We start from the raw sequence: 72,089 nt of genomic DNA on the forward strand, positions 1-72,089 counted from the left end.
CTACTACAGCACCTTTAAAAAGATGGGGCTACCTGATCGGGATATGTCGGGAGAAGATTCTTGGGTCTATGGTTTTTCTGGCGCAGGAGTTAGAGTTATGGGATCAATTCGATTATCATGTACCTTGGGGGAAAGTTCGTTGTCTGTAATAAAGATGCTCGAGTTCAAGGTTCTAAATCAGGAGTCATCCCACAACGTGTTGTTAGGATGACCTTTTCTTAGGGAAATGAGGGTCATCACTTCGATTCACCACCTTAACATCAAGTTTCCAACCCCAAATGGTGTGGGCAGCATAAAGGGCTCTCAATATGACTCTCGGGAATGTTACAGGAAAGCTATGAGGGGCTCTTGGAGAAAGGATGCCCACAGCGAAGACGCATCGGATGAAGAGCGAGAGAAAAGCATCGAACAGCCAATTGAGGAAATTTGAGTCCATTACTATGTCGAGCAAGAAAACGAGCGCCCCATTGAACAGCCAACTGAATTACCTCCGACGATGTTGTTCTAAGAAGACATAATCAGGATTAAAATGTTGGAGGAAGAAGAGCCCTCAAATGATATAGTCCAAGCAAACTTCAACGGGGAACGGGGAACGGCTCGAGGGAAGATTTGATGTCTTACAGAGTCTTGGACAAGATGTGCATAAGGTAGATGCCCCTCTCTTTGAGGGCGTGCCCTTATCTTCAGAAAATTCAAAAGAAGTTAATGCCCCTGTGACACAGGGCATGCCTTCTAAAGAAGTTGATGCTCCTCTCCAAGAGGATGCGCCTTCCCTGCAAAGTGACGAGGATCGTAATCAGCTCGACTTAGATCCACGGATACCCATGCCAACGGAAAAGATGGGGCCAGCGGAAGACACAATTGAAATACCTGTTGATGAAAATGATCCAAGTAAACTTCTGAAAATCGGATGTCAGTTGGCCCCAAGATTGATAGATGGGCTTTCGAAATTTCTCCCGGAAAACCTTGATGTATTTGCGTGGAACCATTCTGATATGGTGGGGATTGATCCGAAAGTTATGTGCCATCGTTTGAATATTGATCCCAAGCATAAGGGGATCAGGCAAAAGTGGAGAGCTGTGAGTGGAGAAAAGGTTATAGACTTGGCAGAAGAGGTAGAAAGACTCTTGAATGTCGGACTAATCATAGAATCTTTTTACCCATATTGGTTGGCAAATCCGGTGTTAGTGAAAAAGCCCAACGGTAAGTGGAGAATGTGTGTGGATTTCACTGATCTGAACAAATCATGTCCAAAGGATAGCTTCCCTTTTCCAAGAATTGACCAGTTGGTCGATGCCACGGCAGGGCATGCCCTGCTGAGTTTTATGGATGTATACTCTGGGTACAACCAAATCCCCATGTACGAGTCTGACCACGAGCATACCTCTTTTATTACTCATAGAGGGCTCTATTGCTACATTGGGATGCCGTTTGGACTGATCAATGCTGGGGCCACTTATCAAAGATTAGTGAACAAAATGTTTAAGAGGCAGATCGGGAAGACGATGGAGGTGTACGTGGTTGATATGCTTGTAAGATCTAAGAGGGCGGAAGATCACATAGCAGACTTGGCTGAGATGTTCCATATATTGAGAAAGTATAGAATGAAGTTGAATCCTCAGAAGTGTGTATTTGGCGTGGAATCAGGAAAATTCTTGAGATTCATGGTTAACCACCGAGGGATTGAGGCGAAGCCGGCAAAAATCAAAGCTCTATTGGACATGAAATCTCCCACCAGCATTAAGCAAGTGCAAAGCTTGATGGGAAGGATTGCAGCTTTGAATCGATTTATCTCAAAGTCGTCGGATAAATGCAAGGAATTCTTTAAGGCAATCAAAGGGGATTTCGTGTGGACCTTAGATTGTGAAGAGGCTTTTCTAAAAATCAAAGAGCAGTTGGGAAATCATCTTATGTTGGCCAAGCCAATTGAGGGGGAAACGTTGATTCTTTACTTGGCAGTTTCAGAATACTCCGTCAGCGCGATGTTAGTAAAGGAGGAAGCGAGCCACCAATCGTCCGTGTACTATGTGAGCAAAAGGTTGCTAGATGCAGAGACTAGATATACCAGCATGGAGAAATTGGTGTACGCCCTTGTCCTTGCGGCCCGAAATTTAAGACCGTATTTCCAAGCTCACCGAATAGAGGTCCGTACCGCTTATCCTCTCCGGCACATCTTACATAAACCGGAATCATCGGGAAGAATATTAAAGTGGCCGATAGAGTTGGGACAATTCAATTTGGAATATTTCCCTCGGACAACAATCAAGGGACAAGCGTTGGCTGATTTCATACTTGAGTTTGACGCTAAAGTGGACAATAAGGCTATAGTATTGGCAGAACCTTCCTCACAAGGAAATCCTCCTGTTAACGTGAGAGAAGAGTTCCCACACCCTTGGTGGATCTTACATGTTAATGGGGCTGTGAATAATAATAGAGTGGGTGTCGGGATTGTCTTAATCACCCCGGAAAGGCATCATTTGATGAGTGCCATCCATTTCAAATTTTATGTCACTAACAACGATGCTGAGTATGAAGCATTGGTCAATGGTTTGAAAATAGCTCTGGAAGTGGGGGTTGTGAACGTGATTTCTCGGAGTGACTCTGAGTTAGTTGTAAACCAAGTCAATGGAGGTTTCCAAGCCCGAGGACCTCAGACAGAGTTATATATGAGATGTGTGCAACGTCTACTGGAAAAGTTTGGAAGTGCCAGGATAGAAGGTATGCCAAGGAAAGAAAATAGTAATGCTAATGCCTTGGCAAAAATGGGGTCGTAAATGGACAACGTCCAATTTCAATTTGGGCAAATTCATTTGGGAATTCAAGAAATCCCAAGTATTCCAGAAGTAGGGGTGTTCCAGACACAGGAGATCCTACAAGAAAATTGGATGACCCTCATTCATAACTATATTCGAAGGGGAGCTTTTCCAGAAGACAAGTTACAAGATCGACGCCTTCACCACCAAGATGCGAAGTACGTTGAATATGATGGGGTATTGTATAAGAGAGGGTTTAACCAACCACTGTTACGCTGTGTGGATCTGGAAGAAGGGAATTATATTCTTAGGGAGGTGCACGAAGAAATTTGCAGCAATCACTCGGGGGGTGGTTCGTTGGCATTGAAAGTCCTCAGACAATGATATAATTGGACAACCATGAAAGAAGATGCCTTCAAGTTTATTCGGGCTTGTGATCGCTGCCAGCGATTCGCTAATTATTCCAATGCCCCGACAATGTCTATTACTTCATTGGCGAGTCCTTGGTCTTTTGTCATGTGGTGAGTTGATCTCATTGGAGAATTGCCCAAAGCCAAGGGGGTGTGAAATATGCGTTGGTAGCTGTTGATTATTTTACAAAATGGGTGAAAGCTATGCCATTGGCCACGATCACGGCAAAGAAAATCAAAGACTTTGTTTTTAACTCCATAGTGTGCAGGTTCGGTATTCCGTATAAACTCATCTCGGATAATGGAAAGCAGTTTGACAGTAAAGAAGTAAGGAAGCTTTGTGAAAACTTGGACATCAAGAAAGATTTTGCCGCGGTCTATAACCTGCAAAGCAATGGTCAGACAGAAGCCATAAACAAGATTATCAAACACACTTTAAAGGCTAAGCTAGAAGAAAAGAAGGGAGATTGGCCAGAGGAGATGCCCATGGTCCTTTGGTCTTACAACACAACTCCTAGATCAACCATATGAGAGTCCCCATTTTTGCTGACTTATGGGTATGAGGCTATGGTTCACGTGGAAGTAGGAGCCAGATCCTTGTGAAGGGACTTGTTTGTTAAGGAAGATGCAGAAGTTAACCAAAGGCTCCACTTGGATTTGATGGACGAAGCCAGAATAAATTCTCAGTTGAAACTTGCGGCATACCAGCAGAGAATTGCAAGGCATTTTAATAAGAAGGTGAAGTCCGTGCTATACAAGGTGGGAGATCTTGTGTTGCAAAAAGTCATGCCGAACACAAAAATAGCTCAGCATGGAGTACTTGGAGCTAACTGGGAGGGACCATACAAGGTCAAGGCTATACTTTGGAAGGGAGCCTATCGCTTGGAAGATTTGGATGGCAAGCTTATTCCCTGGGCTTGGAATGCGGAGCATCTACGGAAGTATTATCAGTAGGGTGTGGCTTTGGCCCCCTCATTTGTATGATTAATTCCTATGTAATAGACTAGTAGAAAATAAATTCCTCCTAGCCTAGGGGGTAGTATACATGACTACGAACCTTGGAACTAGCAGAAGGATAAAATTTTCAAATAATTTCCCCACAGAGCATAGTAGCCATGGGACTGGTGTAATTCTTACACTAGAGCACATTATCAATAATAATAAAAAGTTGATTCAAATTGCTTTGCTTGCTTAGCATATAAACTGTAAGAAAAACTTAGGGCGCACCCTAAGTCCACAACATGGAAAAAGTTATTTATACACTAACAGAAGATATCCATGATATGGTATGACAGCAAAATTCCATTATTGTACTAGGGAGTATACCCTCTAAATCAAAAGTTGTAAGAAAATCTGTTAAAGACCTGAGGCGCGCCCTATGAGGGATGCGCCCTAATGATAGAACGTGCCTTAAACCTCTGCATACTTATAAAATCTTAGCAAAAATAAAAATATAAGATCATCTGGAAAAAACTAATACAAAACACTATATAAAACAAGGCGCGCCCTAACGGTAGAAGCGCCTTAACAGATTTTATTCTTGAAAAAATTACTATACGAGAATGTTTACTTTCAAGGTGTGCCTTATCCCTTAGGGCGCGCCGTACTCTGGGTACTTGAAAACTTTTTCACAGAGAATCTGCTCTTATATACATAATGAAAGGAATGAAGCCTTACGATTGTCATAGTACAAATTAAAGAGTTGCAAAACGAAATATAGTCATAACAATTTGCACAGCATCAAAAGAGGGTTGGCTCCTCAAAGTATTAAAAAACTTAGTTCATATAAACATGATAACAAATTAGGGCGCACCTTGATTTTCACCGGTGGGAGGAATGGATTGGAGAGGAGTTGAGGGGTCAACCTCAGGCGCGTCCTTTTCAGGCTCGTCGGTAGACGCGCCCTCAGCTTCCTCTAAGCCGAGCTCAACCCTTTTCTCTCGAATCTCCTCGGCAAACTCCCTTTTGAATTCAGCCATTTTAGCTACGGTTTCTTCGTCGAACTTCTCAAAAGTGTACTCAGGATCGTTTGCCACGAACCCAATCCTGTAGAAATAGAAACCATTGGCAAAAGCATCATTCGTTATGGTCCTTCTCTCTTTCATCCAGCCACTCCTTTCTTGATCCTCAAGATACTATATCCTCGCTTTTGCTTCAACCAATTCTACGTGAAGAAGTTCTGCCTTTTTATTGGCTATTTCAAGCCGGGAAGTTGAATTTGCAACTTCACCTTTGAGGAAAGCAATTTCAGAATCCTTGGCTTTGATATCTTTTGAATGGATGAAGTCTTTGCCCTTCAAAGTATTTTTCAAAATATTGTTGTCACCTTGCAGTCTTTCATGGCGCGCCTTTTCCTCTAAAAACTTGTCCACCATCTGATTAGAGTGGATGAACAGTTAGCAAGATGCCTTAATGGAAGCCTTGGTGGCGTCTTCCAAGCTCATGGCTTGCCATTGCTCCACCTCCTCATCTGTAAAGTGGAGGGAACCCAAAGAACCAAGGGAATTCAAAGCAGTAGAAGATCCTGAAGGCGCGCCATCTGTCCTTGGCTTCTTGGGCGCACCCTATTTTTCGGCCATATCAATGATTGGCCTTTTCGGAACAGGAGCAACATGAGAGACAGGAGTAGGAACAAGAGTGGATGTTTGGGCTGAAGAAGCATCTTTCTTTGATTTAGGCTTGGGTTTGTCGTTGGGACGCGCCCCGAATGACTTAGGAATTCTGGGAGGAGCCATTTTTGTATAAGATATGGTAAATATAAGTGAACATTGAAATGAGGCGCGCCTGGATATTAGGGCGCGCCACAAATATCAAATTTGTCAATAAAAGACGAAAATATACAATGTACCGAGATGCAGCAAATAAAGATAAAAAACAAGTACAAAATGCATAATATGAATGTGCAATGATACGACAACAAAAAATATATAGGGCGCCCTTATGGAGGGCGCGCCATGACTTAGGGATATGAAATCGAAGATATAATATGATATGCGAGGAGTGAAGCTAACAAAAAATTTTACAAAGTTTTTTTATTAAGCTACGAAGACGCGCCAACAATAGAAGGCGCGCCAATGAGGCCTAAAATGGTCAAACCTGAAGGAACCTCGCCTTGAAGGGAGCTATCTTCTGCTTCTTCCTCTTCTTCTTCAGCTTCTTCATCACTGTCTAAGTCAATGGCACGAGAGACAGGAACACCTTTTCTAAATCTTATAAATCTACACCTTACCCCCACCTGGTCGGAAAGGATTTCGACCCGCATAAGGTTGGTCCTGGTAACCAATGTTTTTAGATTCCATCTCTCGGCGACCACTTTAGGAAGGGCTTCTGCTCGCCTTTTGTGCGCGCCTTCGAGTGCTCTTACTACTGGTTTGTCTGAGTAAAAACAATATTATGAGAGATAGAAAATAAATATAAGCTGAGAAAAAGAGAACGAAGGAGGCGCGCCCTTACTTGGAGACGTGTTGAATCTAATTCTTATCCTGGGAACATCGTACAGATAGAAGAAATTAATCGTAGTAGTTCGCCAACCTCTCTTACTTTCCTTCCAGCCTTTCTCATGGCTGAGCTTTTCAGAAGAGAAGCATTTTTTGTTATGCTATTTTTCCGTGACCAGATAGTAGTATCCATGGTCAGACTTCCTTAGGCTGAAAAAGTAGCTCACTTCGGCCATTGAGGGTGGAGGAAAACCCAAATCTGTGTAGAGAATAAATAAGGCAAGGACAAATTTGTAGTTGTTGAAAGAAAGTTGAAGCGGGGCTATATCATATAGCTCAATCACCTCTCTAAGGAAAGGGTGCAAGGGTGCGCCCACTCCCAATGAAACCAGCTTGCGACTGGTTACCATTCTGGAAATCCTGAAATTCCTTCCATAATTAAAAATGTGGGGTTGCATCATGCTGAGAGGGCTCGCCCAGATACCCTCCATGTCATAGTACTCCATAAGCCACCCTAATTGTTCATCTGAACAGGCTGAGGGGAGTCCAACACAGAGTAGTTTCCCGTGCTCTTTCCTGAAACGCTTCTTCACAACATCGTTGCATGGCTCGAAGTCATTCCAATCGAAGTCCAACTCGCTATCTGATACTTCCCAATATTGGAAGGGGATGGGGGAAGGGTCAGGAGAAGTAGAGAACTGAAAGGTGTCCTCATCAAAAAATTGCTCTCTTCACGAAAGGGCGCAGTGTCTTCTTCAGATGCGCCCTCTGATTGTTGGGAAGTAGGCGCGCCTTGAGATTGGTGTGGAGAGAGGCTTGGAGAAAAAGCCTTGTAAGAGACCTTAGATGGTCATGCCCCAACATTGACACCGATTTTAACGCCCCTATACCTATCCGCGTTCAAGCTTTCCAACCAATCATCATCCAACTATGTGCTGACATGAACTGAGGATCTTTCTTTCTGAATCAGCTTCTGCTTACCCCTCCTTTGATTAAGAGGGATGTGATCTTGAGAGTCATTTGATGATTCGGCCATTATATCACTAACTTTAAACTCCTGAACAAGGCGCGCCTCCTGTTCTAGAAAGTGAGGAGTCTTATGAGCGTCTAGGAAGTCTGGCTCAAAAGAGATAGGTGGAGGAGAGTAGATTTCTAGCCTAGTAAGAAAATTCTTGAATGGATGAAAAGGTGAGAACGCGCCCTCGTCTTCCAGCTGTCAAGAAAACCAAAGAAATATTGAGGGCACGCCCAATTTGGAAGAATGGGAGAAGAAAATATATATAAAAAAAAGAAGAGAAGAAGAAGAACAAGTAAAAGGGGCCTGAGGAGATAGTATCCCCTGTATTGGGGGTAACCCTTGTTAATCCTTTTAAGGCGCGTCCTATACTAAGAAGGAGCGTCCTATCAAGGATAAGATTTATGTATTCTAGTGCAAAAATTAAACGACTAAAATGTTGAAGGTTAGTGGTTAAGATAGTGCGCCTTAAACGAGAAAGTGTACAGACTATAATCTAGCGACACCACTGATGGCGCGCCTCAGACAAATGGAAGGGCGCGCCATAAACAAGTTTTTGTGGTATATATGCTCTTAAACCTAATTAAAAATAGAATGGTAAACGGTTGGAATTCTCAGAAACACGAATTTGAAAGTTAAACCATACGATTTTGGATCTAAACCAGAGAGATTCAAATATATACACATATATACACACAAATACTTACAAATAAAGGATGAATTATGAACAAGAAGTTGGAAAGACGATATGGCATGCAATATGAATTACTTGGTGAAATTTTGAAATATAAAAATCTTTACATACCTTTTTGAGCGGAGAAGAAGATCAACCGGAAAAATCTAGGAAATGGTGACAGAAAAAGGCAGATTCCGAGCAAAAGTTCCTTCCGCCGGTATGGTACTTTTTTGAAGAAAAAGTAAAGTAATAGATAGAAGGTAGAAGTAAAAAGTAAGAAAATGAAAAGTGACTTGTATTTATAGCTGAAAAAGACAACTGTCAATCACATCAATCACATCGGTCACGATTCCCGAAGAATAAGGGGAACCATTTTGGACCGTTTAAAATTGAAGGACGCGCCCTCATGAAGGCGCGCCTTATCTAACTATCGCAACAATATTGAAATTTTGATTAAAGAAAAGTTAAAAATTTAAAAAGCACGCCCTGTTAAGGGCGCGCCCTGTAAAAATGCTGATAAATAAGTTTATACAAATTTTGATGAAAGATAAGTAAAAATTTCAATCCCATTTCGAATGACATATGGAATTTGGGGGGTAGTTGTTATACCCAAAAATTGGTGTAAACGTTATTAAGGTGAAAATCAGATAGAATAGTCAAAATTGAGTTATAAATGCCTAAAAATTAAGGAATAGATAAGACTACCTTCCTTATGGAAGGAAATGAGGCGCGCCCTGTAGAAAGTGAAGGACGAGCCCTGACTTATGAATGACTGATGGAAAAGTGTCCCTGTAGATATTGATGGCACGCCCTCACTAGGATGAGGGAGGCGCGCCTTATTGATTGAAAGAAGGATATTAAGGAATTGACTCTTCTTCCCTTGGAGAAGCTTAGGGCGCACCCTAAGTTGAATAATGGCTAGAGAAGAGTCTTGACAAGGTTACTTGGACGAGTTATTTGGGAGATTCAAGGAAGATGGAGATCATTATTACTAACATATTTGATGCAGGTACTCTATTGAAGAACTCCTTCCTGTAGTGCATCTACAGGAAGGCGGTGTCCGTGGTCAGAGACCTCCAGGGGTATGCCTGGACGGAAGGCCTCCTCCTGTAGTCAATGAGTGTCCTTATTGGGGATGTGGGGTAAATTCTGGTGTGTGCTTTGGGAGCTCTGTCTCTGTAGTCAACGGGTGTCCTCGTTGGGAGATTTCGGAGTATCCTGCACTTTGCACCCAAAAGCTTGGGATCACTTGTCCTATAATCTGGTAGGGGCTCATTATCGGGGGACAAGGATGCGTCCAACATTTTGGGTGAACCACGGCTATACTTGCGTCCATGGGCTAGAGAAACAACTGGTAGCGGAGGGTTATCCTTGGCTAGGGAAATGCCTTATCCGTGAAGTCTCGAAGCCGCGGACGAGCCTTGGGCCTTCGTGGTTGGGCCTCATCGGCAGACATTCCTAAAGTTAGTAGAAGACAGTTTCCAGTGGGTTTCCCATTGGGACTCGGGGTAAGAGATCTAAGCCCATTAGGTTTCTTGTTCTCCAAAAACTACGTTGGCTTGATTCCCTATGAATATGGATACTTAGGCAAATTGCAAGGGGTTAGAAGCGAGAGCGCAAAGTAGCCAATACTAATCCTAAGCAATCTCAGCCACCAATAACCACCACCACCAAACATTGTTCATATTTTACGGTAAACACTATTTATCAAATCCACCGATTACTGTTTCTAACAAAGATTCACCATCACATATCTTATTTCCGGCTACAAACCTCGCTTCCAAATTCGTCCGTCAACCATTATGTTTTTATAAAATGTGTTGGTTATTGGCATCAGATTCCAGCTTTATCGGCTTTCATTTGCTTTCACATGGACCAAAGTTGAGATACATCAACACTGCGCACACTACAAACATATATACTCCCTATATAATTTTCATAGATCTCTTCGCTGATTTGTTACATAATGTTTCGAAGGTAGCATAAAGAGATATCTAAACCAGGATGCGGATTTTCAAGAGGAAGCTTTTGTAATTTAGTTTTTGGTTACCGAGATACGAGTTTTAAGCATGTTTATAGTCTAACAGTTTCAAGTCCCATATTTTGCCATAAAATGGGAATGAATAATAATATAAAAGAGATGTCAGATATCACTTGTTTTGTCACGATACATTAGGTTATTAAGTATACGGAGAGGGGATGAGGATGAAACATATTACAATGTCACCAACTAATAACAAAATAGTCTATACTCGATACTATTTATATGAAGTTTACAGGCTCTGGATGAATCATGTAATTACACATTCTCAGGTCCAAATGAAGTGACGAATACTGTACTCTTCGTGAGGGCTGATCTTCATTCCATATCCATATATAATTTTGGCATGTATTGAGATTCTCATCACACTCTACCTTATCAAGTAATCCATATACTCTTCATGGCATTTGGTGGACAGCAAAACAAGGGCAAGAATTCAGTATACTCATATAGCACGGTTACAATTTATAGTCTACTACTATTTGTATATCAAGTCGGTTGCCGCCTCCGAAGGCTGTTTACCTCTGTTCTTTTTTCTTCTTTTTTTTCCGTTTTTTCAATTAAAACTGGCATGTAAGTGTTTCCAACAAGAAAGCCAAGTACTTCTTGGCATGAACCTAAAGCTGCACAATTACCACTGAAGCGACATAAAGGCTAAGGTTCCAAGAGTGGTTTACATAGGACAACTATGCACCCAAGAAGCTCTTTCACTATATATGCCCATCTAGGTTGAAAGCACTACAAAAGTTAGTGGTGAGGGAAAGGACGAAACCCTTCCTCAACTAATCACCCTTTATATACAAAGACCATGGAAATGAACGGCACAAGCAATGATCAATTATACCTCAAGAATTGAGCTAGTAGTGCTTCAATTGCTAATATTCGCCACAATTCTTTCTACCCAAGGTGACAACATATTTTTCCGAAACTTAAAGTATTATGCACTAATATCACTTCAACTTAGGGAAGTGCTAGAGCTAGTGCACTGAGCACAAAAGATGAAAATTCGGCTATACTTGGCTTGTGATCATTTGGCAAACACTGAGAACATACCAAAATCAGTATTCTGAAAGAAAAGAGGACAGTGCTTGAATAACATCTGATACAAGCCTGGTACATGAAGATGCAGATCAATAATACAGGGTACACTGAATGCAATCTCTTCCAAGTAGAAACATTGAGTAAGCTAGAATAGATAGGCATCTTTTTCTAATCTATAAATTTTGGCAAAGGCGTAAAATATACCTAACTAATCTGACAGCTTAACTTGAGAAGAAGTACAGATCTAGCCCTTTTTTCAACAGTTCTCCCAAATAAGTAGACTAAATCATGTAACATAGAACCTCTTCCAACTACTTTGTTTAGTTAAAATTGTAAGCCTTCTACATTTATCAATCAGTCACCTTCCCAAAAAGATTTTAACCTCTGTCCTTTTTTTGTCTATCAAATGAAAGAGGCATGTAAGTGTTTTCAGCAAGAAAGCGTACAACTTCTTGACCCAACTAGTGCTGCACAGCTACCACAGTAGCAGTGTAAAGGCAGGGGTTCTAAGAGGGGTACATATAGGCCTACTACGCACCAAAGAAGCTCTGTTACTATGACCATCTATGTCGAGAGCACTACAAAGCTAGCAAGGAAGTGAAGGACAAAACCCTTCCTCAACAAACTAACCACCCCTTATTGACAAGAAGACCATGAAATGAATGATACAGTCAATGTGCTAATATTTACCACAGTTCTTTCTACTCAAGGTGACACCTTACTTTTAGAAACTAGAAGTATCATGCACCAATATCACTCTTAGAGCTACATCACAAAGGTCCAATATCTGGCTATACTTAGCTTGTCATCATTTGGCAAATGAACAACTGATAAGGTTCCAGAATTAGGATTCAGAAAGAACATATGGTAGTGCTGGAATGACATCTAATATAAGCCTGCAGCATGAAGATAAAGATGATGTAGTACAAGAAACACTAAACGCAATCCCTTCCGAGTATACAAATTGAGCGAGAAAGAGTAAATTTACATTTTTTTCCTAATTATCCATAATTTTGGCAGAATCGTGAATTTATTTAACTGATCTAATTGTGTAACTTGATAACAAGTACATGTCTGGACCTTTTTTTAATTGTTCTCCCATATATCCAAACCAAATTAGTTAACGTGTGCTCATCTAACGTACAGACTCAAGACAAAATATATTATGTTGAACGACTAGTGGAATATTATATTTTTTACAACAGAAGGAAACTATGTTTTTCCAATCTTTTCTGAACAGAAAACATTGGATAAGAAGAATTGAACTCGTGTATATATACTAGGAAAAAAATTGAACTAAAATATATTTACTGAGTTTTTGTGGCTACTAAGTTCCCCATAAGTCCTCCACCAACCTCAAAATATTTGGCAGTAGAAAATCCCGCTTCCAATGCAAGGTCCTGTAACTGCTTTCCTGATCAAGAGGAAACACACAATCCTCAAAAGATAAATATTTCTAGACATATCAGGAGACAAACTTTACTCTGGTTTTCAAGTAATTACAACATTTGAATCTATATTAGTTCTATAACGCAGTAAAACTAATTTATGTGAATGGCTGATAACCATTACTAAAACTGTATCTGTTAATCAACCTCACTTCATAATATAGACAGTGATAATGCTCCATTACCAATGGTTCAGATAGGCTAGTGAGAAGAATATGGTGTTATTGCTTTGAAAGCAGCACAGAGTTGAGTGTTTTGTTATATCTAATGCAAAAAAAAGGTATTTCTTGCTTTTTCCGGAAACCCCCATGCTTGCTTACTAGTCCATTTCAGAAAACTTGGCCATAGGCCTAAATTTTACACATGCCTGTAACAACATAATAACATAAGCGCATCCGTTCATCAACTATGATAGAATACTGGGTTGTAAGAACTAACCTGTCAAGTAACCCTTAATAGAGCTTTTCAAATATTCGTATTCTTTTGCGAGTCCATAACCAGTTGCAACAGGAACGACTACAGTATCAATCATCCATTCCTTGCATAGTTTTCGAAGTTACAATTAGTGCTTGCTAAAACTTTTTAAAAATCTTTGTAGAAATAATAAATCGTGGGGCTTAATTACTATTTACAAACAGATTGAGATATTACACATGTTTTGAAAAAAAGCTATAGTTTATACATGACACCACATCCTCAAGTCTTATACTTCGATGTACTGCATCAAATTGCAGCATCAATATACATAGGTGTGTTCATGGTTCTAGAACTGATGGTTTGGTCCATTTCAGTAACTGCATCTCTCATAAACTATATACATTTGTGCAATTACTATGAATGTGTGAATCTCTGGCATGGAATAATAAATCAAGACTACAGCCACCAAGTTAACGTAAGCATCTGTTTTGAATAGCTTTAAATGGTTAAAAAAGGGTAGACTTGTTAGTTTGTAACAAGTACCTGAATTAAGGTACTGAAAGCATCACTGCTCTTATTGAAGTCGAGGACAGAAACTTTTGACCTTGGCTTGAGAACTCTAAACATCTCCACCATTGCTTTCTGTCTATCCACCACATTTCTCAGTCCATAGCCAATCGTAATGGCATCAAAGTAAGAATCCGAAAATGGTAGCTCAAGAGCATCGCCTTCCATCCACCTATGATGCCAAATGACATTATTGCAGTGAGAAAAAAATAAATCTTTAGCTTTCTTTCCAGGTAATTTCCTCACTAGTCCAGAATCAGAATTCATCAAGACACAAATTTACCGAGGCTCACTTAATATTATTGTAGCAAGCCTTTGCACGTAACTTCTGCCTTGATGAAGCTACTAGTAACTGCTCCTCAGAGAAATCAAGACCAACAACCTGCCAATTGTGACCAAATTACAAACAGAATGCGAGACTGCAAGAATACAACTTTGCATGTATCACGAAAGTAAGAGCTGGCAAAAGCTAAAAAGTTCATTAGTGTAACTTGTTAGAGATATAAGCATTTTTTATCGATAACTAATGAGCACAAATATACAAGCATGTTAACAAGACAACATGTTATAAAGTTTCATAAAAAATTCACATGATTTCATAATACTAATACAATCAATCAATCATATTAACTCAAAAACATGGCCTCAAGATATGAAAAAGGCCAGAGAGTTATTAAAAGAATTGTAAAGATGTAGTAAAATTTAAAACAAAAGGTGACGGCAAACCTTGCCAGTAGTTCCAACGTTTTCGGATAAGAGAAAGGCTAAATCACCACTTCCACAACACAAATCCAACACATTGTCTCCAGCTTTAGCCCTATAATAGAAGTCAGGAGCTCTAATATAACAACATTATCTAGATACATAATGTATGAAATTTACAAATAACCACCTCTTTTTATTAACTCAATAATCGTCTTAATCTCGCATTCTGACTTTACTAACAAGAAACCTGCATTATACTAATTAAAAAACCAGTTTTTTCTCGATAACAAGAAGTCGAGAGTTCAAGTCTCACACAACCATTATTTAAATTTGTGCAACTGTAAAATAATAAAGCCAAAGAGATTACCCACTCCAAGAAACAGCCATTCTTTTCCAAATTCGATGTTGGCCCAAGCTCAACAAGTCATTTAACTGCAAACACAAATCTTCATTAATATATCTGCCAAACGAATGAGTTAAACAATTAGTAACTTGATGATAAATGCTTACGTTATCATAGACAGGAGCTATGCGGTTAAAAAGCGCCTGCCGGTCGGAAGAACATTTCGGCGACCGGAATTTAGGCCGGGAATTGGATAAAAGATGTCCGGCCAACAGTGAGGAAGCAGCGACGTGAAGAGCATAAGCCTGAGCCATACTCTTCCATCGTTATCTTATTTCTTATCCTCCTAAGAAACAACAACTATTTATTTTTTTGTCTTTTTTTGGAAGGGCTTTTAATTTGTTTTTTTGACAAATAAAGGCTTTTAATTTGTTCTTCTAATTATACTAGCCTATAACCCGTACGATGCACTGATTGCTTTTAACATTCGATAGTTTTTAATAATATTTTTTTATAATATAATTTTTTAATAGTTGAAAAATAAATTGAAATATATAATAAGTTATAACAATATATATTTTATAATAATTTAAGACTTTACTGAAAATAAATAATATAATATAATATGTTTTTCACGGGACCCGAGCTCTGAACCTGTAGAAATTGTTAAAACAAAGAATATAAAAGTTTAAATATAATAAGCTGTTAACGGGGTTCGAACTCTGAATTCATGAGAGCAGTTTCAATATTAATATAATAATATTTTATTATTGCATCAAACGGTTCTTATCAAACGGTTCTCATCTTTCTGACTCATCTTTCTGACGTTAGATCTGACGGTTGTTATTTATCGTACCAAACAACTGTACCGAGTACCGAGCAACCGACTACCAAATAGAGGGTGTTCTGCTTATAATAAGTATAGTATAGATTATAAATCACATGAATATTATGTTTCAAGAAAAATGAACCTAAATAACTAATTTTTTGTATTAGCACATCCAAATTGTCCCATTTCAGATTTATTATTCTTCAGGATTTGTAAAAAAAAATACTCATCTTTTTTCAATTATTCAGTGAAATCATTATTATAGACTTCAGAAACCCAAACTACTCGGTTAAGATACCGATTTGTGATTTATCGGGAACCCGTCAAATCAAATAACTAATTCTTACCGATTTTTGAGTGATTTAGTGACCATTTTTAAAAATAATCGGGCAATTTCTATAATTATGGGTGAACTCTTAAAATCAACTTGGAATGCAACCTTATAAACTTACATGTAACTCCCTTTTTAACCCGTTACATAATCGTACGGCAATCGTATATGTTGTGGAATAAAAAAATAGGATTGTCATCATAATTAATGTTAGGGTTGTTAAATTTCGAGTTTTAATAGATGTTCTCGCAGTGGGGAATAGTTTTCTCGCAAGATGCTTACGGATGCCTGTGTTGTAGAGAATCAAGCCTGAGGGGTAGAGTCCTTTATATAGATGTTGAATCTATGGTTAGACTAGGGTAGAGAAACTTGGTAGACAAGTTTCCTACTTAGATTGTAAGTAGGACTCTCTATACGGTGGATTCTATATCTTCTCTAGGCAGAGTCCGTTTCCATGTCGAATATGACGTTGGTGTCATTATGGACATCATTCCCAAGTCTGCTTGGCGGGCCTATCACATAGCTGATTTTGGGTCATGAGCTATACGACCCACTTTGGGTCGTGTTCGTCATTTTCAGCTCGGACTATTAAGATTTATATTGGACCGTGACGACCTGTTTTAGCTCGTGGCTGTTGTGGAATAAAAACTAGAGTGCATTAGTAATTAATACTAGGATTTGTGAGTTTCGAGTTTTAATTGGGGCGAATTTGTCTTAATCAGGACTAATCAGCATGCATAAGACACTAATTATCCCTAATTCACACTAATCATGCGAGTGAATAGGTTAAACGGCCCTAATCGGGGCTAATTTCATCACACAAGTCACTAATTCGCCCTGATTCGGGTTAATTATGTGAAATATATACTAATCGAGAGTAAATTTCACTAATCGATCCTAATCGGGGCTTAATCTCAAAATCCTGAAAATTAAAAAAAAATCAAAATTTTATTTTATTTTATCTCATTTTTATAAAAAAATTCGAAAATTTTCGCAAGGGGGTCGTCGGGGCTTTGCAGGACCTCCTGTTGCAGGAAGTCCTGCTCGGCCACATGGCCACTTTTGTGGCTTGCTCGTCCTCATGAGGTCAGCCACCTCTTGGTCGTCCAGGGGCAGGTCCTCATGTCCCTTACTGGCCAGGGGTGTTTGCTCCAATTTTTTTGTAGAACCTTCCACTTAGACTCAAGTCCTTTATGCACTTTTCTAGGCTATTCTTACTCTTGGTTATCTATGGAATCAATCTCATAGCTGCCCTAGAGTTCCTCGTGGTTCTGCTACGCTTGTTTTAGTGAACGTTCCATACTCATTCTATCGAGTATTATGTACTCGTTCTACTGAACGCTCTGTGCTTTATTGAACTTGTTTTATAGAAACTCATATACTTCATTGGACTTGTCCCAATTTGCTTTGTAGGATGTTCTGTACTCCAACGAATTCGTTCTCGTAGACGTTCTAGTCTTCACGAAACTTAGTTCTGCTGAGAGTTACCCTTTCCAAGGAATTTTAAGAGACTTCACAGGATGGTCTCCGGAACAACTTTTGAAGGCCTCAGGGCTCTCCTACAGGAGCTCCTGGTCGCTCTCAAGGCTTCAATTGTAGCCTGGTCGGCCTCAAGGCTTCATTTGTAGCCTGGTAGGCCAAGCTTGAACTTAGTAGGCCTTGGGGCCACTCTCAGGGTGGTCTGGTCGGTCGGGAGGAAAAGTTCCCTGAATTTGTTATGGCGAACATTTTACTCTTCATGAAACTTATTTCTGTGAACCCTCTGGTCTTCACGGAACTTGTTCTCGGACTTTCTAGTCTTTATGGAATTCGTTCTCGTGGACGTCCGGGTCTTCACGAAACTTGTTTCCTTTGGAGGTCAACCCATTCTTACGAATTCGCACAAAATTTCTCAACAGAGCCACCGGAACAACTTTGGAAGGACTCAGGGCTCTCTTACAGAGGCTCCTGGTTGGCCTCAGAGCTTCCTTTTGTATCTTGGTCGTCTAGGGATACTCTTAAGAAAGCTTGGGACCCTCCGGGGTATCCTATAGAGGCTCGTGGTAAGCCATTAGGCCTCATTTTGTTGGCTGGTCGGCCAGGGCTAGTCTTAATGGACCTTGGGGCCCTCCGGGCTCTCCTACAGAGGCTCCTGGTCAGCCTTAAGGCCTGCTTTTGTTGGTTGATCGATCAGCGCTAATCTTAATGGACCTTGGGACCCTCTGGGCTCTCCTATAGAGGCTCCTGGTCGGCCAGAAGAGCTTTTTCTGTTGACTGGTCAGCCAGGGCTAGTCTTAATGGACCTTGGGGCCCTCCGGGCTCTCCTATAGAGGCTCTTCGTTTATTATGTCATCCTTTCCTATTTTTCAATCATTTTTCTCCACCATTTCCGGTGTTCATTCGAGAGGTACCTACTAGCGCGAACCAGGCAGAGTTACGACCCGTTGTAGCCAGGTAGCTCTTTTCCTATGAAAGAAGATGAGAAGCGTTCATTTTCATTCACACTTTCATTTCTCAATTCTCAAATTCTCAAACTTTTCACAAGCTCCCAATCCTTCTCAAGCTTTTCAAAGACGTCTTAAGATTAAGGTCCTAGCAAGTCCTTTTTCTCCACGAAGGAAGCTATGCATAAGATGGCTACTATTCGCTCTCTGTAAAGTATAACTCTCCTTTCTCTATTAACCGTTGTTCTAACAGTCTGAAGAGCATGCTGGATGAGAGGGCGGACGAGTACCCAAGTACGGTCCATTTTGATGCGTTCCACCACAGGAGTATGCTCCATGAAAAGGATGTCGAAGAGATTCAGTCGACTTACTCTTGGCCCGATTATTTAGAAATTCGTAAGGCTAAGCCTAGAGAGAGGGCTTGCAATCTCAGCCCCTAGAGACCATTTTTGTACAAGGTAGCTCCGAAGTCCGGGCTAAGGTTTCTCATGCACCCCTTCATTCTGAGGCTTTTAAACGAGCTCAAGATTCATCCGTGTCAGCTTTATACCAATGGGTTGAAAGGAATATGTCCTAAGTCCAATCATGTATTAGGATTTAGGAATAACTTTTATGTAATCTGTTTTGATTTCATTGATATTAATAAAACACTTGTTTTATTTTTATTACGGGCTCTATCTATTTAAGTGTTTAAATAAGATATACCATAGTTTAGAGTAAAGCTTTTTATGGATTATGATGAGATCATAATAGTGAGACCTAAAAAGATGATAACTCTAAACTTAAATAGTTCCTGGTCATAGGATTACTAACTGGTAATTAATAATCCGCAAAGATCGATACATACTATGCTTGCTTCATTATGAAGGATGTCTGTTCTCATAGACATTTGTGTGGTGACACTATAGCTAGTATGTAGGTGCTTATTATAGAATAAGTTCACTGAACATGACTCGCACAGCTGAACAACTGATGGAGTTCACTCACGTGTCAGCAGTTGTTCACATAGTGATAGTTGTACAAGTATCCTTAGACTTGAGGTCATCATAGTCATCTTGTGTACACTGAACTATGCTTTGGTTTAGTTCTTAGTCTCCAGGGACAATTATTAGGGCTCTTCTGGGTATAGGAATTTGTACACGAAGATAGTGTATGATCAATAAAGGATCTACCCCTTCCAGTGAAGGAAGCGAATGTTCAAGGCTGATCCACTTATGCTAGTTCAGGAATCTCTGGCCAGAGTGAATGAAATTAGAAAGGAGTTTCTAATTTGCATAGAACTAAGCATAGTAAATGGTAAGCAAGTGATTAAATTAGATAGGCTTGACACGAGATCCATGCCTTATATTTAATCGGGACATTGTAGGGTATAAGGAGTTTATTGTACGGTAACTATTCACCGACAGGTTCTTGGTATTCTAAGCAGTGAATTCATATTATCCTGATAGTCGCGATATGTTGAGAAGCATCACTCACGATGTACAATAAATGTGATTAATTAATTAATCATATTTAATAAATTAGAGAATTTATATAAATAATGATAAAATAGTTTTATTATTATTTATTTCTACTACCGGCTTAATATTGAACCTACAGGGTCACACCATAAAAAGAGAATGATTTAATGGTGGATGAATTAATTAATAATGGCTGATAATTATTTATTTATGAAATAAATAATTAATTGGCGAATTTAATAATTGATTAAATGAGATTTAATTGATTATAAATTAATTAAGAAAAGTTCTTAATATTATTAATTAAAGGATTTAATTTTTGGAAATTAAATCAAGAGAGAGAATTATTTCTAAAGTGTTTAGAAAAAGGATTAATAATTAAAAGGTGTTTTAATTATTAATGAGAATAATAAATGGGATAATAATAATATTATTTATGGAAAAATTTCAGCTGAAAATTTTGCCTATAAATACACTATTATAGACCCTATTTTATTCCAACCCACATCAAACCCGAAAACCCAAAAAGTTTGGAAAACCCAATTCTCTCCACCTCCTTCCTCCTCCTTAACATCGTTTTCTTGGTGGATACCGGTGGAGTACTTCACACTTGAGGAGCAACTGCTAAGGATCTCTGATCGTTGTCTCCGAATTATTTTTAAAGGTTAGATTCGATCCCTCGAATTTTTATTCACGATTTATATGCTTTTATTTGGATTTTGTATGTGTAAAAGTGTTTTGCCATGCCCCGCTGTGTTTAAAATCCTACATTGGTATCAGAGCATAGGTTGTATGCATATAGATCTGTGGTAAAAATTTCAGAATTTTATGTGCTTGTATGAATTAATTATGATTTTTACAAGTTATATTATGGATTAATTTTGTCTGATGAGAAATCGTTTCTCAGAATAATTTTGAATGTTGATCTGGGTTCTACAAGTGTTGTAGATCGTCTGGGTATTTTTTTCATAATTTTATGATGTATAGATTTTTTATTATGAATTTTTGAAGTTCTTACAATTAAATTCGTAATTAAATAAATCATATATATATATATATATTATTTGTAAGTATATATATATGTACATCTGTAAGTCATCTGTACTGCAGCTATGTTGTCTGTGCTGCACGGGGAAGAGACAGAGAAGTCAGGCATTGTCAGGCACGCAGTTCGAAGAGGACGGCGGCGGCTGAAAAACAAAAAAAAAGGTGTAACGCATTCCGGGAATGCGTTACACACCTGTGGCGCATTCACGGAATGCGTTACACCCTTTAATGGCTGAAAAGGGGTGTAACGCATCACCGGAATGCGTTACAGGTACTGTAACGCGTTCCTGTAATGCGTTACAGCCCTTCTGTTAATTTTAAAATTGATTTTCTGGGAGTTTCGTAACTCCGTTTTAGGCGTGCAATATACCGTTGGATTCGTTTTTCCGAGACGGATCTAATGGAGTGATCAATTTTAGTTTATATAAAAGTTTTGAACTGTTTATATTTCCATGAAGTGTTTTAAAGTTGTTTTTAACTGTTTTTACTGCTTTTAAATGCTTCATGTGATACATAGAGATGTATAATGCTTAGACTAATGTGCTAGATGATGTAACATGCCTACCTTGATGTTTATTCAGGTTGATATATGTGATATATGCTTAGTTTATCATGCGATGATAGATTTAGGTGAACTTAATGAACATAAGGCGTTTGTTAGACAACCTAGTATAGTGAAATTGTTTCATAACCTTAAGAATAATATTATGAATACAATCATGAGATTCTTGTGTTTATGAAACACGTAATTGAATATGAATTTTCGATATGAGAGAAAGGATTATTCTGTCAACAACAGATTTCTATCTGTAAGAAAGGGTTATTAAGTTACGCCTCTTGACAATGCTCCACCCGATCTGGGAATCATCTGATTATTGATTATTGATTTGGAATATTTAATTTAAAAGGAAGAATCTCTTTATAATATGATTATGATTGTAACGTAATATAATCCCTCTAAAATTAAATAATATCAAGTAGTAATTGGCCAATGATACAACGGGCTTGTGTCGGTCATAGCCTTCCAACATGATAGAAAAGTAGTTCTTATTTTTGAATCATTGTCGGTTCGTGCTACAGCCGAGGGCTTTGATTTCGAAATAAGAAATACTTGTCTGTTACATAGAGATGTGTACATTGAATAAGAATCTAAAGGTCGGTACGTGCTACAGCCGTGGGCCTTTGGGGACTGATTTAACTGTACGGAATGTTGGGTTAGACTTGACTTAGAATATTGAGTTTGTCGTGCTACAGCCGAGACTCAATTATTCAAGAGGCTAAAGTTTGATTAGGGAATAACATGAGATGTAATTGACAAGAGTTGTCTGCCTATTGAACATTACATGGCGGTTCGTGCTACAGCCGGGGTCGTGTAATGAAATGTAGGATCCCTATTCCCACTAGCATTATGAATGCTTAATTTTTCACGTAGGGGGTTGAATAAATTAGGTAAACTGGTGGGAGCCACTTATGAATAAAGACCCGATTCATATAGTGTTTTAAAATGAAATCGAATATTTGCTAAGTGTTGTTATGTGTTTATCATTTACAGATTTACTTTGTACGTTATGTCTTCTGCACTATCACTCAGGAGCATACTAGATGCTCACAAATTGACTGGTCCTAATTATGCTGACTGGCTTCGAAACTTGAGAATTGTTCTCAGGATTGAGAAGCTGGAATACGTGATTGACTCACCTAAGCCTACTGAACCTGCTAGTGATGCACATAATGATGAACATGTTGTGTATCGTAAGTGGATAGATGATGCAAATGTTGCTCAATGCATCATGCTAGCTTCCATGAACATTGAGCTACAGAAGCAACATGAGCATATGGATGCTCACACTATCCTCATGCATCTACAAGAGTTGTATGATGAGGCGGGGAGGACAGCTCGATATGAGATATCGAAGGAGTTGTTCGGTTGTAGGATGTCTGAGGGATCATCTGTGAATGACCATGTACTTAAGATGATCAATTTGATTGAACGTCTTGGACAACTTGGTTTTGCCATGGATGGGGAGCTGAGCCAAGACTTGGTATTGCAATCGCTTCCAAGTTCGTTCTCGTAGTTGTTGTGAACTTTCACATGAATAAGTTGGATGCCAGCCTGCCTGAACTCCACAACATGTTGAAGACTGCGGAATCGAATTTTTCCCCTAAGAAGAGTTCTGTTCTTCTAATTGGTGAAGGTTCCAATCCTAAGAAAAGGAAGAGGAACTCTTCCAAGAAGAAGAAAGTAGGTGAGAAAATGCCGGTTCCACCAAAAGCTGAAGACCCCGAGAGCAAAATTGTTTGCTTTCACTGTAACAAGGTGGGGCACTGGAAGAGGAACTGCAAGGTTTACCTTGCAGAATTGGAGAAGAAGAAGGGTAGTGAGACTACCGCTTCTGATTCAGGTATGTTCATGATAGAAGTGAATATGTCATTAAATCAAATTTCTACTTGGGTATTCGATACCGCCTGTGGTTCTCATATCTGCAATTGTTGCAGGGACCAAGGAGAAGTAGGACTCTTGAGGAAGAGGAGGTAATTCTACTGATGGAAATAGAGCAAGAGTTGCTGCTGTAGATGTAGAATCGTTTCATTTACATAGGCCTACGGGCAAGACTATTGTTTGAAATAATTGTTATTTTGTTCCCTCGATTGTGAGGAATATTATTCCCATGTTAGACTTGGGTGGATTTTTCATTTATTATTGAGAATAATGAATGTTCTATTCTTAGAGATAATATTCTTTATGGACGTGGTACTTTAAATAATGGTCTGTATATATGTGACATAATTTACTTCAGATTGAACAAACTAATAAAAAAAAAGGGATGATGAAAATCTCACTTTATAGTGGCACTGTAGTCTCCATTTAGTGGACATGGAGAGAGGGCTGCAAATTTGCTAGGAATGGTACACACAGTTGTATGTGGACCAATGTCTACGCAAGCCATGGGTGGATTTTCATACTTCATTACGTTCATAGATGATAGATCTGGATTCGGATATGTGTTTGATGAAACACAAGTCTGAGGCCTTTGAAAAGTTCAAAGAATATAAGTATGAAGTGGAGAAACAACCAAACATAGTATTATAACTCTTCGATCAGATCGAGGTGGTGAATACTTTAATGGAGTGTTTCTAGATTATCTTAAAGTAAATGGTATAGTCTCCCAGTGGACTCCTCCAGATTAGTATCTGAAAGGAGAAATCAAACTTTGTTAGACATAGCTCGGTCCATGATGAGCTATGCAAATCTTCCAGTATTCCTATGGGGTTATGCATTGGAAACCTCAGCATATTTACTGAATAAGGTGCTTTCCAAATCTGTTCCTCAAACTCCGTATGAGATATGGAAAGAAAGGAAACCGAATCTTAAACACGTTAAGATTTGGGGATTTCCAGTTTATGTCAAGTAAGTTGACCCAAATAAGCTGGAATATCGATCCGTAAAATGTAGTTTTGTGGGATATCCTAAAGAGACTTTAGGGTATTACTTTTACACCGATCATCGGGTGTTTATATCCAGACATGCTACCTTCTTGGAAAAGGAGTTTATCCTTGAAGGAAACAGTGGGAGCAAAATTGAACTTGATGAAGTTCAAGAAGCACAAACTACTACGGATCAAGTGGAAACACCTGTTCTGACTGAACAACCTTTTGTGGAACAGCCCATTCATAGAACAGGGAGAGTGTCTCGCCAACCTGAGAGGTAATATGGCCTTGTCATTAAGAATGACAATGAGTTGTCGATCATTGATGATGACGACCCTGTGACCTATAATGAGGCTATGAGTAGTGTTGACTTAGAGAAATGGCATAGTGCCATGAAATCCAGAATGGAATCTATGTATACGGTATACAAAAGATAGATTATAGCAGATGGCCAGGTGGAGACCTTTAAGGCCAGGCTTTTGGCAAAAGGATTCAAACAAAGGCAATGGATTGACTTTGATGAAACCTTTTACCTGTAGCCCTGTTAAAATCAGTTCGGATTTTGCTTGCGATTGCTGCTTACTACGACTATGAGATCTGGCAATTAGCCAGATGGTTTTCTTTCCAAGAGAAATGAAAATCTAGTGTGTAAGCTACTGCGAACCATATGTGGTTTAAAGCAAGCTTCTCGAAAGATGGAATATTCGTTTTGATGAGACAATCAAAGAGTTTGATTTATCAAAAACGCAGATGAACCATGCGTCTACAAAAGGGTTAGTGGGAGCGCAGTAACATTTCTTGTATTGTATTGAATTAGAGTTGACATACATAACAACATAGCAGACCCACTCACAAAGCTACTTTATGAAAGTCACTTTGATCGTCATGAAGACAAGATGGGTATTAGATACCAGAGTGATTGACTTTAGTACAAGTGGGAGATTGAAAGGAATATGTCCTAAGTCCAATCATGTATTAGGATTTAGGAATAACTTTTATGTAATCTGTTTTGATTTCATTGATATTAATAAAAGACTTGTTTTGGTTTTATTACGGGCTCTATCTATTTAAGTGTTTAAATAAGATATACCATAGTTTAGAGTAAAGCTTTTTATGGATTATGATGAGATCATAATAGTGAGACCTAAAAAGATGATAACTCTAAACTTAAATAGTTCCTGGTCATAGGATTACTAACTGGTTATTAATAATCCGCAAAGATCGGTACATACTATGCTTGCTTCATTATGAAGGATGTCTGTTCTCATAGACATTTGTGTGGTGACACTATAGCTAGTATGTAGGTGCTTATTATAGAATAAGTTCACTGAACATGACTCGCACAGCTGAACAACTGATGGAGTTCACTCACGTGTCAGCAGTTGTTCACATAGTGATAGTTGTACAAGTATCCTTAGACTTGAGGTCATCATAGTCATCTTGTGTACACTGAACTATGCTTTGGTTTAGTTCTTAGTCTTCAGGGACAATTATTAAGGCTCTTCTAGGTATAGGAATTTGTACACGAAGATAGTGTATGATCAATAAAGGATCTACCCCTTCCAGTGAAGGAAGCGAATGTTCAAGGCTGATCCACTTATGCTAGTTCAGGAATCTCTGGCCAGAGTGAATGAAATTAGAAAGGAGTTTCTAATTTGCATAGAACTAAGCATAGTAAATGGTAAGCAAGTGATTAAATTAGATAGGCTTGACACGAGATCCATGCCTTGTATTTAATCGGGACATTGTAGGGTAGAAGGAGTTTATTATACGGTAACTATTCACTGATAGGTTCTTGGTATTCTATGCAGTGAATTCATATTATCCGGATAGTCGCGATATGTTGAGAAGCATCACTCACGATGTAGAATAAATGTGATTAATTAATTAATCATATTTAATAAATTAGAGAATTTATATAAATAATGATAAAATAGTTTTATTATTATTTATTTCTACTACCGGCTTAATATTGAACCTACAGGGTCACACCATAAAAAGAGAATGATTTAATGGTGGAGGAATTATTTAATAATGGCTGATAATTATTTATTTATGAAATAAATAATTAATTGGCGAATTTAATAATTGATTAAATGAGATTTAATTGATTATAAATTAATTAAGAAAAGTTCTTAATATTATTAATTAAAGGATTTAATTTTTGGAAATTAAATCAAGAGAGAAAATTATTTCTAAAGTGTTTAGAAAAAGGATTAATAATTAAAAGGTGTTTTAATTATTAATGAGAATAATAAATGGGATAATAATAATATTATTTATGGGAAAATTTCAGCTGAAAAATTTCCTATAAATACACTATTAAAGACCCTATTTTATTCCAACCCACATCAAACCCGAAAACCCAAAAAGTTTGGAAAACCCAATTCTCTCCACCTCCTTCCTCCTACTTAACATCGTTTTCTTGGTGGATACCGGTGGAATGCTTCACACTTGAGGAGCAACTGCTAAGGATCTCTGATCGTTGTCTCCGAATTATTTTTAAAGGTTAGATTCGATCCCTCGAATTTTTATTCACGATTTATATGCTTTTATTTGGATTTTGTATGTGTAAAAGTGTTTTGCCATGCCCCGCTGCGTTTAAAATCCAACATGGGTGGGCTTTTATCATTCTCTTCATAGTGAGGTGCCGTGACTTGGGCATCCCCTTGATTGTAACGATATTTCAAAGCATCTTCATGATAAAAGCTTCTCCTCTGAACAGACCTGGTTGGGTCATGATACAACATAGAGCTCATGTTCCTCGTATAGTGAACACAAGTTCTCTTCATGACTCAAACCAAAAATGGAATAAGAAATTTGTGGTCTTAGAATGAAAAGGTGGAGACTGGGGAGCGTACTTCAGACGTGACTTCAGCAGCCCAATTAACAGTTCTCATTACATCCTTAACCTTTCAGATGTTGAGCTTCATGCCCGTAACCTACTTATTGATGATGACGGGAAAACCCCCTATTGGGAGTTCGTAACAGAAACCAAGCTCGTCGAGGCTATCATTAGCATCCTTCTATAGATGGTATTTATTTTTATTCTACTTCAATTTTGTACAAGTTTATTCTTATATTTATCTTATGTTCCTCTTGTTTCAACTGCTAGGGATCTTGACACCAAGGACAACAAGAGCGATATGGTCACGGGAAGAATGGATCGGGATGCAACCAAGCAGGCTAACCGCATCCTTAAGATTCCTGCTTTCCTTGAAGCATTTGGATCTGGCCAAAAGAGGACCAAAAAATTCGATGGGAGTGCAAGGTTCCTTTGGGAACCTTCTTGAGGTATCTCCAACAATGACTCGGTGTTTGGTAGTCCGGGTCTAGCCCTCGAGTGGTCGAGGAACTGTGTTACTCCTCTCGACCTTCTGCTTGTCTCCTCTAGGGAGAAACTTCTTGAGGCCGAAATGTTGGGGGCTCATGCCTTGTATTAGGTACACTTTTAACTTGTGTAAAATTTCGTTTGAGTGCGCTTCTTTTGGAACTTGTAGAATTTTTGTAGGAATCACCCCTTCAGGGGGCCCTGCTCGGCCAAAGGGCCTTATATTATACCAGCTGGCCAAGGCTGGTCGGCCTAGACCTCGTGCTTGGGGACTCAGCCCTTCTGACTTAAACTTTTTATAACTCTTTTCCATGTTCTCCTTGTCAAGCCAATGCTTACTTCGCTGCGTCCTGCACTCATAACATAAGCATAAAGATGAGAAGCGACTATGCAGCGCTGCAGACCTCAATGAACAAGATGAAGGTCTCTTCAGATGAGTGGGAGTTCAAAGCCCATGAAGCAGAGAACAAGATTGCTTCCTTGGAGAGGAAGTGTGCTAGAGTGGAGGAGAGGAGGAAGAAGGAATACAAAGACCTCGTGGAATCATACCACAAATCCTCGTTGTTCACCAAGATGATGAATGAGCATGATGATAAGATGTGCCCTGTTAACCTTACTCTTGGTTGGAAGAGGGGAGTCAACTGTTAGGGATAAAACACGCGCTAATATTTACGCAAGTATACGCGATCGCAAGTAATATAGAATAAATTCTAGTTCGTTCCTACAGGGATAGGTTTAGGTTAATTTCAATCAATGTATTTATGCAACACTAGTATGATTATTATCCAATGTTAAGACGAATAACAATTTGAGATTGTTTAACTAAGATTAACTAAGACTTATACTAAAGAACATAAACTAGGAGATTAAAGAGAGTTGAATAATATATGACACAAATATGGGATTCTAACTTCATTAAATACTTCATTCAATAGCCTTTTCATTCTTAACCTTAGCATGTAATGGTGATGACACTAATCAGATAACACAGAACTGATAAATGCCAACTTTCGTTGTACGATTACCACACTACCAGACATCCACAAAAGAGATAGAAGCTGAATAGGCACTAATTATATTGAGACCCTATATGTCTATAGAATTTGACAACATAACGGTTTAATGCATAAGTTATCTATCGTGATTATATAGGGCAAGTAAGATGGTTAAAATTACCTACGAATCATGCATATCACATACATGAACCTATGCTAGCATGGCAAGTTCTAAATACTTAAATTCACTTTCGCTTCATTAAAGATTAACACACTATCTTATAAGTTTGTGACGCTCATAAGACGAATAAGCTCAACCAATACTAGGTTATCATACAATCACCACACACTAAGGCATCGAAATGAGTTAACTAAAGAAATCCATAAATAAACCCGTTAGAACCCCACGATAACGATTATCCCATAATCGGACTCATCATCAACGTGGTTTCTGATGAAAACATGGTATAATTAACGTAATATTTATACTTAAGAAAACCAAGTACAAAACAAGAGTATAGGTTCATGAATAAGAAAACTAGCATCCAAAGTTACAACTTTAAACAAGAATCACAAGAATAAACTGGATCTTCTTCGCCTTGGTTGAATTATGCTCTATGGTCTTCTTACGCCTTCTCCTTAAGCTCTGGTACGTCTTCTTATGCCTTTTCCTTAAGCTCTGGTACGTCTTCTTTATGAAAAACAAGCATAAGTTGTGTTTATATAGCAGCCCATGCAGAGTAGAAGTCCAACGGATCAAAATTCCATAAAAAACAGGATTTTATTTCCCGACCTGGCGCGGCCGTGCGCTGCTTCAGCGCGGGTGCGCCGTGTTTATGAAGCAATTTTCTGACTTCTTCTTTTCATGCTGAATTGAGTTGGTCTTTTCATGAGCTTTTATTCTAGACACCATCCTAACACCAAATTAGCATCAAAACCATGCTAACTCACCTGTATTCCTGATAAATGCCTGAAACGCAAAAACACTACAAAACACGTTAAAAATACTAACAACTCGAGTACAAAATATCAATTCAAAGCTTTACGGAGCGTTATAAAGTGTCATAAATGCCACTCAACATACCCCCAAACTTGAATCAATGCTTGTCCTCAAGCATAAACAGACTCAAAGAACAAGAAATAAAAATACATGAATGCAACTATATGAATGCAACGATCCCCATAGAATAACTAAACCAATCAACAAGCAACATCTCAACAAATGCAGTTATTCGCACTAAGATCAATCAAACCCCACAAATCAACTTACAAGCCAGAAACGTGCGTGTGTGCAAATGCTTACAGATATACTATCACAACTAGATCATTAATCATGACTCACTACTCAGCAAAGCAATCGCAAGGTTATAAATAGAATAAAAGCTAGACTCAAAATAACTTATAACACTTCTATTCTTATATCGGAGTTTTACATGGATTCACGCTTTTATTCACAACACAAAAACAACACAAATATGCTTATTTGACCGTGCAATGAGTGAGGTCCACAAAAGACTTATGCAATAATACCCATGTAGCGAGCGTTAGGTTAGTGGATCCCAGACTATAAAAAGCCTTAGGTCACTAGGCACAAAGTCCCCTAAGAACTTAATAACTCGAGTATTAAAGAGGCCATTCGTGATCAATTATGCATAAACATATTTTTTTTCTTTTTTTTCTTTTTTAACTTTTATTCTTCTTTTTTTCCCTTTTCACAAATTTCTGAACGAGTGCGTTTCGCTCCATCTCGTTCAACCCTAGACTACTCATATAAAATGAGCCGGCTACTAGCCATTTGACACCTAGCCACGACAACTATCAATGACATCCAATTTCCACCAATTTTTAAATATCCATGTTATTATATTATTAAAAGAATATCCTAAATTCTAAATATAAACAAGCGATTAAACCTCGATAAACAAATAAACCATGACCATGGTCTAACCCTCAAGCAACCTATAAGACTTAGTGAAATACATTTGTCTCTAGCATGCAAATCAACTCGATCAGACTTAACATCACTAAACACGACATCACTATACTAGCATCAATATCACAAATCAATCGGGAAAATCATCTAAGAGGTCATGTTATTATGCAAATACATGAAACTATATGAACAAATTATTATAAAAACTCCAAAAATAAATAAAAAACTACTACATGGCAAATATGCAATTATATGAACTAAACTAGCATGAATATACAAACTATATGCGACTCACACAAAACACATAAATCCTTAACTACTACCCCCAAACTTAAAATATTCATTGTCCTCAGTGAAGGTAATAGCAAGGAATCAGGCATACCTAATCAGAACCAGGATCATCATCCTCAAGAGATGGAGTGTCAGGAGTGTCTGGAGGTGGATACACCGAGTCTTCACCAAATACTGGCCACTGGATGTCAATTCTTGTGGCTCTGAAAGCAGTCCCCAACGCCTGGGTGAGGTCATGTGCAAACCTGCAATGGATGTCATGCATCGCATCCATCCTCCTAGCTAAATGCCAATACTGCATCATACTCAACCCAGAACTACCCTGTGTTTCCTCCTGCTGCTGTTGCTGCGATCCCGAAGGACCAGCCTCCTCTCCCAACTGAGCTCTTCAAGCGGCTCAACGGGCCTGCGAAGTCCCACCAGCATAAGTATGATCCGTTGGCCTTCCACCTGGCAGATGGTCATAAGAATATCCAAGCCCCTTAGGATCGGGCTTCCCACCATACCACTATGTCATATTCAACAACGTCGAACTATCAATCGGAGCACTAGGGAGCTACAGCTGCTCATGTGCGGGCCAACGAACGCCAACCGCCACGCACAACTTCGTCATAATAGACGCATATGTTATCGAACCTGTAGTACTCCCTCACAAGAACCTCAGAATACCCTGATGGATTACCATCCTAAGATCCACATAGTCTCCTTGTAGAATACCCCACAACAAACATGTATGATCCTCAAGTAATCTCATGCACGTGAGAAGATGGCATGATATTAGCACAAATAAAAGAATTCCATGCATGTGAAAACCTATTCATGCACGAAGCAGGGAACGTGGTATACTCATTCGTGCCCTTCTTGAACTTTCATTGAGTCTCAGGAACACACATGGTAGCAATAATCAAATCCAAGTTAAACTCCTCCGGAGTTTTCTCGTTCCAATTTTCCTCCTTCTCCTTCTTCTCGGGTTGCTCAATCACCCTACGAATCGCCTCAGCACTGTAGTCCACCATCATCCCCATCGCCACCGTAAAACCGTTCTTCTCTGCCTTAGCATTGGCATAAAACTCATGCACCACACTCATGGGCACAACAGCCGGTGTCTCGCAGAAAATAACCCAACCCATCTCCAAGATCATCTCCAACAACTTACCATCCTTCCCCGATGCAAGAAAACCACGCTCCTTGGCTATAGGCCTCGAAAGTGGCCTCACATATTCCGCCTCAGCCTCGGGAGTTGAAAACCTAGGCCTCACAACACCTGTACTCGAAGAATCGGTGGTGATGCTGCTTACTTGAGTTCGTTGTCTTTTTGGTGCCATTGAGATTGAAAGAGTTTAAAAGAATAGAAGTTTGTAAGAGAGATTGTGTGTTTGAGAGTTTTGAGAAGTGATGGAGAAGTTTATGTATAAGTGTAAGTATATATAGAAGATTGGGAAAGAATCAGTTATGGAAAAGGAATGGGAATTGATTATGGGAATAATGGGAATAATGGGTTTGATTTGGAGAGGGAAATTTGGGATGTGGAAGAGTACAAATTGGGTGGGAATTGATTTTTTTTCAAATACCCCGATTTTTCTCTTCTTTCTGCCTTATATTTTTTCTGAAACAGGATCCGGCACGGCCGCGCGCCACCTCGGCGTGGGCACACCCAGTTTCTGCCAATTCGGCGCGGTCGCGCCTAGTTACTGGAAAAACAGCGCGGCTGCCCCGCTCCTCAGCACAAGCGCGCCGTGCTACTGTAGTTGGCCCTAGATTTTTTTGTTTTTCTGATTTTTTTGTATTTTTCTCTTTTCTTTCTGCTTCATATATCTACTAATGTACAACAAACTTGGGTTGCCTCCCAAGAAGTGCTTGGTTTACGTCGTTAGCTTGACGTAGAGTCTCGAGATCACGTAGACAATAAAATGGCACTAACCACCTCACGGTTTGCCGTATCCCCATAGTAGTGCTTCAACCTCTGATCATTTACCTTGAATGCTTGGCCTGGATCATTCTCAAAAATCTCCACAGCTCTATGCGGAAACACAGTTTTGATTATGAAAGGCCCAGACGATCTCGACTTCAATTTTCCAGGAAAAAGACGGAGATGAGAGTTGAACAATAGAACTTGTTTTTCCGGCACAAATGACTGGAACACTAGACCCCTATCGTGCCACCTCTTGACTTTCTCCTTGTACATTTTGTTATTTTCATACGCTTGAAGCTGAAATTTATCGAGTTCATTCAATTGAAGTATTCTCTTCTTACCAACTTCATCCAAATCAAGGTTCAACTTCTTCAAAGCCTAATACGCTTTATGCTCGAGCTCCACATGCAAATGACACCCCTTACCATAAACCACTGAAACGACAACATTCCCAATGGAGTCTTGTATGCTGTTCTATATGCCCAAACAGCTTCATCAAGCTTCAAAGACCAATCTTTCCTTGATGAACACACAACTTTCTGTAAAATACGCTTGATCTTCTTGTTTGACACCTCAGCTTAACCATTAGTCTGAGGATGGTAGGTTGTTGCAATGCGATGATTCAAATTATACTTTGCATCATGACAGTGAACTTGCGATTGCAAAAATGCAATCCCTCGTCACTGATTATGACTCTTGGAGTCCCAAATCGTGTGAATATCTTCTTATGAAGAAAATTAAGCACTACCTTCACATCATTTGTCGGTAAAGCCTTGACTTTAATCCATTTTGACATATAATCGACCGCTAGCAAGATATACTGGTTATTGCAAGATGAGACTAACGGCCCCATGAAGTCGATTTCCCAAATATCGAAGACTTCAACCTCGAGAAGCACATTAAGAGGCATCTCATCCATCTTGGACATATTACCCACACGCTGGCATCGATCACACTTCAAAAAAAAGTGATGCGCATCCTTAAACAATGTAGGCTAGAAGAATCCCGCTTGAAGGACCTGAGCTGCTGTCTTCTCTCCACCATAGTGGCCTCCATAAACAGTCGAATGATAGTATCACAAAATCCCCCCCTGTTTCGATGTATAGAATACATCTCCTGATGATTTGGTTAGCTCCTTGCCTAAACAAATATGGTTCATCCCACATGTACCACTTCACCTCATGAAGAAACTTATTCCTTTGAGCGTACGATAAGTCTGGAGGCATGATATTACTCACAAGGTAGTTCACAATGTCTGTAAACCACGGTTCTTCATCTTGCACTCCAAACAGCTGCTCATCGGGAAAAGACTCATTTATCAATGTCTTATCTTGTGAAGTTGCACTTGGATCTTCTAAACGCGAGAGATGATCAACAACTTGATTCTCAGTCCTTTTCTGTCCTTGATCTCTAATTCAAATTCCTGAAGTAAAAGAACCCATCTAATAAATCTAGGTTTCGAGTCCTTCTTCGAGACGAGATATCGAATTGCAGCGTGATCAGTGAAAATTGTCACCTTCGTCCCAAGCAAATAAGATCGAAACTTCTCAAAACCGTAGACAATAGCCAAAAGTTCTTTCTCAGTAGTAGTATAATTCAGTTGAGCACCATTGAGGGTCTTACTAGCATAGTATACCACATGAAATATGTTGTTCTCTCTCTTCCCAAGAACGGCTCCAACTGCATAGTCACTTACATCGCACATCATCTCAAAAGGTTCATTCCAATCAGGTGCAGTTATGATAGGTGCCGTGATCAAACTCTTCTTCAAAAACTCAAAAGCGGCTAGGCACTCGTCATCAAACTTTAACGGGACATCCTTCTCCAGAAGATTGCACAAAGGTTTAAAAATATTTGAGAAGTCCTTGATGAACCGCCTATAGAAACCCGCATGACCAAGAAAGTTGTGAACTCCCTGAACAGATATTGGTGGAGGAAGATTTTCATTGACCCCCACCTTGGCTTTGTCCACCTCAAGAACTTTATTAGAGACCTTGTGACCAAGAATAATGCCCTGTCGCACCATAAAGTTACATTTCTCCCAGTTGAGAACCAAGTTGGTCTCAACACACCTTTTAAGAACGTCGCCAAGATTCCGCAAGCACTTATCAAATGAATCACCAAACACAGAGAAATCATCCATGAACACCTCCATATTCTGACCAATCATGTCATAGAAGATAACCATCATGCATCTCTGAAATGTGGCTGGTGTTCCACGCAAACCAAAAGAAACTCTTCTAAAGGCTTTTCTGATCTTCTTGAGCAATGTAAATCTGATTATAGCCCGAATAGCCATCCAGAAGATAGTATTACTCATGCCCAGCCAATCTGTCAAGCATCTGATCAATAAACGGTAGAGGGAAGTGATCTTTTCTCGTGGCCTTGTTCAGTTTCCTGTAATTCATGCAAACTCTACACCACATGACTGTTCGAGTAGGAATGAGCTCATTCTTCTCATTAGCAACAACGGTGATACCTCCTTTCTTTGGTATACACTGAATTGGACTCACGCAAGAACTGTCAAAAATGGGATAGATGATCCCTGCATCTAGCCATTTGAGAATTTCCTTCTTCACAACTTCTTTCATGATCGGATTTAACCTTCTTTGTTGCTCAACAGTAGGCTTGCTACCTTTCTCTAGTAGAATTTTATGCATACAATAAGAAGGGTTGATTCCCTTAATATCTGCTATCGTCCATCCAATTGCCGATTTAAATTCTCTTAGAATTCCTAAGAGTTTTTCCTCATCACTACCTGAAAGGTCAGATGCAATAATAATATGCAAAGTAGATGCATCACCTAAAAATACATACCTTAAGTGTTCAGGCAATGGTTTAAGCTCAAGTGTAGGAGCTTCCTCAATAGATGGCTTGAGGCTCTTTGGAGATTTATTCAGCTCCTCCATTCCAAGAGATTCAAAAGGCATATCCATCTTCCTCTTCCAGGGAGAAGCATTTAGATATTGTAATTGCTCATCACCTTCATCATCTTCACTATCCGAATTCCCCAACAAGGCCTTTTCTAAGGCATCAGACCTTAGCAATTGATCAAGTTCTGAAGTAACCACAGAATCGACCAACTCCACTTTTAAGCACTCCTCATTTTTCGTAGGAATTTCATGGCATTGAACACATTAAAAGTTACATCCTGATCCAGCACTCGCATGGTGAGCTCACCCTTCTACACATCTATCAAGGTTCGGCCAGTAGCCAAGAACGGTCTTCCCAAGATTATGGGAATCTTCTTATCCTCCTCGAAATCCAGAATACAAAATTAGCAGGAAAGATGAGTTTATCCACCTTGACCAAGACATCCTCCACAATGCCTCATGGATATGTAATAGAATGATCGGCTAACTGCAGAGTCATATAAATATGCTTTGGATCAGGTAAGTACAACTTCTTGAATATTGACAAAGGCATCAGATTAATGCTAGCTCCCAAGTCACATAAGCATTTGTCAAATGACACCTTTCCAATGGTGCAAGGAATAGTGAAGCTTCCAGGATCGTTAAGCTTTGGAGGAAACTTCTGTTGCAGCACAGCACTGCATTCCTTCGTGAGAGCAACTGAATCTAAGTCATCAAGCTTCACCTTCCGAGAGAGTATAAATTTCATAAACTTTACATAACTAGGCATCTGTTCAAGAGCTTCAGCGCAAGGTATGTTTATGTGAAGTTTCTTGAACACCTCCAAAAACTTTTCAAACTTCTTATCCAGCTTTTTCTTCTGCAGCCTCTTAGGAAAGGGAGGTGGAGGATAGATCTATTTCTCCCCTATATTACCCTCAGGAGGAGTGTGTTCAACAGTAGTCTTCCTTGGTTCCACTTCTACTTCCTTATGCACTTCTTTTTCAGATACAACTTCTTCATCCAAAACTTGAGAGTGTTCGGAATTTGCAACCTTCCCATACCTTAATGTAATTTCCTTTACCTGCTCCTTAGCTTCCCTCTTTCCTGGTACTTTAGTGTCACTAGAAAGTGTACCAGGTTGATGATTTAACAAGGCATTGACAATTTGCCCAATTTGATTTTCCAAGGTCTTGATAGAAACCGCTTGGCTCTTGCACATGAGCCTCAACTCCTCCAATTCAGATTTTTAATTAGACTTTGCAGCCGGAGTTGTTGCTTTGGTGCATATTGTGGTTGCTGAAAACCAGTGGGGTTGTACTGCTTTGCTGGATATTGCTGATAAGGCTGCTGAACTGTATTCTGAGTGTTGCTCCAGCTAAAGTTAGGATGATTGCGGTTGTTAGGATGATAGGTGGATGGTACAGGTTGCTGCGACCTCTAAAAGTTGCTCACGAACTGAGCTGATTCACTAGAAATGGCACACTGATCAGTCTCATGGGCACTAGCACAGAGTTCATAGACACTAGTGATCTGATTAACTCCATAATTAGACAGAGAATCCATCTTCATCGTCAAATCCTTAAGTTGAGCAGCTATAGCAGTATCCGCATCCAACTCCAGAATTCCTGCTACCTTGCCCTAAGATAGTCTCTAAGTAGGATTCTGGTATTCATTAGCAGCCATCAGTTCAATCAATTCATAAGCTTCATTGTAGCTTTTAGCCAACAAGGCTCCTCCTGATGCTACATCAAGCATGGGTCTAGAAGTAGCACCCAATCCATTACAGAAACAGTTAATGATCATCCATTCAGGCATCCCATAATGAGGACACTTCCTAAGCATCTCCTTATATCGATCCCAAGCCTCACATAAAGATTCTCCAGATTGCTGAGCAAATTGAGTAAGTGCATTTCTGATTGCAACTATCTTCGCCATAGAAAAGAATTTAGTTAAGAACTTTTGAGCAAGATCCTTCCATTTGGTGATAGACCCCGGTGGTAGAGAATGTAACCATCACTTAGCTTTATCCCATAGAGAGAATGGGAAAAGCCTCAACTTAATAGCATCTTCAGAAACTCCATTGAACTTGAAAGTGTCACAGATCTCGATAAAATCTCTGATGTGCATGTTAGGGTCTTCTGTCGGAGAACCCCCAAACTGAACTGAGTTATGTATCATCTGAATCATGCTCGACTTGATCTCAAAGGTATTAGCCGAGATGGCTGGTCGAACAATGCTAGACTAAATATCATTGATCTTCGGTTGAGAGTAGTCCATCAAAGCCTTTGGATTTTCCTCTGGTTCTCCCATTACAATAAGAACCTCTTCTTCTTTCTTAACTAAGATCTCTTCTTCAACTTTCTCCTCGACTACGACTTCTTCCTCAGCTTGATCCAGTTTTCTATTACGAGACCGAGAACGCATATGTATACACGCTCGCTAGAGTACCTGAAACATGACAAGGAGTTAAGTAAGTACCAGTGTCCGAATCACTGAACTTAACGACCAATGATGACAAACACATAAACTTAAACTAGACACTGATATCCCCGGCAGCGGCGCCAAAAACTTGTTAGGGCTAAAACACGCACTAATATTAATGCAAGTATATGCGGTTGCAAGTATTATAGAATAAATTCTAGTTCGTTCCCACAGGGATAGGTTTAGGTTAATTTCAATCATTGTATTTATGCAACACTAGTATGATTATTATCCAATGCTAAGACGAATAACAAAAGAGATAGAAGCTGAATAGACACCAATTATATTGAGACCCTATATGTCTATAGAATTTAGCAACATAACGGTTTAATGCACAAGTTATCTATCGTAATTATATAGGGCAAGTAAGATGGTTAAAATTACCTACGAATCATGCATATCACATAAATGAACCTATTCTAGCATGGCAAGTTCTAAACCCTTAAATTCACTTTCGCTTCATTAAAGATTAACACACTATCTTATAAGTTCATGATGCTCATAAGACAAATAAGCACAACCAATACTAGGTTATCATACAATCACCACACACTAAGGCATCAAAATGAATTAACTAAAGAAATCCATAAATAAATCCGTTAGAACCCCACGATAATGATTAGCCCATAATCGGACTCATCATCAACGCGGGTTCCGATGAAAACATGGTATAATAAACGTAGTCTTTCTACTTAATAAAACCAAGTACGAATCAAGAGTATAGGTTCACGAATAAGAAAACTAGCATCCAAAGTTACAACTTTAAACAAGAATCACAAGAATAAACTAGATCTTCTTCGCCTTGGTTGAATTGTGCTCTATGGTCTTCTTACGCCTTCTCCTTAAGCTCGGGTACATCTTCTTACGCCTTCTCCTTAAGCTCTGGTACGTCTTCTTTATGAAAAATGAGCATAAGTTATATTTATATAGCAGCCCATGCAAAGTAGAAGTCCAACGGATCAAAATTCCATAAGAAACAAGATTTTATTTCCCGACCTGGCACGGCCGGGCGCTGACATTCTGCCTTCCTAGCGCGGCCGCGCACTGACATTCTGCCTTCCTGGCGCGGCCGCGCGCTTCTTCAGCGCGGGCGCGCCGTGTCTCTGTAGTAATTTTCTGACTTCTTCTTTTCTTGCTGAATTGAGTTGGTATTTTCACGAGCTTTTATTCTAGACACCATCCTAACATCAAATTAGCATCAAAACCATGCTAACTCACCTGTATTCCTGATAAATGCCTGAAACACAAAACCATTACAAAACACGTTAAAAATACTAACAACTCGAGTACAAAACATCAATTCAAAGCTTTACGGAGCGTTATAAAGTGTCATAAATGCCACTCAACATCAACGATACTCAAGTCTTATGGTCGAACATCATCAACCTTAGTCTCCTATCTTTCCCTTGGTCATTACCTGTTATGCACCCATCCGGGCAGGCCTCTGGGTCCGTGCCCGAGACTCCCCGTATGCAGCTTCAATCCAGTTCCAGCCACGGGGGTTCCGGTTCTAAGGGCAAGGCCCCTTCGGGTAGCCCCAACTCTAAAGCATCTCTTTACGGGAGAATTGGGGAGCCGATTATAGGGAGCAACAGCTTCTCCTCCGAGGCAAGTTCAGATGAGGAAGATAAGGAGGAGGAGGGGGAGCAAGAAGGCCATGGAGAAGGGAATGGTGAGGAAGAAGAGGACTCTTCTGAGGAGTGACTGTGATAGCCTTGCACGGCTTTGATCACCACATGTGGCTTTATTTCTATAACTTGTTTATTCGAACTATATTGGTTTGTAACCTATTGGTCCTTCAGGACGTAACTTGTGATCCTTCGGGATCTTTATTTATGCACTTCGTTTGATTTTATTTCATCCATGTCTTTTATTTTCAGCATTTGGTCCTTCGGGACTTGCATTCTTTAGATGCTCGTACTTAAATAAATTGGTAGACAAGATGATAAAAATAAACTTGCATAAATATATAATCTCTTTGAGAAACGGGTTCAACCCTTACATAAGATGGTTTTGTCGACTTTATTTATAAACTTAATATTAAGTACTAGGAACACATCATAAATTTTCTAAACATAATAAACCTTCAGGTTTGAAGCGTGCCAAGTGCGGGGCACTTCGTAACTGTTCAGGGTCTCTAACTTGTAGATCCCCGTCCTAATGTCTTTCTGACCTTATATTGCCCTTCCCAGTTAGGGGCTAGCTTTCCTCTCTCCCCGAATCCCGATGCCTCAATCTTCCTTAGACCAAATCTCCTTGCTGAAAGAACCTTTCTTTAACCCTTCTATTATAATAGAGGGAGGTTCTTCGTTGATGCTCTGTATTGCGGGCGTTGGCCTCATCTTTGACCTCGTCAATGAGATCGAGAGTGAGCCTTATACCTTCTTCGTTGGTCTCTGGCTCATAAGCATCGATCCCAAGGGATCCATGAGTGATCTCGAGGGCACCACGGCCTCGGCTCCGAAAGCCAGCATAAACGGGGTAGTTTCAGTAGTCACTTTGCAGGTGGTACGATATGCCCATAGTATAGGCAGCAACTCATCTGCCCAAGTGTCCCGTGAGTGTTCAACCCTTTTCTTAAGTTCATCAAGGATGATTCTGTTAGCAACTTCCGACTGCACGTTTGCTTTTGGGTGAGCAACCGAGGTGAAGCGAAGCTCTATGCTGTTATCATCGCAGTACTCTCTGAATTCCGCATTATCAAATTGTCGCCCATTATCCATGACAAGGATGCGTGGGATCCCAAATCGGCATATTACATTCTCCTAGAAGAATTGGGCTATTTTCTTGGTGGTTATCTTGGCTAGTGCTTCACTTTGTGTAGTAGTCTATGGCTACCATAATGAACTTCCTCTATCCTGATGCTATAGGAAATGGTCCAAGTATATCCATTCCCCACATTCCAAAAAGGATGGGTGTGCTGATAGATGTAAGCCTCTCTGGGGCTTGTCGTACTATTGGAGCGTGCTTCGGGCACCTATCACGTTTCTACGCATAAGCCATTAGAATCCCAATCGAGTTATCTTGTGAGAGAGGGCCCTGCCACCCAAGTGTTGCCCATAAATCCCTTCATATGCTTATTTAAGCACCTCCTCTGCTTCAAGAGGTCTCACATGAAATAAAAAATGACCTTTTATAGAGAAGGAATTCAATCAATTAATATCTCAATGCTCTCACCGACAGTTCGCGTGCCTCCTAGGCATCGTCGGGGAGCCACCCAGTCTCTAAGTGGGTTTTGACCGGGTCTATCCAACAGCTTATCACACCAACCGATGTTATCAAATATATGACATGAATAGTAGGGGTCTTCAGGACCTGGAAGTAGATACTTCTCGGATAGTTCTCGATTTCAGACGAGGCGAACCGGGACAAGGCATTCTCCGTAATGTTCTTCTCCCTTGAAATATTTTCTGCGTACCATTCACCAAACTGAGTCAGTATTCCCTTTACGACTCTCAGATACTTGGACATAGTATCATCTTTGGCCTCAAACTCTCCATTAACTTGAGCAACCACAAGTCTTGAGTCTCCACAGACCTTCAGGTTTTCGGCCCCCACGACTCGAGCCTAGCCTAAGCCAGCTATCAATGCTTTATATTTTGCTTCGTTGTTCATAGTTGGGAAGTCAAACTTCAAAGCATACTCAATCATAAACCCATCGGGGCTTTGCAAGACTAGGCCTGCACCACTAGATTTTGTTTTGGATGCTCCGTCAAAATGGAGAACCCAATACTCTTTTAGAGTCATTTCTTTATCCTTTTCTTTCTCTGCTCCTTCTGGGGTTACTATCTATTGCCCCCCAATTTCTTGGTCGTTAATGGTGTATTCGATGACGAAATCTGCTAAGGCCTGATCCTTGATAGTCATTTGAGGCTTGTACTTGATGTCAAATTCTCCTAACTCAATTACCCACTTAATGAGCCTTCCGCTGGCCTTCGGGCTATGAATAATGTTCCTCAAGGGTTGGTCCATCAGGACTTTGATCTTGTGGTCCTGGAAATATGTCCCAATTTGCTCGAGGCTATAATGAGAGCAAGCGCGAACATCTCCTTGGTGGAGTAATTTAACTCTGCTCCATGGAGCACCTTGCTTACATAGTATAGACACTTCTGAAGTTTCTGTTCTTCCTTTATGAGGACTGCTGTGACGGCCTCAACCCCAGGGTCAGGAGTTGACGTCATCCACAACACAACAACCAACATAACATAATCCATTTTAATGATAAAACATAATCACGACCCCTCTTACCAAGATCTTTTCCAGGTTTAAGTATGACTTAGGTTATAATTACTTACAAAACTAACTCATTACAACCACATTGATAATATTATCTTAATAAGGCAACTCAATAGACCATTTTTGGTCTGACACAACTACCTCGGAGGATCCTGACACGAAAGGAACTGGAACTCTGCCCTGACTACCACGGAAGAATCTCCTATGTGTCTGCAATACATATATAAAATATTTTGCAAGGGTGAGCAATCAATTACTCAGCAGAACCACTATATGAATAATAGTCAAAAATAATTTATGCTAAACATTTATAGGAATATAAATCATAACTCGTTTATAGAAAACAAGTAAAATAAGTGAAAACAGATGAAAACTGGATGTCAATAACTAGCATGCTCTATAAAACATCTCATTAGCTGTGCTGTGTAAATATCAGAATTCAATTTTAGCATGCTACTTCATTTCCAAATCTTTTGTTCCATTACAGGAACCATAAAATCATTTGTTCTGTTACGGGAACCATACACCATATGTTCCGTTACGGGAACCATAAACCATATGTCCCGTTATGGGGACCCAAAATCATCAGTTCCGTTACAGGAACCACAAAATCTCGCTCAGATATAAATGTAGTGGATAATCCCTGGTGAGAAAGCTGATCAGGCTATCTCCATGGGACGACTCCATCTACCATCCCATGAAACTTGTTCTGGAAGTCAGAGACTAGCTAGGTCCCTGTTACGCTGGGTTGGTGGTTAAAATAGGGTGCGCAACCACTTAACCTCTTATGCTATCTTCCTAGCCGTTACGGGCCCTTGCGCACGCTCATCCAATTATCTGATCAACTTTTATCCAGTTTTCCCAACCACTTACCTATCTCTTTTCAAAACCATTCTATCACAGCACACTTTCCAAAACATTTTCATCTGATTCAAAACTTAGAGATAGGTATTTTCAAAACTTACTCTTTCCCCAAAACATCAGTTAACAAAATAATTTGAAACACAAGGGATATGTAACTTAAAATGTTCTATTCCAGTATGTAATTTAAATCAACAATTATTCATATATTATTGAACCATAAAGATATGGTCAGGGGTACTTGCCTTGCAGAGCTTTACAACTATCTCTAATTGACCTTGGACTGACTTGGACACCCGGCTTTATCGCCTTACTATCAGACTATCCTGGATCCAACTTCAACACTCAGGTCCTTCGCTTTGCACCTTGCGGAGCTTTTCGACTGATCAGTAGGTTATTTTTAGTCCAGTGCCAACTCTCGGTCCTTCTCACTAGAACCTACAAAGTCGAAATATCCTAGTTTAGACATTCAATTATGCTTGACATATCCTCGCTATCAACCTACCCGTACGTTAACAAAACCCGACTGGTAACATACACATTTTTGTAATACACACATCAGTTAGGGTTCACGTTCTTGAAAATCGGTTTAGTGTTCATTTTCAAAAAATACGTATACTCGTAATTGTACGAAATTAGGGTTATTGGTTTTGGAAAAACATTTTCGTATAAACATATGTACATATATTTATATATATTCGCTCAACATCCCGATAATTACCGGATACGCTCCCGTATTTCCGTAATTGATTTCCCGGAAATCGGGCAACACCTCCTTCATTTATCGGACTATCCCGTCGAACAATTCGACGTCAAACCAATTAACAACAACCAATCACAATCCAATTGCACAGATCCCAACCACCGATTTAAACCAACTTATTATTTATTATTATCCATATTTTTATAATTTTATTCGTAGGACTCGGATTATATCATCATAGCCCACCGTCAGCTCGCCGAAGCTCATCGCCGACGGCGATAAAACTCGCAGATTTTTGATTATATCGAACATCCTTCGCGAATTTCATCGATAATTAATATAATCCCGCACGAAATATTAGATTTCGTGAATTATTAATCAACTAACTAATTTCCTTCAGAAATTAAGTAAATAATTGAAAGAACATAAATCAATTACGCATATACAACCACAGAAACAACCAGAGAATCGTCCCACTACCAACACATGCAACACGCACGGCAGCGGTGAAAAATCACCGGAAACTGAAAAAAACGGCAACAGAAGCGGCCGAAGCCGACATCACAAACAGGGAAACAGGGGAACAAACACAAGATACACACAACTACCATATATATACACACAGACGCAAACCACACGCCACAAAAATCACCTCGCCTGAAAAGTGAGGGATGGCGGCGGCGGCGAAAATGGAAAAGGACAGGGGCGGCCAGAAACTCACCACAACAAGAAGAATTGAGGGAAACCAAAGGAAAACGGAGAGATTAGAGGAAGAAGGGAGAGATTCGAGAGAGAGATTTCGATCGAGGGAAAAGAGAGACCGGGTGGAGGTTTGAGCGGATGAGAGAGAAGAAATCAGGTATTTACAATTATCCTTAACAATTTATTAACCAGAATACGATACCACCATTAACAATTTAACGAACCTTTCACGGGTAATTAAAACCCGAAAATTATGAAAATACTTTATCAAATATCACATGTAATTAAAAGTTATTTAAAAATAAATTTTCATAATTTTGAACTTATTTTTGAAATGCAACTTGTATCCGCATTTAACAATTACACGAAACAACGCACGGGTCGAATTAATCCCAAAAATCTCCAAAATAATTTTAAAATTCTCAAAATATTCTAAACTTAAAAAAATATGACTTTCGTAATTTTTAAAGAATTCTGGAATTAAATACTGATTTTACAATTCAATGCAATCATAAAATCATTTAAAGATAAATAATCAATAAAATATTAATTTCCAAATTTTATAAAATCCTAAAAATAATAAATAAAATTATGAAGCAATAAAAATGATTTTAGAGATTATCCAAGTATTTATGAAAATAAATCATGTATAGAATCACCTTTAAATATAAAAACAAAACAACACAGCTTCAAAACTAATTACACAAATAGTCCTCGAACACCAACAATCACATATGATTAATAACAAAATAATATCCAGCTGACTGAACCCATACACATATTTTATTTATTTAATTATGCAATAATTATGCATTTAAATAATAAAAATATACGAGTCGTTATATCCTCCCCCCTTAACTAGATTCTGTCCTCAGAATCTGATCTAACCAAACAAGTAAGAATATTTGTCAAGCATATCTGACTCTAACTCCTAAGTAGACTCTTCTACTCGAGGATTCACTCAAAGCGTACTCACTATAGATATAAACTCATTCATAAGGACTCGCTCATAACGATCTAGAATTTGGGTCGATCATTCCACCTAGAACAAGTTTGGATGAGAGCCCATTGGCTCCTAATCAATGACTTGATTCAAATCAGAAACATATCGCTTTAACATTGACACGTGGAACACACTATAAATTTGCTGCAACTGCGGCGACAATACCAACTCATGAGCAACTTCATCTATCTTCCTCGATACCTCGAATGGTTCCATATATTTAGGACTCAACTCGCCCCTTCTAATCAAACCTAACCAATCTCTTCCAAGGTGAAACTTTTATCAATACCAAAGATCCTATTTCTATATCCATACTCTTTCGATGTAAATCCGTCTTCTTTCTTTGTCTATCCCGAGCTGCTTTAACTTTTTTCCGAATCAACACCACTATGTCCTTGGTGCGCTGAATTAACTCAGAACCTAACAACATTTCTATTCCCACTTTCTCTCAATAGAGGGGAACCCATACTTATATCCACATAGGGCTTCGCAAGGTAGCATTCCCCTACTAGCATGATAACTATTAACATAGAAAAACTCAATCAATGGTAGGTGATTACCTCAGTTTCCTTTTAGATCCAAAATATATACTCTCAACATAACTTATATTGTCTGAATCATCTTTTCACTTTGACCCTTCTTTACGGATGATAGGCGGTGCTCATTTTCAACTTAGTTTCCAAACATTCGAACACCTCTTACTCTTTTCCATCAATTAAGGCTGGAAAGTAATCTTATATCTTCACTTCTCCTCACCTTCAGATATTTGAACTTCACATTCTACTTTTTCCAATTCTTTTATTAACTCCTCAGCAATTTTAATCACATTCAATCATTTCCTTCTACATAGGGCATATGTTACTACACCAGCTTTGCTTAAATGGTCGTTAATGGAATAATGGGAATCGTTTGTTAATCTCAGCCAAAATTCATACTTGAAAACTTAACATATAGTTGCTTCCCTTCTTATCTTCGTAGGGAAATCCTTGGGCGTTACACATAGACATCCTTGATCTTTGAATAGCTGAGGATGTTATCAACAAATACAATCATGCTTATCCAAGCACTCCTCATACACCATGTTCCCTGACTGATACACTTGTTAATCCAAATGACATTGCCAAAAATTATAATGCCCATATTTCGTTTTAACCGCAGTCTTCAATACGTCCTCAGGATGGATTTTAAGTCAACCCTTGAGGAATAACACGCTCCTTAAATTAGGTCACAAAAGTAATCAGTTTTAGATAGGGGCTGCTTATTCTTATTCATCTTTTTGTTAATCTCTCGATAAACAGTATATAATCTCATAATTTCGTTCCTCTTCTCCCATGGCATCACTGGTGCGCCCCACGGGGATATATCTGGTATGATCGCCTCCCTTCTGATAACTTCTGTAATTACTTCATTCCCACTGGTCGCTGGAGAAACTCCAGGGCATTCATTCATTACTCGAACTTCTTCCAGCTTAAATACTTTCTTCTTCATATCTCTACATATGGTGGATCTACCTTATATCCTTAGCTTATTACTCCTTTTCTTGCATGCTTGGAAGAACCTCTTATCTTGCTTCTACCCCTAGAAACTTACCTTATTATTGGCTTCCGTACACTTTACAATTCGTTTCTTCTGAAAATCAACTTTTTCCTTATGACATGACAACCAATCCGTTACTAAAATCACATTGAACTCTTCTAGCTCGAAGGGTGTCAGATTAGCTAAAAAGAATACTCATGGATTCTAATTGACAGTTAAGACAAAAGTGCTTCACTGAAAGTCCATCTTAATTGACCACTTTTATGGTTAAAGGCTTGGCTAAGTCTTCTAATATCAAATTCGTTTTACTCACACATTTCTTTGGTATAAAAGGATTAGACGCTTCTGAATCAAATAAAACTTTAACAGGTATGGAGTTGAGAGAAAATGCACCTGCAACTACGTCCGAGTCCTAGGCGTTCGATCTCTTGGTCACTCTGAAAGTTCTGCCTCTAGCTGTGCTGGATGTTGGCCCTTAGGATGTAGTACCCTGGGTAACCGTTCCATAACTCCTTGCAATATACCCAACTTTCCCACAATTGTAACAAATAACTCCTGGATTTTTTGGATTACTTTCCGACGCATAATGACCCTTATGACCACATTTGAAACATTGAACATTCTTTATTTTCGGATCTGAAAATCACATCGGAATTTAACTGAATCTAATTGGAACCAACTTCTATCTAACTGACCATTAGTTGGTAAAATTAGGCAACTCTCTCTTTTAATTGATCAATTAGAGTATCAACAGAAACATCAATAACACACAAAAGTATAAATTGTATCTTTAAAAGTAGGGTATTTTTCCAAAAATTTGGGCAGCATCTCCTCTGTATTATTGACTACCAGTCGGACTCAAGACAACACCAACAATCAACCAATAACCATATCAATCCATCACCATCAACCAAACCACCAACACGTATACTAACCAACTACCACCACTCAACTCCACGATTCACAATACTGTGACACATAACATACTAATACCATATGTATCACTAACCAACATAACAAAACGGGGTTGGCTATTTCATCCACAACTACCAAAAAGCAACCTCGCAAACCAGGTCAACTTAAGGAACTCTGAACTCTGCTAGGCATACTAGTCCAAATTTTAACTCACCATTCTTCTAAAGGCGGTTTCCTATCATTTACCATAGACTCGTCCACCACTGAATTAACTTTTCTAAGATGACAACCTTCTCCAATGGATCACAAATCCTTTATGCTGCCATTATTCCAAAATAGCAACCAGATATAGAACTTTTACTCCTCCTGACAGTTAACTCTTCGTTTACTTTCCATAACTAGGACGGTCTAACTACAGAGGTTACTGAAGAAATTCATTGTCATGAAATTCCAAATAAAATTTCGAAATCAAGGTAATCCATCCTGAAAGAAAAGTGAAGAAGATGTGGATATGACTTGAAGCAACCATACAAGTACGTAAGATGGCCAGTCTTAGTACCATACAGTATACAACACATAATTCGGTGGCGTCCCATCAGACCCTTTGCCACACAGACAAATAGTCAAATCATATGTATTTTTTGCCCTAATCAACCGTTAGAACCTCCGAGAAAAGAAATATAAGGGTTCAAGATATAAACCACAGTACTGATCCACATTCACTATGAGACTCGGCTGTCATGGCAGCCGCTGACTATTACCATTCCCTCTGAACTTTCACGGTCAGACTCACTTTCTCGAGAAAGGAAACTAAAAACCTCTACCAGACATTTTCAGTGATAACTATATACAAGGGAGACTTACTACAAACTAGGGCAGTTCCAGCCAATCCTCAATAGACATCAGGGTTATGCCTCCAAAACCCTTAACTGAACTCATAGACTCGCTCCTCTGATTGAGTTGCTGATTCACATCTATATATAAACCTTCCTGCACTCTTTTGACTCTATTCCTAACCTAAATCAGGGACCCAAACCTGTAGTTCTGATACCAAGTGTGACGGCCTCAACCCCGGGGTCAGGAGTTGACGTCATCCACAACACAACAACCAATATAACATAATCCATTTTAATGATAAAACATAATCACGATCCCTCTTACCAAGATCTTTTCCAGGTTTAAGTATGACTTAGGTTATAATTACTTATAAAACTAACTCATTACAACAACCTTGACAATATTATCTTAATACGGCATCTTAACAGACCATTTTTGGTCTGACACAACTACCTCAGAGGAGCCTAACACGGAAAGAACTGGAACTCTGCCCCGACTACCATGGAAGAATCTCATATGTATCTGCAATATATATATAAAACATTTTGCAAGGGTGAGCAATCAATTACTCAGCAGTACCACTATATGAATAATAATCAAAAACAGTTTATGCTAAACATTTATAGGAACAAAAATCATAACTCGTTTATAGAAAACCAGTAAAATAAGTGAAAACAGATGAAAACGGGATGTCAATAACTAGCATGCTCTATAAAACATCTCATTAACTGTGTTGTGTAAATATCAGAATTCAATTTTAGCATGCTACTTCATTTCCAAATCTTTCGTTCCATTACAGGAACCATAAAATCATTTGTTCCGTTACGAGAACCATAAACCATTTGTTCCGTTACGGGAACCATAGACCATTTGTCCCGTTACGGGAACCCAAAATCATCAGTTCCGTTACGGGAACCAAAAATCTCACTTAGATATAAATGTATTGGATGATCCCTGGTGAGACAGCTGATCAGGCTATCTCCATAGGACGGCTCCATCTGCCATCCATGAAACTTGTTTCGGAACTCAGAGACTAGCTAGGTCCCTATCACGCTGGGTTGGTGGTTAAAATAGGGTGTGCAACCACTTCGCCTCTTATGCTATCTTCCTGGCTGTTACGGGCCCTTGCGCACGCTCATCCAATTATCTGATCAACTTTTACCAGTTTTCCAAATGACTTACCTATCTCTTTTCAAAACCATTCTATCATAGCACACTTTCCAAAACATTTTCATCTTATTCAAACTTAGAGATAGGTATTTTCAGAAGTTACTTTTTCCCCAAAACGTTAGTTAACAAAACAATTTAAAACACAGGGGATACATAATTTAAAACATTCTGTTCCAGTACGAAATTTAAATAAACAATTATTCATATATTACTGAACCATAAAGATATGGTCAGGGGTACTTGCCTTGCAGAGCTTTACAACTATCTCTGATTGACCTTGGACTGACTTGGACAATCGGCTTTATCGCCTTACTATCAGACTATCCTAGATCCGACTTCAACACTCAGGTCTTTCACTTGGCACCTTGCGGAGCTTGTCGACTGATCACTAGGTTAATTTTAGTCCAGTGCCAACTCTCGGGCCTTCTGACTAGAACCTACAGAGTCGAAATACCCTAGTTTAGACATTCAATTATGCTTGACATATCCTCTCTATTAACCTACCCGTACGTTAACAAAACCCGACTCGTAACATACACATTTTTATAATACAAGCATCAGTTAGGGTTCACGTTCTCAAAAATCGGTTCGGTGTTCATTTTCAAAAAATACGTATACTTGTCATTATAGGAAATCAGGGTTATTGGTTTTGGAAAAATATTTCACCACAACATACAATCAGGTTTCGTATAAACATATGTACATATATTTATATATATTCGCTCGACATTCCGATAATTACCGGATACGCTCCCGTATTTCCCTAATTGAAATCCCGAAAATCGGGCAGCACCTCCTTTATTTATCGAACTATCCCGTCAAACAATTCGACGTCAAACAAATTAACCACAACCAATCACAATCCAATTGCACAAATCCCAAACACCGATTTAAACCAACTTATTATTTATTATTATCCGTATTTTTATAATTTTATTCGTAGGACTCAGATTGTATCATCATAGTCCACCATCGGCTCGCCGAAGCTCATCGCCGACGGTGATAAAACTCGCGGATTTTTGATTATATCAAAATTATTATAATCCCGCACTAAATATTTTATTTCACGAATTATCAATCAACTAACCAATTTCCTTCAGAAATTAAGTAAATTAATCGAAAGAACGTAAATCAATTACGCATATATGACTACGACAACAACCAGATAATCGTCCCGCTACCAACATGGGCAACACACGCGGCAGCGGTGACAAATCACCGGAAACTAAATAAAACGGCAACGGAAGCGACCGAACCTGACATCACAAACAGGGAAACAGGGGAACAGACACAAGATACACATAACTACCATATGTATACACACAGACGCAAACCACACGCCACAACAGTCACCTCGCCGAAAAAGCTGGGGAAGGCGGCGGTGGCGAAAATGGAAAAGGACAGGGGCGGCTAGAAACTCACCATAACAGGAAGAATTGAGGGAAAACAAAGGAAAACAGGGAGATTAGAGGAAGAAGGGAGAAATTTGAGAGAGAGATTAAGATCGAGGGAAAAGAGAGACCGGGGGGGTTTGAGCGGATGAGAGAGAGAAGAAATTAGGTATTTACAATTATCCTTATCTGACAGATCAGTCCTGTATTAACCCGAATATGATGCCACCATTAACCATTTAACGAACCATTCACGTGTAGTTAAAACCCAAAAATTACGAAAATACTTTATCAAATATCGCAAATAATTAAAAGTTATTTAAAAATAAATTCTCATAATTTTGAACTCATTTTTGAAATGTAACTTGTATCCGCATTTAACAATTATCGAAACAACATGCGGGTCGAATTAATCCCAAAAATCTCCAAAATAATTTTAAAATTCTCAAAATATTCCAAACTTAATAAAATATGAGTTTCATAATTTTTGAAGAATTCTGGAATTAAATACTGATTTTAAAATTAAATGCAGTCATAAAATCATTTAAAGAAAAATAATCAATAAAATATTGATTTCCAAATTTTATAAATTCCTAAAAATAATAAATAAAATTATGAAGAAATAAAAATGATTTTAAAGATTATCCAAGTATTTATGAAAATAAATTCTGAATAGAATCACCTTTAAATACAAAAATAAAATAACACAACTTCACAACTAATTACACAAATAATCCTCGAACACTAACAATCATATATGATTAATAACAAAATAATATCTAGCTGACTGAACCCATACACATATTTTATTTATTTAGTTATTCAATAGTTACATATTTAAATAATAAAAATATACGAGTCGTTATAACTGCACCCACGGATTGCTCAGATACTGCTAGGTACAAATAAAGGGTGTCCTCTAGACTTGGTTTGGCCAACAACGGTGCTTCACTCATATACTTCTTTAGTTGTTCAAAAGCCTCTTGGCTCTCAGTTGTCCATTCAAAATTCTTCACCATCTTAAAGGTTCTGAGAAAGGGCAGGCATTTGTCTCCAGACTTGGAGATGAATTTCCCTAGAGCTGCGATTCTTCCTGTCATCTTTTGGATGTTCTTGATGGAGCGTGGTGGCTCCATGTCCAGGATGGCTTTGATCTTATCGGGGTTGACCTCTATTCCCCTCTTAGAGACCATGCAACCCAAAAACTTTCCAGAACTAACACCAAAAGTACACTTGTGCCTCAGCACTTCAAATGCCTCTCCGAGGTGACTAATATGATCGGTGTTTCTTAGGCTCTTAACTAACATGTCATCAACATAACCTCCATAGTCTTCCCAATTAGATGGGAAAATATCTTATTTACCAACCGTTGGTAAGTAGCTCCTGCATTCTTAAGTCCAAAAGCCAAAACAATATAACAAAAGATACAAAAAATTAGTTATGAAAGATACCTTGGGGGTGTTATCCTTATGCATTTTAATCTGATTGTAACCACTGAAGCCATCCATAAAACTTAGCATCTCGTGTCCAAGAGCGGCGTCGATCAGGTGATCTATCCTTGGTAGGGGTAGCAGTCCTTGGGACAAGCATCATTCAAGTCAGTAAAGTCAATTCCCATCCTCCACTTCCCATTGGCCTTCTTAACCATTACGGGGTCGGCCAACCATTCAGGGAATTGCACTTTCTCAATAAATCCGGCTTCTAGGAGCTTCTCGACCTCCTGTTTAATGGCTTCCAGCCTATTAGGGGCATAAGTTCTCTTCTTCTATTTTACATTCTTCCGAGTTGGATCAACGTTCAACCTATGAGTTATAAGGTTCGGGTCAATCCCATGCATATTAACTGTTGTCCAAGCAAATAGATCAGTGTTCTTTTGTACGAAAGTTATCAACTAGCCCTTCAAGGGCTTGTCCAGAGATGCTCCAATATATGTGACCTTCTATGGGTCTAAGGAGTCTAGGGGAATTGGGACCAAGTCATCTGCTGGCTTCCCTTGAAGTTTGTCATTCTCACGGACATCCATGTCTTCTATGGGGAGGACCTGCCCCCCGATTCCATCGGGCCTAAGTGTTGCAATATAGCAACTGCAGACCATTTTATGACCTTCATTCGCTTCTCCAATACCGTTCCTAGTGGAACTTCAGTACCACGTGGTAGGTTGAGGGCACGACCTTAAATGTATGGATCCTTATTCTACCCATGATGCCATTGTAATTAGAGGCTGCCTTAACAACTTGAAAGTTCAACATCTATGTGGCCTCCCTGAACTCTTCCCCGATAATCACAGAAAGTTGTATTGCTCCTTCGACTTTGTATTCCACGTGGTTAATCCTGTATATGGGTGCATCAGATGGATTTAATTGAGAATCATTGTAGCCCATCTTTATGAATGTGTCATGGAAAAAAATATCTATGGAAGCTCCATTGTCCACTAGGACCCTCATAACAAGACAATTTCCAATTACCGGAGTGATAACCAGAGGATCATCTTGAGGAAATTTCAAACCTTCAGGATCTGGGTCACAAATTCAAGCATCATCACTGACTTAGAACGTTTAGATGGTTCTCCAACTATGCTCATCACCTCTCTCGCATAAGCTTTTCGAGAGTTCCTTATAGTACCAGCTGCTGTAGGACCTCCTGAGATCATATTGATTACTGGCCCTCGGGGCTGTGGGTTGCGATCTCTGTCATTACCCCTCTGATCATCATCTCTTCGGTCATTGTCTCTTTTATGGCCTCCAGCCTCTTCACCCTTGGTGAAATGTCCAAATTTTCCCCTTCAGATCAAATATTCAATCTTATCCTTAAGTTGCCTACAATCGTCAGTATCCTGACCAACATCTTTGTGGAACCTGTAGTATCGACTCTTATCTTTTTTGTCGGGGTCTCCCCTTAGTGGCTTCGGCCATTTGAAATTTTTGTCCTTCTCAATTTCCATAAGGATTTGGCTCCTTAGAGCGTTCAACCTTGCATATTAAGTGAATCTTGGTTGCTGATTCTTCTTAGAAGAGGAGGAGTCAGAGCTTTTTCCAATTCTAGGATACTTGTCCTTGGCATCGTACTCCTGATCCGTCTTTCACTTTTTATTTCCTGCAGGTTCATTACTCACAGTTGTCTTCTTCATACTTTCCTCCACCTTGATATACTTTTCGGCCCTATCCTGGATTTGCAGAATGCTTTCGGGAGGGCATTTGGCCAAGGACATCTTGAAGAACTCGTCTCTAGTCCCTTGCTGTAGGACTATCATAGCTACCTTATCGTCAACATCAGGGACCTTTAAAGCCTCCTTCGTAAATCGATTCAGATAGTCTCTCAAGGACTCCTTTGCTCCTTGGACTATGCCCATGAGAGAGGCCGAACTATTCTTGTGTACTCTGCCACTTATAAATTGTATGATAAAAGCTTGAATCAAATCCTTGAAAGATCCAATAAAGTTTGGAGGCAGAAGGCTGTACCACCTTTGAGCCATACCCGGTAGGGTTTGAGGAAAGGCCCGATGCTTAATAGCGTGGTTCACAGGCTGTAACAATAGGGTGTTAGAGAACGTCCTGACATGATTAGCAGGGTCGTTAGTACCATCATATGTTTTGATTGCGGGCATCTTGAACTTCCTTGATATGCGGGCGTTCATTATCTCGTCAGTGAATGGTGGGTTTGGATCATCAGGATCTCTTAGGGGAATAAGATCACTTGGGGCAACAACCTTTCTTGGTATTGGACCATCCAGGTCTATGATTGGAGGAAGATCTATCCGCCTCGCAGCAAGTGGGGATCTTGTGGTGAGGTGCGTCTCTAGGTCGCGCTTCAACCTTTGGATCTCAACTTCATGAGCCCTAATCCTCTCCTGGACATCTTGGGGGTTCATCCCTTGAGTGCTCCTGGGCCACGGGTTGGTAATAGGCATCGGCTCTTTACCAGCATGCCTCCTCCTTGGAGAAACCTCTTCATCCGATGATTTAGAGTCTGTAATAGAATAGGGTCCAGAGAATTCTTGATCTTCCGAGATAGAAGCCAAACCACGTATATATTGGGGCGTCCGCCCTTGTGCTTTACTCTGATTCAAGTGTCCACTTCCTCCAGCCTCGGGGTATAGAGGCATCCTGTAACGACTCGTATATTTTTAGTATTATTTAAATGTGTAATTATTGAATGATTAAATAAATAAAATATGTATATGGGTTCTGTCAGCGGGTTATTGCTTTGTTATTATGTATATGTGATTACTAGTGTATGAGATTGAATTGCGTGGTTAATTATTGGGTTGTATGATTTTGTTTCGCTTTTAAAAGTGATTTTATTGCATTTTTATTTTCCATAAATATTTGGATTGTCTCTAAAATTATTTTTATGGTTTTATAATTACAATAATTATTTTTGGGATTTTATAAAATTTAGAAATCAATATTTCATTAATTATTTAGCCCTGAATGATTTTTTGATTGTATTAAAATCTAAATTCAATATTAAATCTTATAATTCTTCAAAAATTACGAAACTCATATTTTTTGAAGTTTAGAATATTTCGAGAAATTTAAAATTACTTTGGGAATTTTTGGGATTAATTTCACCCGCGCGTTGTTTCCTTTATTCGTTAAAAGCGGGTATAAATTGCATTTCAAAAATTATTTTAAAATTATAAAAATTATGTTTTTATTTACTTCGAGATATTTCTAGCATTTTAAGACTATTTTCGTGATTTTCTGAATTTGTTTTAAGTGCAGCTCGGTTCGTTAATTGTGAATTGCGGGGTATAGAATGCGATTCAAAAACACTTTAAAAATTATGAAAATCTTATCTTATTAGTTTTTGAATATTTGGGATATTTATAAATTAATGTGTCAGTATTTCGATTTGTTTTTATTCGTGAATTGTATCGTTAAATCGCGAAAGGCGGGTCAAAACTCGGGCTCTCAGGAGGGAAATACATGCGTTCAGTTTTTTTTTATAAGAACCACAGACACATGTATATACCTCAATTGTTTCTATACATACGTGTCAATTGCTGGTGTAGAAGTGGAAAAAAAATAATAAATAAAACAAAACAACCCCTGTACCATTTTCCTCACTTCACTCGGTTTAATCTCTGTACTCTCTACTGCTCCAATCTCTCAATCTCTCTGCTACTCTCCCTCTCTTTTCTTTCCAGCTCCTTCTCTCCCCTTTCTCTTCCGTTCAGCAGCGTGTTTCCCGCGCCGCCTGTGCTTGTTTTCCGGCGACCCCGCCGCCCCTATTTCTTTTCTTCCCACCGCCGTCATGGTATTCTTGGGTTATTGCAGTTGATGTTTGTTGTTTATACATATATACACGCGTGTGTGTATATGTAAGTTCAGTTTGTATTTTTTCTCTGCCGTTTGTTCATCCGATCCTGAATTAGTTTTTCAGCTGCGTGTATTCGCGTGTGTTGGTTGCTTCAATTATTTGCTTAATGATTGTAATTTTTTTATTTTCCGCAAAAATTATATGAATAACATTTGTGATAAAAATATTTTGCGCGGGAAAGAATTTATTTATCGGTAGGATTCATGTTGGAAACCCGGAATAAACGTGTACCCGCAGATTTTACCGCCGTCCGTGATGAATTTCAACGAGCGGACGGTGGACCATGATGATCGATATCTGAGTCCTAATATTTTAAAATAAATAAAATTAGTTTTATATTTTTCTTCTGGATCGAATTAGTTAATTAGTAAATATTGTATCAGGATGATTGAATTGGTTGTGATTATTGAATTATATCGGTGATTGGGAATTTTGGAATGGTGATTTATTGAGTTGTTGTTGTTGTGAAATTTGTGGTTGTGACGTCGAATTAGGTTTCGACGGGTAGTCCGATAAACAAAGGAGACGCTGCCGATTTCCGGAAAATTGTACTACGAAAATACGGAAGCGTATCTGGTGTTTATCGGGACATCGAGCGACTATATAAATATATACGTATTTTATACGAAGCTTGATTGTACGATGTGATGAAATATTTTGCCAAAACCAATAACCCTAATTTCATAAAATGACAAGTATATGTATTTTCTGAAAATGAACACCAAACCGATTTCGAGAACGTGAACCCTAATCATTATCATTGTGTGTGTTATTATAATATGCATAAGTACGAGTCGGGATTTGATGTCGAATGGGTAGGTTGGTTGTTTAGAATATGTCAAGTATAACTGGATGTCTAATATAGAGTAGTTCGACTTTGTAGGTGCTAGTCGAAGGACCTGAGCGTGAAGTCGAATCCAGGATAGTATGCCGATTAGGTAATAAACCGAACGTCCGAGTCGATCCCAAAATTCAGTCAATGGTAGTTGTGAAGCTCTACAAGGAAAGTACCCCTGAACAAATCTTTTATAGTTCAGTATATATGAAAAATTGTTGATTTAATTTACGTATTGGAACATAAAGTTTTAAGTTACGTATCCCCCATGTTTAAATATGTTTCATTAACTTACGTTTTGGGGGAAAAGTGACTTCTGAAAATGCCTATCTCTAAATTGTTATTAAAATTGGAAAGATTTTGGAAAGTGTGCTGTGGTATAACTGTTTAAAAGAGATCTGGATAAAAACAGATCAGATATTGGATAGTTACGTAAGAGGCCCGTAACGGCCCAGTGGGTTTGCGTAAGTGGCTAAGTCATTTGCGCTCCCTATTTAAACCGCTTAGTCCAGCGTGCCAGAGACCTAGCTAGTCTCTGAGTTCCAAAACAGGTTGTGGTGGGATAGACTGATCAGTTGTCCCTAGGATTCTTCCAATTATATATCTGATTTTGGTTTAGTAGTTCCTGTAACGGAACAAATGGTTTTGTGGTCCCCGTAACAGGACAGATGATTTATGGTTCCTGTAATGGGACATTGATTTTGGAAAGGAAAATAGCATGCTAAAATTGGACTCTGGTATTTAAACAGCACATAACTGATGTTATTATTTTATAGAGCATGCTAGTTGTTGATATCCAGTTTATACATGTTTTACTTGTTTTGTAAAAAGTTATGAATTATGTTCCTATAACAGTTTTATCATAAATTGTTTTACTTTTTATTCATATAGTGGTACTGCTGAGCAATTGATTGCTCACCCTTGCAGAATATTTTATATATGTATTGCAGATTCCTAGGAGATTCTTCCGTGGTAGGCAGGGCAGAGCTCCAGTCCATTCAGTGTCAGTCTCCTCTGAGGTAGTTGTGGTCAGACCAGATGTGGTCTGTTGAGTTGCTATATTAAGTTAGTTGCGCCAGGATTATTTGGATAAGTTGGCCTGTCATGATTGTAACCTAAATCATACTTAAACCTGGAAAAGGTCTTGGTAAAGGGGTCGTAGTTATGTATCATATATAAGTTGGATTATATTTTGTTTGTTATTATTGTTGCTGGTGACGTCAACTCCTGACACCGGGGTTGAGGCCGTCACAGTTGGTATCAGAGCTACAGGTTTGAGTCCCTGATTTAGGTTAGGGGTAGAGTCGAAAGAGTGTAGAAAAGTTTATATAAAGTTAAAGAATCAGTAACTCAATCAGAGGAGCGAGTCTAGGAGTTCAGTCGAGGGTTTCTAAGATGAAACCCTGACACTTGTTGAGGATTGGCTGGAACTGCTCTAGCTTTTAGTATGTCTCCTTCGTATAGGTATTATTGGTAAGCTCCGATAGAGATTTCTAGTCCTTCCTTTTTGAGAAAGTGAGTCTGATTGTGAAAGTTCAATTTCTGAGCAGACCCTTGATGTGTCGGCTGAAGAGACACCCATATTACCCCTAAATGTAGCATTTTCAACGTCAATAGTCATGTTACTGGACCGAGTGTGTGACCTTGGTGAGTTCGGATAATATAATAATAGTCGGTGGCTGCTATGACAGCCAAGTTTCATGAAGTACGGGGATCAGTACTGTTGTTATATCTTAAACCTTACACTCATTTCTCGAGACATATTTTGTTTCCCAGAATGAACGTCTGTTTCCCAATAAGTTGCTTATTTATCCGTAAGGGAGTCAAATTCGAAGTATGCAACTTAGGATTTTGTTGATCCCATTATAAATCAGATTTTCTCCCTCCCTATTTGTAAATTTCTATATAAAAATTGTTTCTTTCCTCGGTGATTCTATCGGTTGATTGGGGCAAACAATGCATATAATTTGACTATTTGTCTGTGTGACAAAAGGGTCTGGTGGGATGCCACCGAATTATGTGTTGTGAACTATGCGGTATTAAGACTGGCCATCTTATATACTTGTGTGGTTGCTCTCAGTCATATCTATATCTTCTTCACCTTTCCACCTTGTATCTTTGATTTTGAAATTCCATTCGATGTTCCATGGCAATGAATGTCAGTAACCTTTGTAGTTGGACAGTCCTAGTATTGTAAGTAAACATAAATTGACTGTCAGGAGAAATAGAAGTTTATAATCGGTTGCTACTCCAGGAAAGAAGATAGAAGAGAGGATGCAGGATCCAATGATGAAAGTTGCAGCCTCGTAAAAGTAGTTTAGTGATTGGTGAACCATTGCAGGTGATAAGAAATCATCCTTAGAGGAATGGTTGGTTGAAATTTGGACTATGGTGCCTAGAAGAGTCCAGCGTCCCCTAAGTTGACCTGATTTACCAGTTTGTTCTATGTAATTGGTGGTTGATATAGCCAGCCCAGTCTCATAGTATATCAGATTAGTATTGATGTGGTAATTGAGTAGTGGCGGGAAGTTAGTCAGTAGCTGTTGTAGTAAGGAGCCATGCTACTGTTAGGCACAAATCATGCGCTAACAATTCACGCAAATATACGCGTTCACAAGTAATATAGAATGATTTCTAGTTCGTTCCCACAGAGACTCTGATTAATTATATTTAATTAACACTTACTCACCAATGTATGATTACTCTTCAATATCTAGACAATAACAATTAAGATTGATTAACTAATATTAACTACGAGAATTAAACACTTAAATTATCAATATTAAACACACATGAGATCATAACTTCATTACTACCTCATTCAATAGTTATTGTTATTACCCTTAGCATGTAATGGTGGTGATATTAATCGAACAACACGAAATTGATAGACGCCAACTTTCGTTGTACGAATACCATTCTCCCAAGCATCCATAATTAAGATAGAAGTTGAATAGGCATAAATTATGTTGAGACCCTATATGTCTACAGAATTTAACAACATAATGATTTAAGTGCAAGTTATTCATTATGATTACACAGGGCAAGTAAAACGGTTAGAGTTACCCACTAATCATGCATACAAAACATGAACCTATGCTAGCATGGCAAGTTCTAAATCTCAAGATTCAATGTCGCTTCACAAGAGATTAACAGACTATCTTATATGTTCGCGACGCACATAAGACGAATAAGCACAACCTATGCTAGATATCATACAATCACCACATACCAAGATATTGAACAATTAACTAAAGAAATTCATTGTAAATCCGCTATGATCCCATGATCACAATTAACCCATGATAGAACTCATCGTCATCATGGGTTCATATGAAAACATGATAATAACACAACGATATAAACTAATAAAAATACTTAATAAAAACAGAGTACGTCACAAGAGTATTAAGGTTCAAAGAGTAAAGAAAACTAGTATCCACTGTTACAACGAATTAAAAGAATCACAAGATAAACGTATGCTTCCTCTTCTTCATTGTTGCGTGCTAAAACGGTCATCTTAATCTTCTCTCATTGTTACTTGTTGTTGAAAACGTCTCCCCAATAGGTTTATATAAGAGTCCACAAGAACCAGCGCCAACAGAAGCCCAATTATACTCGAATTATAAAATCCAGAATTTAATTTCCCGCACCCAGCCAGCCGCCTCCTTCTTCCAGGCGGGCGCCTGCTACCAGGCTGTCGCCTGCTCCTTCCAGCGAGCGCCTGCAAGCCTTCTGGAACAAACCAATTTTTGCTTGTGATTTTGCTGAATTCTTCGCACAACTCCCTGAGATTAATTCCAAGCACTTCCTAAGGCTTATTTTGATGAAATCCTCGTGTCTAAGCAAGTTACACCCTGAAATGCAAAAACACTCGAAAACGCGTTAAATACACAAAATACTCGAGTTCAAGACATCAATTCAAGCCGTTATGAGACGCTCTAAGTGGTATAAAATGCCACTTATCACACCCCCAAACTTAAATCGATGCTTGTCCTCAAGCGTCACAGACTCAAAAATAGAATAAAAACATGCATGAATGCAAACTATATAAAATGCAGCGATCCCCATCGCGATGACTAAACCAACCAACACATGACATATCAACAATGCAATTAGGCGACTAAAGATCAATCAAATCAGGCAAGCTAACATACAACTAGAAACGTGGTGTGTGCGAATTCTTAACATATATGCTTCAAAACTAGATCAATCACCATAAATTAATTATCCTCAAGGCAATCACAAGATTATACAAAGAATATATTCTAGACACAAAATGACTTATAACACTTCAAGATCATTGGAGTTTATTATGGAATCATGCTTTTATTCAACACAAAAACAAATGCTTATTTGATCGTGCAATGAGTGAGGTCCACAAAAGACTTATGCAATGCTATCCATTTAGCGAGCGTTAGGTTAGCAGATCCCAGACTATAAAAGCCTTAGGTCACTAGGCACAAAGTCCCCTAAGAACTTAATAACTCGAATACCAAAGAGCTCACTTGTGATCAATTGTGCATTAAACCATATTTTTTTCCTTTTCTTTCCTTTTTTTATCTTTTTTTTTTAATTTCTAAGCAAGTGCATTTCGCTCCATCTTGCTCAACCCTAGACTACTCGTATACAATACGAGCCGGCTACTAGCCATTTGACGCATAGCCACAACTAGCAATGAATTCCAATTTTTACTCCAATTTTTATCTTTTCATGCCTTTTATCATTAAGAGCCTATCATACATTCTAAGCATAAGCAATAGATTAACCTCAAAAACCATCAAACCATGACAACAATCTAGTCCTTAAGCATACTCTAAGACTTAGTGAAATTACAAGTGTTTCTAGCATGCATGCCAACCTAACAAGATTCAACATCACTCTAGCGCTATCACTACACTCGCATTAATATCACATATCAATCGGCAAAGCAACACAAAAGGGATCATGGTATATGCATGAGCTATATGACATGATAAATAAAGATATAAAATAAAAAAAAACAAAAAAAACTATATATAAAAAACTATATGCCAAAATATGCAACTATATGAACTAAACTAACATGAAAATGCAACTACATGACACACACACAAATATGTTCCTTAACTACCACCCCCAAACTTAAAATCTTCACTGCCCCCAGTGAAGATAATAGAAAGGAACACAGGATATACCTACTCAGAAAAATCATCATCATCATCACCCTCAGAGGGTGGAGTGTCAGGAGGTGGATAAGCAGAATTCTCACCAAAAACGGGCCACTGGATGTCAGCTCCAAGGCCTCTAAGTGTAGTCCTAAGTGCTAGGATGAGCTCCTGCGCAAACCTACTCTACGACTTATACATCGCATCCATCCTCCTGGAAAGCCTTCTGTATAGGACATCAGCCAATCACGAACCATCTCCCCCTAAGCTCTCGAAGAACCTTCCTCTTTCTGAGCCTAACTAGACCTAGCCATGGTAACACCAGCTGCTGGACGTCCTCCTGGGAGGTGATATCCCAAACCATGTGACTCGGGCTCTCCACCCATCCACTCCTGCATCGTATTCAGCGTCGATGAATCAATATGAGCGGCCGGCATCTGCAGCTGCTCATAAGAAGGCCACTGGACTCCAACTTCCTTGCACAGCTTTGTGACAATAGAGGCATAGGGGATATTGTATTGCGACTTCCCCCTTAAAAAATTTAAAATCCCTTGGTAGATGAACTCACCAAGGTCCACATAATACTCCTCATTCAGAATCCCCCACAACAACCTGACTCTCTCAACTGTGACCTCATGTGCATGCGAAGAAGGAAGAATATTAGCACAAATAAATGCATTCCAAGCACGAGCATACCTGTTCATGGTGATAGCCGGGAAAGAATGATAATCATTGGATCCCCTCTTAAACTTCCACACCGTGCCCGGTTGACAGAGAGTAGCAATAATCAAGTCTGAGTCAAAATCCTCAGGGGCCTTTTCATTCCAATTCTCCTCCTATGGTTTCCTTTGTTGCTGCCCAATAACCCGGTGAATCACCTCGGACTGATAATCAACAGTAAGGCCACGAACAACAGAAAACCCATTCTTGTCGGCCTTGGCATTCGCATAGAACTCGCGAACAACACTCATCGGTACAGCCTCAGGTGACTCGCAGAAAGTAATCCATCCCTTCTCTACAATCATCGGTAAGAACTCACCATCCCTCCTCGATGGCAAGAACCCCCTCTCCTTCATAATCGGCTTAGTTAACAGCTTAGCATACTCTTCTTCAACAGCCCTATCCAACAATCGGGGCCTCGCAACAGTGCCCCTCGATGAATCAGTAGAAGTCGGATTGGTGCTGCTGCTACCCATAGTTCTCGACCTCTTTGGTGCCATGAAAACTAAAAATAAGGGCTTGAGAGTTTGTGTTTGGTGTGTAGGAGAGAGTTTGAGAGTTGAAAGTATATGAGATGTGTAATATGAGGTTGTATGTATATATAGAGCAATTTAGGGTTATAATTTGATTAGGGTTGGGGATTGTGGTTAATTTGTAGGAGGAAATCGTGGGTAATGGGGATTGTGGGCTGTGGTTTTTTTGTTTTTGTTGTTTCCTTTTTTTATAGACTGAAAACTGTTTTTTCATAATTCAGGTCTGCAGGCGGTCGCCTGGCACCAGCAGGCGGGCGCCTGCTAGCACACGGCCGCCTGGTCCTAGAAGGTGGGCGCCTGCTAGGTCTCTGGAAAAAAAAATATGCCACATTTTTCTGATTTTTTTGGGTTTTTGGATAGAGTACTAAATTCTAAAGGTTCCTATGGTCTTATATCTTGGGTTGCCTCCCAAGAAGCGCTTCTTTTACGTCATTAGCTTGACATAGAGTAATGCGATTAAGTTGACAATAAAATGACACTAACCACTTCCCGGGTTGCCATATCCCCATAATAGTGCTTCAATCTCTGACCATTTACTTTGAATGCTTGGCCCGAATCGTTCCCAAAAATCTCCACCGCTCCATGTGGAAACACAGTTTTGACGATAAATGGTCCAGACCACCTTGATTTCAACTTTCCAGGAAAAAAAAGTCGGAGACGAGAGTTGAATAGAAGAACTTGTTGCCCCGGCACAAATGACTTAGGAGATAGATTCCTGTCATGGCACCTTTTTACTTTTTCCTAGTACATTTTGTTGTTTCGTACGCTTGAAGTTGAAATTCATCAAGTTCATTTAACTGAAGCATTCGCTTCTTCCCAGCTGCATCTAGATCAAGGTTTAACTTCTTCAATGCCCAATAAGCCTTATGCTCAAGCTCCACAGGTAAATGGCATCCCTTACCATAGACAAGTTGAATCGGGGACATCCCAAGTGGAGTCTTGTATGCTGTTCTATAAGCCCAAACAGCTTCATCGAGCTTCAAAGACCAATCTTTCCTTGACGGACAAACGACTTTCTCTAGAATGCACTTGATCTCTCTATTAGCCACTTCAGCTTGACCATTAGTTTGTGGATGATAGGCAGTAGAAATGCGATGATTCACTTTATAGCGTTGCATCATAGAAGTGAACTTACGATTGCAGAAATGCGACCCTTCATCACTTATGATAACTCTTGCTGTTCCAAACCTTGTGAATATCTGCTTATGAAGAAAATTCAGCACTACCTTTGCATTATTAGTTGGTAGAGCCTTGACTTCTACCCATTTCGAGATATAATCGACTGCCAGTAAGATGTACTGATTATTGCAGGATGAGATAAATGGTCCCATGAAATCGATTCCCCAAACATCGAAGACCTCAACTTCAAGCATCATATTCAAAGGCATCTCATCCTTTCTGGTAAGATTTCCAACTCTTTGACAACGATCACACCTTAAAATGAACTGATGTGTATCCTTAAACAACATAGGCTAGAAAAAACCTGCTTGAAGAATACGAGCTGCTGTCTTTTCACCGCCATAATGTCCACCATAAACTGTGGAATGACAGTCTCGTAATATCCCCTCTGTCTCACAAAATGGGATACATCTCCTGATGATCTGGTCAGTTGTCTAAACAAATATGGTTCATCCCACATGTACCACTTCACCTCATGCAAAAACTTCTTTTTTTGAGCCACTTTCATATTAGGAGGCATTATATTGCTAACAAGATAGTTCACAATGTCTGCGAACCATGGCTCTTCCTCTTGAATTGCGAACAACTGCTCATCCGAAAAAGATTCATTGATCAATGTCTTATCATGTGAAGTAAAATTGGGATTCTCCAATCTAGAGAGATGGTCAGCTACTTGATTTTCAGTACCTTTTCGATCCTTGATCTCTAGCTCAAATTCCTGTAGCAAGAGCACCCAACGAATAAGTCTAGGCTTTGAATCCTTCTTTGAGACCAAATAGCGGATGACAGCGTGATCAATGAATACTGTCACCTTTGTCCCAAGTAGATAAGATTGAAATTTTTTGAAACAAAAAACTATAGCCAAGAGCTCCTTCTCAGTAGTGGTGTAGTTCAATTGGGCTCCATTTAGCGTCTTACTAGCATAGTAGACCACATGAAATATATTAGAATTTCGCTGCCCAAGAACTGCTCCCACTGCATAATCACTTACATCACACATCATCTCAAAAGGTTCTCTCCAATCAGGTGCCGTAATAACTGGTGCAGTGATCAAACTCTTCTTGAGAGTCTCGAATGTTGCCAAGCATTCATCATCAAATTTGAAGGGCACATCTTTCTCGAGCAAGTTGCATAACGGCTTAGATATCTTAGAGAAGTCCTTGATGAAACGTCGATAAAAATCCACATGACCAAGAAACTACAGATTCCTTTCACAGAAATAGGTGGCGGAAGATTTTCAATGACTCCCACCTTGGCTTTATCCACCTCAAAACACTTACTAGAGACCTTGTGCCCAAGAACGATGCCTTGTTGCACCTTGAAGTGACATTTTTCTCAATTGAGCACTAGATTGGTTTCCACACATCTTTTGAGCACCAAATGGAGATTATTCAAGCATTCATAGTACGAATGTCCAAAGACGGAGAAGTCGTCCATGAACACTTCAACATTATTTCCAATCATATTAGAGAACATAGCCATCATGCATCTCTGAAAAGTGGCAGGTACACCATATAAGCCAAAAGAAACTCTACGGAAAGCAAACGTGCCTAATGGACAAGTGAAAGTAGTCTTCTCTTGATCTTCTGGTGCAATGCAAATCAGATTGTAGCCCGAATAGCCATCCAGAAGACAATAATACTCATGACCAGCCAACCTATCAAGCATCTGATCAATAAATGGAAGAGGGAAGTGATCCTTTCTTGTGGCTTTAATCAACTTTCTGTAATCCATGCATACCCTCCAGCCTGTGACTGTTCGAGTGGGGATGAGCTCGTTCTTCTCATTTGCTACCACGGTAATACCTCCTTTCTTAGGTACACATTGCACGGGACTCACCCAAGAACTGTCAGAAATAGGATATATGATTCCTGCATTCAGCCACTTTAGAATTTCTTTCTTCACCACTTCTTTCATAATAGGATTAAGCCTTCGTTGTTGCTCAACCGTTGGCTTCCTACCTTCCTCTTGCAGAATTTTATGCATGCAGTACTGTTGTGTATATGTTGTGAACTTGATGATTTCATTAACAAAACACCTTGGTAGATTTTACTTAGTGAAAATGTAGCACTCGACGGATAAGGATTATAGTCCCGACGGATGACTCAATATAGTCCCGACGGATGATGATTTATTATCCATCGAGTGAGTAGCTTATGTAACAATAAGTCTGTAGCATATTTCTGCATACACATTGTTTAGAATCTGTAGTAGTACTTAAGTCATGTTGACTTTAACTAGATATGCAGAATAGGTTGATTAATTGTACATAGATGATGTCTTGTAATTCTGCATAATTGAAATGAAGTCTAGTTCCTGATTGCTACCCGACGGATAAACAACAATGAATTCGACGGATGATCAACAATTCGACGGATGATCATTAACTCGACGGATGATCATGAACCCGATGGATAAAGAATTTAAATATCTCTTGACAGTGACACCACAGTCACATGCGTCGAGTGTATGCAAATGGAATGTGGTAGCCTATTCAACTGGGTTTTCGAGAACAAAGAAGCATTGCCATTTCCATGCTATTATGAAGATATTCAAAGATGCTAGAATAGAGTAATGAAGCAGCATTATAATAGACTTGATAGTTTTTGTTTTATTATCTTGTCTTATTGCTTTGTAATCTTGGTGATATATAAACCAAGAAGCAGCAAATAGAACAACTAACTAAGAAACTAACCAACCAAGAGAGAAACATTTGTAAGCTGAATTCTCAGTATTTCTCTGTATTCTTAGTTGTTCATTTATAAGCAGCTGTGAGCATTTTGCTACACAGAGTTCTCTCGATATATAATATATATCTCTGGTGGAATCATTCAAATCCACCAAAAAGTTTTCAAAGACTCTTGTTTTTAATTACTTGTGTTTTGATTCATTTCAAGTGATTATTCCGCATTCTGCTAATCAATTCACAATGATATATATATATATATATATATATATATTTGAGTTAGAACAATATTTATTCTAGAAAAAGTTTCAAGAATTCCATTCAACCCCCCTTCTGTAATTCTTGTTATATTGATAAGGGACTAACAATTGGTATCAAAGCAAGCTCTTGAAGAACAAAGAGTTTAAAAATCACAACAACACAACAAGATGAATAAGTAGGATGTTGGAGTCAAGATTCCTTTTCTGGATAAAGATAATTACCATCATTGGAAGGTAAAGATGCATCTTCATCTACTTTCACAAGATGAAGCCTATGTAGACTGCATAGAAAGAGGTCCTCATTTACCTATGAGAGCTGCAACTGGAAATGAGCCATATGTTCCCAAGCCAAGGCATGAATGGTCAGATCCTAATATTGAACAAGTCATGAATATCCTGTTCAATGGAGTTGATGGTGACATGTTTGACAACATCATCAATTGCAAAACTGCCAAGGATGTTTGGGATACTATACAGATTATCTATGATGGCATTGAGCAAGTTAGAGAAAACAAGATACAACTACTGATTCAACAATATGTTTCATAGTGAAGAAAGTGAGTCTCTCACTGACATTTTTAGTAGGTTTCAAAAACTACTAAATGCTCTAAAGCTGCATCGAAGGGTCTATCAGACAAAAGACTCCAATATGAAATTCCTTAGATCTCTTCCAAAGGAATGGAAACCAATGACAGTCTCATTGAGAAACTCACAAAATTATAAGGAGTTTACTTTGGAGAGACTGTATGGCATCCTGAAAACATATGAGCTTGAAATAGAGCAAGATGAGAGATGAAGAGAGGAAAAAAGAAAGGAGGGTCCATTGCACTAGTTATTGAGTTAGAAAAGGAGAAGGAGATGAAGATGGAAGCTGTTGAATCAACTTCAAGGGTCTGTGAAAACAAGGGCAAGGGGCTTGCAGTAGATGAAGATTCTTTGAGCCAAGATGACATGGAAGACATTGATGAACATTTAGCATTTCTTTCCAGAAGATTTGCCAAGCTCAAGTTCAAAAAGAACTTTGGAGCAGCCAAGCCAAATAGAAACATGGTGGATAAATCAAAATTCAAATGTTTCAAATGTGGCTTGGCAGGGTACTTTGCCAGTGAGTGTAGAAAGTCAGATCCCAACAAGAAAAAGTTTGAGCCTGTGGATTATAAGCAAAAATACTTTGAGCTGCTCAAACAAAAGGAAAGGGCTTTCATTACACAAGAAAATGACTGGGCAACAGATGATCTGGATGAAGATGAAGATGTCAGCTATGTCAATCTAGCCCTAATGGCCAAGTCTGATGAAACAGAAACAAGTTCTTCAAGTAATCAGGTAATTACTACAAACCTTGCACATTTATCTAAAGCTGAGTGTAATGATGCTATAAATCACATGTCTACAGAGTTATATCATTTGCGTGTTACACTTAAGTCTCTTACTAAAGAAAATGTTAAAATCAAAGAAAACAATTTGTTTTTGAGTGAGAGAAATAATGTGCTAGAGTCTCAGTTCATTGATTTTGAAAAATTAAGAATTGAGTGTAAGATTGCCAAGGAGGAATTAACTGAGTCCTTGAAGGAAGAAAAATTTTTGAAGAAGCAGCTCGAGCGTGAACATGAGGTGATTAAGGCATGGAAAACATCTAGAGATGTTCATGCTCAAATCACCAAAGTTCAAGGAATCGAGTCCTTCTGTGATGCAACCTGGAAAAAGAACAAGGAGAAACTAGAACCAAATTTGGTGGATGGAGTGCTAACAGATGTAGACTCGACGGATGATGAGGGTCATCCGTCGGATAACAAAAAGGGTTATCCGTCAACTGATGCAAATCCTCATCCGTCGGTTGTAAGCAAGCCTATCAGTAAAGCCAAATTGTTAAGTTGAATGAAAAGTATGGATCTGTTTCCAAGAACTTTGTTCCAGGAGAATCGAGTCAAGTTAAGAAAGGGAAAAAGGCTAATGTTGGTCACATGACTTTCAAACAATTAAGTGATAGACTTGAAAAGATTGAGGTTAAAACAGAGGCTAAAAAGAAAAATAATAGAAATGGTAAAGTAAGAATTAACAAACACAATAACTACATACTTGATAAATATGCTCCAAGAAAAATCTGTGTCAAGTGTGGTAGTGTAAATCATTTGTCTGTTAATTGCAAATCTGCCATGCTTACTTCCATGTCTGTGCCACCTAACTCTCCCAACATGAATGCCATGCCTCCCATGCCTATGAATGCTATGCCTACACAGAATATGAATGCACAGTTTGCTAATATGCCATTTGCACCTAATCCTTATTATGCTGCATTTAGTATGCCACAAATGTCATTTAACATGCCTTACTGGAATAACATGTTCACTAGTAGCATGCCATTCCCTGTTAATTATAATATGCATGATAATTCTGTTGCAATGAATGGTTTCAAAGGTCCAACTCAAATGACTAAGGATGAATCTGATATCCCCAAGTCAAATGAGATAAAGCCTAAGAAACAGAAAAAGAAAGCTAACAAGGCAGGACCCAAGGAAACTTGGGTACCAAAATCAACTTGATTTGATTTTGATGTGTGCAGGGAAACAGAAAGAATCTTTGGTACTTGGATAGTGGTTGTTCAAGACACATGACTGATGATTCTACCCTGCTCACAGAGTTCAAGGAGAGAGCTGGCCCGAGTATTACTTTTGGAGATGACAGCAAGGGTTATACTGTGGGATATGGCCTGATTTCAAAGGACACTGTCATCATTGAGGAGGTTGCCTTAGTGGATGGTCTCTAACACAACTTGTTGAGTATCAGCCAGCTTTGTGATAAAGGCAATTCAGTAACCTTCAACTCAGAAGCCTGTGTTGTGACTAACAAGAGGAGCAACAAAGTGGTTCTCACTAGTGTGAGGAAAAGAAATGTGTACCTAGCTGATTTCAACTCATCTAATACAAAATTTGTTACTTGTCTTCTCAGTAAAGCAAGTCAGGATGAAAGTTGGCTATGGCACAACAAGCTATCCTATCTAAACTTCAAGACCATGAATGAGATAGTAAAGAAAGAACTGGTTAGAGGCATTCCTATAGTGGAGTTTTCTAAGGATGGATTGTGTGATGCCTGCAAAAAGGGAAAGCAGATCAAAGCATCATTCAGAAAGAAACTTGATTCAACAATTGAAGAACCTTTGCAACTGCTACACATGGATTTGTTTGGACCAGTCAATGTGTTGTCCATCTCAAGGAAAATATTTTGCCTAGTAATTGTAGATGATTTCTCAAAGTTCTCTTGGACATATTTCCTAAAGTCTAAAGATGAGGCTAGTGAAATCATCATCAATCACATAAGGCAAGTCAATAATCATCCTGATTTCAAGGTTAGAAGAATCAGGAGTGACAATGGAACTGAGTTCAAGAATTCTGTCATGAGAGCATTTTGTGAGGAAAATGGGATTCTACATGAGTTTTCAGTAGCAAGAACTCCACAACATAATGTAGTAGTGGAAAGGAAGAACATATCACTTATTGAAGCTGACATGATAATGCTTGAAGAATCTAAACTGCCAACATATTTCTGGGCTGAAGCTGTAAATACTGTATGCTACACTCAGAATATTTCCCTGGTTAATCAAGCAAGATGCATGACTCCCTATCAATTGTTCAAGAACAAGAAGCCAACTCTAAATTTTCTTCATGTCTTTGGCTGCAAATGTTATATCTTGAGAAATCAAACTGATCAGAATGGGAAGTTTGATGCTAAAGTAGATGAAGGAATTTTTGTTGGATATGCTGTTGGTAAAGCATATAGAGTCTATAATCTAAGAACCAACATTGTTATGGAATCAATACATGTTGTATTTGATGATAAAAATATTGAAGGACTGCAAGATGGAGACTACCATGAGAGCCTCAAATTC

General features: G+C 39.0%; 2 protein-coding genes and 1 non-coding gene across 3 annotated transcripts; 2 read left to right on the forward strand and 1 right to left on the reverse strand.

Annotated features, from left to right (window-relative positions):
* Window positions 1-3,152: 3,152 nt before the first annotated feature.
* On the forward strand, window positions 3,153-4,117 carry LOC141660908 (uncharacterized). The gene is made up of 3 exons (XM_074467890.1): window positions 3,153-3,274; window positions 3,433-3,652; window positions 3,785-4,117. The coding sequence occupies exons 1-3, from the start codon at window positions 3,153-3,155 to the stop codon at window positions 4,115-4,117; spliced, it is 675 nt and encodes a 224-aa protein (XP_074323991.1).
* An 8,397-nt stretch (window positions 4,118-12,514) lies between these two features.
* On the reverse strand, window positions 12,515-15,204 carry LOC141725124 (2-phytyl-1,4-beta-naphthoquinone methyltransferase, chloroplastic). The gene is made up of 7 exons (XM_074527542.1): window positions 15,021-15,204; window positions 14,878-14,942; window positions 14,532-14,622; window positions 14,099-14,187; window positions 13,782-13,977; window positions 13,260-13,359; window positions 12,515-12,787 (listed from the first exon to the last, which is right to left on the reverse strand). The coding sequence occupies exons 1-7, from the start codon at window positions 15,165-15,167 to the stop codon at window positions 12,681-12,683; spliced, it is 795 nt and encodes a 264-aa protein (XP_074383643.1). The 5' UTR covers window positions 15,168-15,204; the 3' UTR covers window positions 12,515-12,680.
* Window positions 15,205-37,502: 22,298 nt separating this feature from the next.
* Window positions 37,503-37,609, forward strand: LOC141663342 (small nucleolar RNA R71). Its single transcript, XR_012551421.1, has one exon. It is a non-coding gene; the product is annotated as a small nucleolar RNA R71 (small nucleolar RNA).
* The last annotated feature ends 34,480 nt before the right edge of the window (window positions 37,610-72,089 follow it).

The sequence above is a fragment of the Apium graveolens genome, chromosome 5 (genome assembly GCF_009905375.1).
Source record: "Apium graveolens cultivar Ventura chromosome 5, ASM990537v1, whole genome shotgun sequence".
Classification (NCBI taxonomy): Eukaryota; Viridiplantae; Streptophyta; class Magnoliopsida; order Apiales; family Apiaceae; genus Apium; species Apium graveolens.

What these genes read in the sequence shown, in the direction of transcription:
- LOC141660908 (XM_074467890.1), top strand. Translation starts at nt 3,153, where the DNA reads ATGAAAGAAGATGCCTTCAAGTTTATTCGGGCTTGTGATCGCTGCCAG. An exon ending in CCTTGGTCTTTTGTCATGTG is followed by an intron (nt 3,275 to 3,432) that starts GTGAGTTGATCT and finishes CATAGTGTGCAG; the next exon opens with GTTCGGTATTCCGTATAAAC. An exon ending in GGCCAGAGGAGATGCCCATG is followed by an intron (nt 3,653 to 3,784) that starts GTCCTTTGGTCT and finishes TTGTTTGTTAAG; the next exon opens with GAAGATGCAGAAGTTAACCA.
- LOC141725124 (XM_074527542.1), bottom strand. Translation starts at nt 15,167, where the DNA reads ATGGCTCAGGCTTATGCTCTTCACGTCGCTGCTTCCTCACTGTTGGCC. An exon ending in ACGTTGGAACTACTGGCAAG is followed by an intron (nt 14,188 to 14,531) that starts GTTTGCCGTCAC and finishes CACAATTGGCAG; the next exon opens with GTTGTTGGTCTTGATTTCTC. An exon ending in GCTTGCTACAATAATATTAA is followed by an intron (nt 13,978 to 14,098) that starts GTGAGCCTCGGT and finishes TTGGCATCATAG; the next exon opens with GTGGATGGAAGGCGATGCTC.